Consider the following 65,713-nt stretch of genomic DNA (forward strand, 5'->3'; position numbering starts at 1 on the left):
CCTACCTACCTAGTAAGTACATTTCAATGTGGTTATGTGTTAAATAATGTTTCGATTTATGCGGATCGTCAAATGAAACTAGGTAGGTATATTTCATTTGACGATCCGCATAAATATATGCATTTAAAGACTCAATTCAGCTGCGATTTGGGTTAGCATGAGCATTTTGCCGCAATGCTTGTCATCGTTTGGTCTCGGCAAAGTAAACACAGGTTCAGTAGGCGTGTTTGCGGTAGCTGTAATTTAGACATCAAGGCCGTGCACTCGACGTCAACATCTCAGCTCCGGTCCAAACAGAGGCAGGTGCTCGCTGGCTTCCATGTTCTCGTCTGCAAAAACACGACAACAACATCGGTATCACCCGGGCAGTCCGCCTCGCTTCGTAAAAATGGAACCGAGAAGCGACCGAGAGATTGCAGTGGCCTCACAGATTCTACGTAATAAGCCAGAACGATGAACGAGAACTAACCCAACGGAAGCCAAATCTGAGTGGGGTGATTTTTTTTTTAATGGATGCTTGGAAACATAGCAGCACTGCGGTGCAAGAAATTGCCCCTAATCCGTCTCAAAGCACAACAGACGCCCGCGCTGGCGCTGCGCACGCCACCCCGTTGACAGGTAGCACCGGGCGCACCTGCACCCCACGTGCACGGCACCGGGTGCAAGTTGTGTGCACACGGAGCACCGTGAGTGCACGGAGGGCGCGTCCGCCGATAGGGTGCCTCGGCAGGCCGCTCGCCACTGTTTTCCTGACATGTCTGGTAGGTATAGTCTCAGCGACCAAGGACGGCAGCCATGTAGGAGCCGTAGCTCACGGCATCGGGTGAACGACCTATGGGTATGAAGTTGGAGCTGACCGACGCTCTGATATGTTTCGATAGTTCCCTCTTCGGAGTTCCTCGTTTCAGAACACAGGAAGATCCCGGGGAATTGGCCTACTGAAGCCTATTTGATCAATGATCAATGATCACGTAGTATCTGATGAAGTATCTGATGCGGAAGACAATGATCACTGATCATTATCTTCCGCATCAGATACTTCAGAGCTGGGGTGATTTATATTGCACACATTAACCTGCATTCACATAACATTACGGGAGTCGATTCGGCGCGGCACAACACGGTTGCAGGTGTATCGGACCCCACCTCCACCGGGGAGGGAGGGGAGGGAAGGGGAGGGGACGAAAAGCATTAGGTAACTACCGAGGATATACCGACGGCGCTGGCTAGTTCGACGTCAAGGGGCACTGGCGGAACGATTCACTAATTACTACTGAGCAGCGCACATACAGCCACTGAGCAGAACTGAGAGCAGCAAGTACAGAAAACACATTATGCGGTAATGCAGTGAGCACACTCCTCATGGCTGCACCTTAAAAGCAATCGGACTGTACATGAACTGCAACGTTTGTAGATTTTCAAAGATCTGAAGATGGAGCACGAACTTGGGACAGCTTCTGATGCTCCAGTGACAGCTGTTCCTCCTTTCAAGGCGGAGCTCACTCACAGAGACGACAATGTAGCAATCTTGCAGTGCAGATGGTGCATGAAATCATGCTGAATCAATCTCAACAATCTTATTTTTGCATCATATTTTGGTAGCAGCTATATGACTGAAGGCCAGCCACAAATGTGCAAACGGCTGAAGCATGCCCTCGGAGACTCGAAACGTCCATGCACTCCGATTCCAGCAGCTCCAGTGCTGTTACCATCATGGAAGTCACCATCTGGCATCTGTACATGACTACCTTTGACATGGGAAGCCAAAAGGCAGTGACGCTTGTGAATATCACAACGTCTTATATGATGATGCGATGACATTACATTACAATGAAACCTTTTCAGGCAGACGGCGGTTCCCAGTAGCGACATCATGATTCATCGCTTTAAAAGCGTCACAGCAAGTTCCCGCTTCTGGCAGCACTTTAGAGCTTCAGAGCTGCAGGAGAGGCTGCTAAAATGGTCGGGCTATTTATGCGGTGCACAAAGCACATTGCACACCCGGACCCTAGCAAACTCGGGTGGTAATGACGTCCATGCATTGGTAATTTCCTATAGGCAGGCTGCAGACCATCTGGGCAGCCTCGCGCTCAACGCTCGCCCTCCATGTGAATTGCACGTGAGCTCATGTTATTGGCTAAGGAGCACGGGCCTTTGGGCTGGACTTTAAATCAGCTGCTTGTCGGTCAGCTCGGAGTTGGCTTCCATTTAAGGCTTCGGTAAACGGTCACCGGAACATGGTTTCTATCGCAAACGGTTTACAGAGAAAAATGTTTGAACTGGTGAACATGCATAGGTAACTGAAAAGGTAAAGGAATTGAGACATAGGACTTAGCTTCTACACGAACGTGTTGAAAATGCCTGATGCCAAGCGGTTTTTAAAGATTATTGGCAAAATTCTAGATCCAACCACCACTATCAACTACCTAAATTATGTAGGTATATTATTTTAGATCTAACCTTCAGCGGGCTGCATCCTTGTCAGATTTTGGTTGTTTATGCCAAACTGATAATAAAAATACGAGAGAGCCGGTGGCCCGGTCTTCCAAAGCTGCTGAAGACAATGTTTATACGGCAGTCGTCACCCAGCCAAAGATACGGCTTCATTAGCGGAAAAGTTAACCTCGAACCAATACAATCAACTCCAGTCGGCGCGGTAATGAAATGATCGGCGGGGCGAGAGGACCGAGCAGCCATTGTTTGGGATTGAGCCGTGCCGTGGGGCCAGTCGGCAGCTGACGATGGGACGAGTCGGAGAGGCTGGACCGAGCCCCGACGACAGGCCAGCTGCGCTGTGAACGGCTGCCAGCCCCAGCCCGGGAGACTGCGCCGTGCACCGTGCACAACAGACTACCCCAGCCGGGGAGACTGCAGAGTGCAGTGTGCACAGGCAGCTAACCATAGGCGCGGGAGCCGGGGGGGGGGGGGCAGTGGGGGCAGCTTGCCCCCCCCCCCCCAACTCTGGGGCCGTGGGGGCGATGCCCCCACAGCTTTGAGACGGAATACCACACTTTTTTTGCAAATGTTTTCTTTTTTGTTGAAAAAGCCAAGGGACGAAAAATAAGTGGCCTAAAACCGGTGAGAAAACTAGATTTGGGGGTACCCTAGGTTGATCTCTATTATGGTGTGCCCCCCCCCCCCCCCCCCAGTCTGAACGTAGTTCCCGCGCCCATGCAGCTAACCCCACCGGGGACTGCACAATCACACAGCGGCCATCCTCAGTCCACACACGACTGATTAACCCGCGCCCTGGTGGGGTCTGTTTATAACGCGACCTGGTGGGGGGGGGCTATTTTTTGCCCCCCCCCCCCCTCGTATCTCCGAAACTACTGGACGGATCCGCAAATTTCAAACGGCGTTCGAAAGGCCTGTCAAATTTGTCGAAGGAAACCAAATTTTATTGACCTCGGGGTCACCGATGACGTCACAGGTCAGGTCAAAGATGAAATGTTTCACCGTTCACGGGTCTTCTAGGGAATGCGCTATAACACCGAGGAAAACGCATTTTGTCGGGAATCAGCGATAGGGCGTCAGTTGCCTAGTAGATATGTTGCTATTAGAGATCACTGGTCATACCAGGTCAGGTCACAAGTCAGGTCACCAAAGGTCACCAAGGGTCACCACATGAACCCAACTTTACTAAGGTTGTGCGATGCATGTTTTATGGCCAGTTTTTCATTTCCAACTCAATGGTGTTGGTTATAAGACCATCAGGTACGGTTTAGGTCACTTTCTGGTGGAGGTCAGGTCAAGGTCAGGTCAAAAAAGGTCAAATTTCAAAGTTGATATTTTTGCATAAAATGGGTATTGATTCGATGCAGCTCGTCACGGGGAGTCTAATGGTGGTCTTTGTTTTGCGCTACGAGGTCTAGAATTGCTGAAAATTGAGTTTGAAAATTTGACGTCATCAATTTTGAAGTTTTTTCGCTATAACTTGGCCAAAAAAGAGGTATCGATCTCAAATTTGGTATGTAGATAGAAGGCGGTAGGGACTATCACATATATTCCGGTTTTTTCGAAATTCAAAAAACTTTTTGGATTTTTTGGCTATTATATTCAAAAAATATATTTTTTGATTTTTGGGGGTCAAAATCCAAAAATTTCAAAAATCCGAGATAGCAGTTTTGTAGCCCTGTCTATTCTACAGCTTTTATGTCTGTATCATTTTTCTGTATTTGCAAAGCTATAGGCCTGACAAGTGACAGCTCTTCCCGCGAAACCCTTTTTTAGGTCGAAAACGGCAGAACATGACGTCACTCTGACGTCATTTCCGGCCAACCTATCATAGCCTTTGGAAAAATGTTTGGTCACAATGTGTAAAATTGATGTCCGGGAGGGTACTGAAAGTTTGGTGACGATCGGCGCAGTGGTTCTGGAGATATATCGAAAAGTCTGGAGGGGGGGCAAAAAATAGCCCCCCCCCCCACCAGGTCGCGGGTTAAAATGCACCGTGCATACTGGACAGTGCATGCGGATCTGCTCTCAAGCACTCTGCAAATGCCCAGTGAGGACAGCGGAGTGACCAAGACAAGCAGAAGAGGCGGAACGGACTCGGTAGAATTCATTAGAGCTCCATCCCGCGACCATGGATTTGTTTCAACGTCGCTCGTTCATCAATTTAGCGAAGCAGAATTTGAATTTAGAAATGTACCTACCTACCTACCCATCGTAAAATAAATATTGGAATAAAAATGCGATTTAACCAGCATGATGTGATTTAAATCCGTACTTACCGGTAGAAGGCAGTCCTCACTCCACGTTCGGTCTTTATAAACGAATCACCAAAGGCACTATCGAAATTCGCTCACGCACGCCACGTTGCACGTTCTCACATGCTGGTCGCCTCCACGTACGGCACAAAATCCAGCCGAGCACCCTCAGCGCCTCTCCTCCGGTCACTGTGACACTCCGCCCTCTGACACGACACTGGTGACCCCAGTCACGTGACACCGATGACACGGCGACACTCAAACCGTCCACCACACCAACACACGACCCTTCTCACGGCAGCGGCGCCGGCTGACTGCCGGTTTCTGCCGGCCGCCGTCTGGCGCAGATGGCAGCACAGTCGCGCGTCTTCCTCCATTGGAGAGCGTGGGAGTCGGCGGCGGCGACGGTGGCGGAGGGGAGGTGGGGGGGGGGGGGGGGACGCGTCGACGGAGCTGACTGACCGTCACTGACGGGACGCAGAGTCGTCGAAAGCTGACGGTGATCGGTGGATCGGGTGGCAACGAGGCGGTATCGACTATGGAGCCTGCTCACGGTAGGGGTGATGACCGCTACCCTGACCCCGAGATATTACGGGACCGCCCCCAGCCGCGATACGACACATAGTACCTACCTACATACAGCCGACAGGCGTCATCAGCTGCCTTGTTCACTGGCCATTCAACAGTGGCCTCCATTGATGCTATTGAGCTGAGCGTTGCTCGCCCCTAGTAAATGATAGGGAATACATAGCTTGTAGCCTGAACTATCGTGAACACAGCTCGTATCCAGCATGTGTTGCCTAAAACTCGTAAGACCTGCAACAAACTCCTGTGCACAGCACATGATCCGTCCTGCGGTCAGTTCTCTCTGTAATACAGGGCTCCCTTCAGTCTGTCCACGGCGCCGGGTCACTGCCCGGTCCGCGGCAGCAGTCCGCGGCAGATGGTCGGTAGCCGCCGACCGGCTCCGTCCGTCCAGCCAGAGACAGCTCAGCGGCCGGCAGATCCGTCATTGGCCGCCGGACACATCCGTCATCGGCCGCCGGACACTGCAGCACGTCTCATTGCCATCTGCGGCGCGACGGCGACATTTATTGCGGCGGATTTCGGCTGGTCGGGGGAAACCGAACAGCCACGGCAGTTGGGAGACTCCTGTGCGGTACTTACATGGCACGAAATGCGTTACCTTGCTGTCAAGACAGGTGCATGTCGCTATCTTGATGATTTTCGAAGGTTATGATTAAAACTTAAAAGATTCGATTATTTTTAGCACCTACATTGTGTTACATGTGAGCTTGTTTTTTCGTCATTGAAAACAACGCACCCCGAATGAAAAAAAAAACTTGCATTTAAATAAACGTGTACAAACTACAATAAGCCAATCAAACTTTTACCTGTGTTTCCCGAGCAGCTGCTAAAGCAACGGCAGTATCATTTTTACCTATATACCTACAAAAAGTGAACGTTAGGGCAGTGACCAATGGCCATAAGTAAAAGATAGGATGCATGCAAAACATGTTAAGTTTGATAAGAACGGACGCCTGAAAAGTGAAAAGTGGTCTCACTCATGTATCCATTCAACGTGTTTGCCTTGCAGAGTTGAGAGCAGTCAACTGAATTTCACTCATCCGTAGGTATGTACACCTGTTCCACTGCACTGGTTTATCTTTTAACTGCTGTTGACAGCTGACTTCATAAATAGCATTTTTCTCAGTGCAGCCAGCTTTTTGCTTCGATTTGCATGTGTGACACTTTCAATCAAACATGTCTCAAATGCAAATCAGCGGACTAACAAGAGAATCGTGTGCCTACAGTTCTGAGGATATGATCAGAAGTGCCATTCCAACAGAGACGCAGCCGCAGGTCCTCATAGCGAATTCTGAATCCCGGAAAATGGAATGCCGTAAGCCTATAGCAAAACAATGAGTACACGACGCTCGCTCCTCCTAACGGAATCAGGGTTAGGTATATGATGACAGTCAATATTGAGACAAGCAATACTTTTCCTGCAATTAATTCGGTCACGTATGCAAGGTTTGAACTTAATCGTACGAAGTACGTGCCATTTTCATATTCTTATTTATGCTCACACAACAATCGGTAATAAGAGCAAAGATAAGAGTGAACAGTGAACACTTTAACAGTCTGAGCATGGTGAGAGTGAGCAGTGAACAGCCCTCTCATCCGCTGCACAACTGGTTCCCAGACCACCGGCTGCAATGACCGGCCCTAACGAGCCTCTCACACTGCCCAGAGGAGGTGTGCAGTGCTGCCCTCGCAGCTACCGAATTAGTCGCAAAACGCTATAAAGACGTGCTCCGCCGGCCGGGTGTGTTTCATTGCTGCGTGACGTCAGAGAGGGCCCCCACGGGAGGCGGTTCCCACGGTTGTCAGTGGCCAGTCCTGAGGGTCTGCAGAGCGCCCCCCCCCCCCCCGGCCGTCTCAGCGGGCAATGGAACTGGTTGGCGCAGGGAGTATACGATCACGCACGCATGTCTGAGGATTTACAGGTGTATGACCGATGGACGCGGGGTTCTTCTCGGTCGTATCTAGTCACACACAGTCAAAGTTCGCGTTATAGTACGGCCAGTGGCTATATGTAAAGAATAGGTAAGTACCTATACTGTCTGTCCTTTGGATATCCGAAATTATTCACCACCTAGCACTCTTGGGGACGGTGGGTACTGGTAAATGAATTAACCCGCGCCCCGCTGGGCTATTCAGCCATACACGCCCTGCTGGGGGGGGGGCAGATTCTGCCCCCCCCCCCTGTCTAACTTCCGAACCGATGGTCGTAGAAAGACGGGGAAAATGGCAATCGAAAGCTCTCAACAAGGCGGATCTTAAGAGCCCAAATTTTTTTGCTTAAGTAGGTCAGAGGTCAGGTCAAGATCAGGTCAAGGGTACAAAATGCAAGTTTCTACAGTATCAGCCTTGCACCGTAGTTGCCGAATAATGGACTGAGACTGATTGCCCAAAACGTCTTCTTAGACTACCAAGACAATATTCGTTGCATACAATGTCATTCAAAGGTCAAGGTCAAGGTCAGGTCAGGTCAGGTCAGGTCACCAAAAACAAAATATAGAAAAGGGCATGTGCGACACATGTTTTATGGGTCATTTTACTCATAGAATTCCATAGGCACACTCAATGAGCGATATGGACCACCTCTGGATGAATTTCAGGTCGAGGTCAGGTCGATCAAGGTCAGGTCAAGTGAGGTCAGATTTTGAAGTTGGTTGTTAAGGCCTAAAAAGGTGTCTATCTGATGCAGTGTTTCACGGCGAATCGAATGGTGCTATTTTTGTTTCCGTACAAGGTCTAGAACTTCCAAAAGAATCATTTTTCAAAATTTTGTGTGTCGTGACGTCATAAAATTTTGAATAACTCCCACATTTTTACACCGATTCTTCTAAAAAATTGTATGTAGGTGCACATAGACCACTTCTTTGACATATATTCCGGTTTTTTCGATACACTCAAAATTTAGAATTTTATAATTATTTTCCCAAAAAAGTCAGTTTTTTTAGAAAAAAAATTGGGCCAAAATCCGAAATTTTCAAAAACCGAGATAGCCATTTGATAGACAAAGTAGAATCACGTGTAACCTTTTTGGTACGTCTTGATTCCTTTAAAAATGAAGATGTAAGCGGCGTTTGAAATTTTGCCGTTTTTTAGGCGAAAATGGCGAACATGACGTCACTAAAACGTCAATTTCTCAAAAATTTCCCGACGGATTTCGCTCAAATTTTCAGGGAACGTTTCAAATTGATGTATGATAAGGTACTGAAAGTTTAACGTCGCTGGCTTAACGCGTTTAGAAGTTATTGACGAAAAACGGGAGGGGGCAAATTCTGCCCCACCCCCCAACGGGGCGCGGGTTAAGTGATCCTGCAGGGCGACCGTAATGCCCCGGCATCCTCCTTAGCACCGTATCAAATTAACACCATTAGGTTTCCTGAACCCGCGCCCCGCTGGGCTATTCAGCAAATAGCCATACGCGCCCTTCTGGGGGGGGGGGGGCAGATTCTGCCCCCCCCCCCTGTCTAACTTCCGAACCGATGGTCGTAGAAAGACGGGGAAAACGGCAATCGAAAGTTTTCAACAAGGCGGATCTTAAGAGCCCAATTTTTTTGCTTAAGTAGGTCAGAGGTCAGGTCGAGGTCAGGTCAAGGGTACAAAATGCAAGTTTCTACATTATCGGCCTTGCACCGTAGTTGCCGAAGAATGGACTGAGACTGATCGCCCAAAACGTGTTCTTAGGCTACCAAGACAATATTCGTTGCATGAAATATCGTTCAAAGGTCCAGGTCAAGGTCAGGTCAGGTCAGGTCAAGTCACCAAAAACAAAATATAGAAAAGGGCATGTGCGACACATGTTCACGGGTGGAGAATGTTTGAAAAAGTTACCCCGGCCGGCGACGAAAAGTCAGAAAGACGATGATGCTCAAATATTTGTCAACGGTTATCAACAAACCCCTATTCTGTGGCATAGAATAATGGATGTCTGCCGTTTGTACGTTTTTAGGGAAAACTGCTGCACGCTGGTGCGGAAGATTTCGTAATTGTAACAACAATTTTGCAACACGCCTTAAAATTTCGGACGCATGTCACCTAGTGCTAGGTCAGGTCATCAGGTCAAATTTGCTGGATGATCGTGCTAAAAATGCCATCATGCCCTTTGCAAAGCTTATTCCTTGGAAGTTGCAACCTTCCCACACAAAACAAAATGTCAAATTTGACCGTTTTGACCCTCTTATTGATTTGAGCTCGCGCCTGAAATATTATTCGCGACCGAGCCTTTAACGAGTAATCGAATGTTTTGTTTCCAGTGTTTAAGCTCCGTTATGTTCATGAACTGTGAGGAAAGTTGTCGGAGAACGCTAAAATCAGAGAAATTTGGCTTTTGATGATCTATGGTGATTTTATTATTGAGCTTGCCTAAAACATGACCAGATTTCTCTGATCACGTTTGTCGCTCTTTCAAACGTCGTTCCGCTTCTCGCCTCGTAGCCCAGTAGCCGAGTTAGAAGGAGCGTGAAAAGCCCACCTCTCGACACAACGTGTTACGATAAGGCCACCACCAGCTGGCGCGGGTTAAGTTGGGGGAGCCTTGAGCCCCAGCAGCTCGTCCTTCTATCTCACTGATATTACCCTCGTCCTGTCTTGTGATGTTATTACAGTGCCATCTTACGATAACGGCCCTTACGATATGATTTACTTCTGTTTGATGAAACATGTCGGGCTCCGCGATGAAAAGACTTAAAAACATGGAAGCTCCAAAATGAAAATAAAGTAAATTTTCAAGAACTTTTCAAGGTAGATAAGAATAATGAGAGACGCTTTTATAGATGGCAGTTTTTTTCGTATGGAGACAGCTTTTAGGATTTACAAAAGTGGAAAAAGTTACCCCGGCCGCGCCGCGATCGGCTGAAAGTTACCCCGGCCACGGCCGGGGTGGCCGGGGCAGGTTCTCCACCCATGCACATGTTTATGTGTCGTCTTATTCATAGAATTCAATAGGCACACTCATTACCTACGTGATATGGACCACCTCTGGATGAATTTCAGGTCGAGGTCAGGGCAAGGTCAGGTCAAGTGAGGTCAAATTTTGAAGTTGGTTGTTAAGGCCTAAAAAGGTCTGATGTAGTTTTTCACGGCGAATCGAATGGTGCTATTTTGTTTCCGTACGAGGTCTAGTACTTTCAAAAAAAAATCATTTTTCAAAAAATTTGTGTGTCGTGACGTCATAAAATTTTGAATAACTCCCACATTTTTGAACCGATTCTTCTGAAAATTGGTATGAAGGTACCTACACATAGACCACTTCTCTGACATATATTCCGGCGTTTTCGATACACTCAAAATTTAGGATTTTATAATTATTTTCAAAAAAATAGTTTTTTGAAGAAAAAAAATTGGGCCAAAATCCAAAATTTTCAAAAAACCGAGATAGCCATTTGATAGACAAAGTAGAATCACGTAAAAACTTTTTTGTTACATCTTGATTCCTTTAAAAATGAAGATGTTAGGGACGTTTGAAATTTTGCCGTTTTATAGGCGAAAATAGCGAACATGACGTCACTAAAACGTCATTTTCTCAAAAAGTTTCCAAAGGATTTCGCTCAAATTTTCAGGAAACGTGTCAAATTGATGTATGATAAGGTGCTGAAAGTTTGACGTCGCTGGAGTAACGCATTTAGAAATTATTGGCGAAAAACAGGAGGGGGGCAGATTCTGCCCCCCCCCCCCAGCGGGGCGCGGGGGGCAGAATCTGCTGCAACCATTCCCGGAGTGCACGACCCACTGGATAACGATGCTGCAAAATAGAAACGCCTGAAAGCATCTAGTAAACTAGGTGTATTTTATCACATTGCAATACACGATAAATTATCACATCACAAGCCAAATCAAATACCGTAACTTTAATTAACGTTACTGTAATACGCGTTACCTACACATGATACCGGACAATAGTCGCTTAGGTTCCTACTAATTTCTCCTCCTACTTCTAGGTAAACGACAAAAAATCATACACCAACTAATCGAAAATAGCTAACCGTACCTCTACGATAGCAGGCGTAACATAAGCTAAATGCAGTTTCTGTTACATCGGGTCAGCAAGAAAAGTAAAAGATACGCGAACATTTAGTGTGGTAAACTATAAATGCATTGATTTAGGTGGGTCAATGGAAGGTGGTAGGTAAGGTAGGTAAGGCAGGTAAGGCTGGCGGGCAAGGCTACATCCATGCCTACTTGTGTGATCATGATATGCAATACACTTTCTAACGACGGCTACTTTACTCCCATGCTGTGACGTACTCGTAATTATCACTCACACTTATTGCTAGCATTCGGTTAACTACCAAATACGTAATATAATTCGGCCCATGACACCGGCGTCTTATTTCAAACACTGCAAGGTTATTCCTCATTTTAGATATGCGGATAAATTCAATGCTCATCTCATTCGTCTTTGAATAAATGCACACAGTTTCATGCACTTTGTTTTTGCTTTGACGGATAGTGTACCTAACTATATCCATGTTTGGACCGTGTACTGAATGGATAAAGGGGACACAGAGTTGATTTGACCAGCAACTGAAATGTCGCTGTTGCTGAGCCAGTCCCGTGTGAGAAATAGCTACCGGAGTAGTGGAACAGGCCAATAGCCTCCCAGACGGATAAACGGTCACCCAGGCTGACCGCACTGGCTGTGTTGCAGTAATCGTCATCCCGATACAGCTGCCCAAGGAATGGAATGGATAAGTTCTGAAGATAAAAGGACAAGAAAGTCGGCACAGTGAGCAGAAGGCACATCATCGCCTTAGCTAAATGTAATTTAAAACATTTAAACTCCTACCATGGCTTTGTGACGATTATAAATCCAGGATGCTGGGTGCTCGTGCATCGAAACAAATTACGCAATCGAGATGCTTGTGCAAAAGCTCAATGTTCAGGTGCTCACAACTGGTAGCTCAGAAGACGCTTCTGAAGCATAGCTTACATTTAGCTCATTAACACATGCCTACCTACCGTCAAGTTCATCGGACGCGCCACTAACACTCGCAACCCACCAATCATCAGCGTGGTGTTATGGCCAAACAACGCATCCGTTCCGTGCTTCTATCCTCAGGATACTGAAATCCTTCTCCTCCACGCCGCAACCCCCTCCGGGCTGGACAGGCAACTTTATCTCATGCGGGCTGCTCCCTTGGAGCGGCACCGCTGCTCCCGAGGGAGCGCACCCCGTAGCCGGGTGCAGTGAGTGCCTTGGGGCTGGGTGGCCTGTCCTCTGGACGGGCTCAGCCCCGGCGACTCACTAGGGTGCCTGCCCAGACCAATGTCTCTCCCTATATCCTAGCAACCTCCCGGCTCTGAAATGGTCTCATTGGACCGAAAGAGCCTAACCCAACAAAACAAACAAAGCCAAACAACGTTTTCTGTGACCTCGTCACTAACCAGGTACGCAGGGCATCACAAGTACAGTCACGAATCCTCTTATAGTCAGGTGTTAACCTTCAGAGCCACATTCATAACCCAAAGACCTGTCGACACGTCTCATCCAGCGATCTCCCACGCACCACGACCAATTTCAGCTTCACTTCGTCCTCTAGAGACGAAACCGATGCTGGTGCTGACATCTATTGCAGAAGCAGCAGGGCGGCAGTAATAGTTCCGAAAGCAGCCGCAGTAGCTCGAGTGGCGCTGTTTCCGTCCCCGATGTTCACCTGAAGTGGGGTGAAACGTGCATGAGTTCGCTTTTGGGAGAAGTATGCTAGATATACGCAGAAGCTGTTGAACCTAAAAAAAATGTTTTAGGCTGAGTTACTTATTTCGTCATGACAAACCCTAAGAAACTTAAATTGCATATTAGTGGTGTGCGCGAATTAGGATCGATACCTACCTACAAGCTCCAATCATGTGTGGCCTAAATGAGCTCCACCGCGCTGAAAATTCGAATTGATTAAAAAAAAAATCAAGACCTAATTACAGTCACCCTTTTGTAAATTCAAGCAGCCAATGGAGGAACCAAGACCAAGTGTCAAGTGACACCGACTACCAGGGCTGCGGAGTCGGAGTCGGAGTCGGTCGGAGTCGACAGTTGTGACCGGAGTCGGAGTCGGAGTCGGAGTCGATTTTAGAAACCCGAGCCGGAGTCGGAGTCGGAGTCACCGAAAATCTGTCGACTCCGCAGCCCTGCTAAGTCTGCGGAGTCGGAGTCGGGAGTTGGAGTCGGTCGGAGTCGACAATTCTGCCCGGAGTCGGAGTCGGAGTCGGAGCTGGTTTTTGAAAGCCGGAGTCGGAGTCGGAGTCGGAGTCGCCGAAAATCCATCGACTCCGCAGCCCTGCCGACTACCCATTTAGCTAATTTCGTCTGCAGCTTGACATCACGGACGTCTTACCGTGAACGTGAACGTGTCTTACCAGTTACCGTGAACGTTAACGTGTCTTACCGTGAACGTGTGTTTGTACGTGGAGCCGTGCTGGTCACTGCTCTCACACATGTAGATCCCCGAGTCCTCCTCAGCGGTAGGCTGAATCTGAGGACGACAATACATGGTGGGTCACCGGTCAGTGTTCAGTGTTCACCGCGGGCCGCCGGCTGTGCACCGATAGACGCGAACTCATCTACAGCGTGCAGAATGCTGCGTGTAGCGTGCAGAATGCTGTAAGTAGCACGCGAATCAATGCCATCAGTTGACAGAATGCGGAACAACCGGGGAGCATCAATGTAAAAGATGATGTGTTGTTACAAGGAACCGCGATTGGTAAGACAGAAACCCGGAGGCCCTAGCGCTCGCACGGCACACCTACCGGCAGAGGTCGCCCGGGTCGGCCGTGCAGCGCCAGCGCCGGCGCCGTGCCTTACCGTGAGGATGTAGGCGCCGTTGTCCGATTTGAGCTGAAACCGGCTGTCACTGAGGATCAAGAACGAGTCGTGAGCCACCTCCATCTTACCATTCTCGTCTGTCGGCACACGGAGGGGAGGGGTGGGGTCAGTGACCTGACCGGGGTTACAGGGATACCAGTCAGCTGGTGGGGAGGGGGGGGGGCGGTCGCCAAGCGGTCATTGGGTGGTCAGTCAGCGGGGAGAGGGTTGGGGGTGGGGTCAGTGACCCGGGTCACGATTACATCGCTTCATTCTTTTCTCGAACGTGTTTCTGCCAAAACGTTTATTTTGATACATTTTGCCTTTTTTGAGACCATACCAATACCATGATGGATGTAAAATATAACGACATGCTGGCAAAAAGGCTAAGTTAACGAGGGAGGTGTGGCCTGATTTCTTAAAAAGCTGAGCTCGGTAACTTTGGACTTTCGATTATCTCGGGACTGCCTAAAGTTTTAAGGTTTTCCTATATAATGACCATATCTTAACGATTTTTGTAACATATCGGATGCCGCTTACCGGCTCTAAGACAGTGGCTCTAATTAAAAAAATTCTAGTTAAATCACACAGGCCACAGCAAATATTGATGAGCTCGAAGCACGAGCGCCCGTCGTTTCTGGTAAAACGTGTCCCAGTATGACTGAAGTAAACGACCACGCGAATTACCAGCCGATCAATGTTGGTTATTATCTTAGACGACCGTGTTTATGTGCCTGTGAGGACCGTTTCATTTCACGACCCTGTAACACTGCCGTGTGTGTTATGCTCTCTGCAGCCATACCAGGTATTCAATCTCTGTCATCTTAACAGGCCTATCGCCGGGTCAGGCGGCCGGTCAGCCGAGCAGTGCTGGGGACGGGTGGCGCAAACTGGGATCTGGCAGTGGGATCAGATGTCGGGTCAGCACTCCTTTTACCTTAGTACTTTTTCTTACTAGATGTTTAGTCAACTACTGAGAAACGGCCTGTAAAAGACCTCAAATTACCTAACAGCTCACGTTATTCAATGTCTCGCCGATATACGAGCATACGGTCTTGCTCTTGCCGTTCCGTATCGGGCATGCCTGGCTACCATATACATATGTTTCACAATGATGTACCGGTACCAGGCAGAAGTCAGACGCCGCGCTGTGACGTCACGGCGTCTCATGACGTCACAGGGGGAAAACGGAGCGGGTCGTCCTCGGCTGGCACCGCTGATAACCAGTCCGGTCCGGTTTTAAAGGTAGAAGGGAGGCTAGGTGCCGTCGACCGCCCCTGCACTTCGCTGTTCTGGTCACGGGATACCCGGGAAGTGAGAGAAATGTCCGAACTTCACAGATTCACCGACACTTTATTTGTGAAACGATGGGTCTTGGGAAGGTCATCTGCTTACGCTAGGTATTCACCCGGCACGTTATTGGCACATCGAGAGGGTACGTAAATTCGCAGTGCACGGAACCAAACGACTGGATCAACAAACCTCATGTTGAACCTATATATGAAAAGATGAGTGCCAGCGCTATGAATAATAAAAAGTACCAACCACGCCGTTAAATTGCCACATCCCTCTCAAAGTAAAGGTCTTCCATCACTATTTTGTGATGTTTTATTCGCTTTCTTATCGACGGGCTGTGTCTGAGTGGCTCCTGGCGGTACCGTTATTGGTCTGGGACGCATCACCGGTCGTCCTGTGATGCCTCGCCCTCAGCCGCCCCGACCAAGGAGCCCAGACCGCGGCAGAGACGGGCGCCGCACCTCTTACAGACCTCCTGACCCACTCCCGAGCTACAGTGACCCGTGGGAGCCCGCACAGCAGCGGGCGCCCGCAGACGCCGGTCACACTTCTCCAGCCTCCACAGGACAACCAGTCAGGTCCCGGACAGTCGCGCGGGCTCTCAGATATCTTATGATACCTATATAGGCAGTAGGCACTTACACAGGCATCCTACAAAAAATGCCAACGATTGATGTTGAGCGTTATGGCCTCAACCAGCCATCGTTATATTTCATTGTGTAAATAATTAATGGCGATACATATTTTGAGAACTTATCATTGTTCCAAGCCTTGTGATTAATCGAATCAAAGAGCAAATGTCACTGAAGTTATCTCGAAACTAGAAGAGTTCAACAGTTCAACAGCTCGTAAAGCAAGAGGCATTAATCTTTAAAGGGAGTTAGCACACAAACTTACGAACGCTTTAATCTGGGTAAAATTCCAGCGCCATATTGCATGTATGTCCTAAGACCCCTGACTAATGCCCAATGCGCTATTTCATCATAGCCCCATAACCGGATCGAGCGTCCATTCCTGGCACCGCGCTAGCTCCGCTGTTGACCTGTCGAGCACGGGCGACGCGGCTTCGAGAAGAGAGAGCGAGAGCGACGGCGACCCAAGTCGCTGCTCTCTGGCGGAGGTGACCTCTACCAGGCGGCGGCACGGGTGACCTCTACCACACCGCGCGCGGACATGGGACATGACAGGCTAAGCCGGCCAAGCCGCTGCACCGTCACAGAGGAGTCCTATACCAACTGCACCGACCGGCTCGGTGGATCGGCCAGCGGGGTCGTGCCACCGCACTGCGTGTTCAACGTGCACCGTGCACAGCTCAGTGTGCACACCGCACAGTGCAATGTGTGCACGTTGGGAGTGGAGTTGCGGGCGGACGCCGGCTGGTGGTCTGTGCGGCTTGCGAATGCGTCGTGCAACCTTGAATCGTGCGGCGACAGCCACCCCTCCCCCTCAGTACCCCCTCCCCACCGTTCCACAGTGACGTGCCGCCCTGACCGACCGGTGTCCCCACGCGGCGGAACTGGCGGTGACGGGGTCTGTCAGCAGAAACCTGTTCGGCCCTCCCCCGCACAGGCGCGAACAGGGGCCACCGGTCTGCTCAAGGGGACCGCGCCTGCCGAGAGGAGTCCGCTCGGCCCTACCCCCCCCCTCCACAGGGATGGGCAGGGGGCCACCTGTCTGCTCAAGGGGACCGCGCCTGCCGGGAGGAATCTGTTCGGCCCTCCCCTGCACAGGAGCTCGCACAGGGGACCACCTGTCTCAGCACGGGGATCGCGCCTGACGGCGACATTTAGGAGCTGCAGGAGCGAGTCATCAGCACCACCTGTGCACCGTTACCGGGCCCTGAACTTTGAGCACAGGACGGGGCTGGGAAGGCGAGACTGGATGTGTGGGTGGACTGTCGGCTGGTTCCGCCGCTCACACAGCCGCTGTTTGTATATGTACCGGAGGCTATGCACCGGCACGATCCGGCCAATATCGACCGCCATTCAGATGCCGGAACAGGCGCGGCCGAGCGGATATACATAGAAGTGGGGGAGGAGCTTTGGCGTGCTTTGGTCTCAGCATGTCAAGGCTCCGATACAAGAGAAGCCGGAGAAGCAGGATAGGACTCGCAATACTTCTAGGTGTAGCTTCCTTCTAGGCATCTTATTTTTTTCAGCCATTGGTCATTGGGATAAACAAAACATCACGTACCCACATAACTACGCTATGCAATGAAGAGAATGACGTTTAGTGTTCATGTAACCCTCGCCAAACCGTCTCATCGCAGAGGGGATGGTTATTCAGCGTTCCTCCTATTGAATAATCAGAGGGCTTGTGAGCTAAGAAACGTCTGTTCAATGTCTCATTTCATGCCCACATTTAGGCGCTACATCTGACCACACTTTTCATTCAGGACTGATCGGTTACAGACTAACTGACTGCTGCATGGTTATAACGACACAGGCCAGTGTCGGTGACAGTGCCGTTGCCGCACCCCCAAGCGGGTGACCTGCAGCGGGTGTCTCCTCACCTTGTTTGTACCAGAGCACCCGGCCCCCGGGGTGCACCGAACACTGGATGGACACCATGCCGCCCGGTGCACTGTTCACTGTCGACTCCGTCTGCGCATGGTCGTTGAAGCCCGGCTTCTGACCTGCGGGCACACAGGTCACAAAGGTCACAAAGATCATAAGGATCAGAGAGTTCTCAAAGGTCACAAAAGTCAGAAAGGTCACAAAAGTCACAAATCTCACAAAGGTCACAAAGATCACAGAGGTCACAAGGATCCCAAAGGTCACACGGAGCCGCCGGCTTACAGACTCAAGTGGGATAACCTGGCATCAGCATCCCAGACGGCATCGACGAACGATCAAAGGAAAACGGACAAACATGAGTCCAGTGCATGCCGTCCATCACCAGAAACAATAAACCAACTCATGTCCAGTTGGCGTACATAAAGTCGCCGCAAACGACGGCACGCTCGGCAGAGACGGCGAATTTTCAACGATCGCTGCCGAGTGCAATGCATGATGCAATCCGTGCGGTACGAACGTTACCTCACTGGGTGAACAGAATTGGTACCCTGGGAAAATGGCATCGATTCGTCTCAGTCTCTCTCACTCAGCCATTTCTCTCAGCATGCCGTAACTCCCATCTACCGCCAGGGGCGTCGCCGACGGGGGGGTCGGGGGTCGCGACCCCCCACTCGTCAGAACCGGGGGGTTCGACCCCCCCCCCACTTTTGGCGATGCTGAATAGGCTTTTTTTTTAGCTATCATGTCAGGGAAGTTGGCGTCAGCAACATCAACAAATACAACGTCAGATTCAGAATCGCTTCAAGAGCTCCCTATAGTCCCTATTGCTTATAGGTCAATAAGCTGTGGGCTAGAACATCAGCATGACAATATGATTTTAGTCCCTTTTTATCCCTCAAATGAGCGAGCGCGTCAAAACCGACCCAAGCGTTCGTCTGATTGTCAAAATAATGGTTGCAGTCGATTCGTCGGATGACGTATTAGTAACTACGAGACGAGGTACCTGGCTAGCCTCAGCCCTGCTACCCTCGGACCTGCCTGCAGAGGGGAAATGGGGTCAGATGGTGGATCCCTCTGGGGCTTTCCTAATAAGACGCGCAAAAAGGAGTATATTGCAACGAAACTTCCATTGACCTCGTGTTAAAATTTTACACCTATTCTAAAAAAAAATTGGCCCTGATTCGAATATGGATGACCTTGGTTAACTTTTTTGAGTTTTATTTGCTTCCACTTACAAGTGTGGTTTTTGGGGCTGATTTCGAGTTTAGCGCCCGTTTGAACCGTTTGAAGTAGTTTTGATAAATGATGGTTATGTAACATGTTACGAAGCTATCGTTGGTAGTTGTCAGTCACCCACTCTAGATGGCCGGCAGGAAGCCTGCTGATCGACCTGACCTGACCCGACCCGATCTACCCAAAATGCATGGAGTCATCATCTTTGTTCAAGACTAACATCGAACTCGTACTCGGGACCCCGATAACAGCTATGGCTCACTAAAGGCCTGTACACATTCAGCTGTTGTGCTGTTGTCAGCTGAAATAGGCTCCGCCCACCGCTTCTGGCTGACGGAACTTTATACATTTGGCTGATGAGAAATGTCAGCACTGGCTGACTGTTTACAAATATGGCGTTGTAAACAAATATTTCGTCTCATCTTCATGTTCTTTATTAATACAATACTTAAGCAGTTAGATATATTATCAAAATATTTACTGACAATGTGCGAAAGTAATAAGTATTTTTCTTGTATCGACAATTAATTATGAAACCAAATATATGTGAATAGCGCCAACATGGTGTCCAAATTTCATTTATCTGCAGTGCTCAATAAAAATCTGGCACGTGATTTGCTTTCATGCGCCACTACCAGTGTCCAAATGCGTCATTTATGGCTTTTGCTGACGGCTCGGCATCTCTGCACTTGCTTTCTCGTAGCAGCACAGCCCGTCAGCCCATGCTGCCGGCAGCAGAGAGGTGACGTCATGTTGCATGTGCAACATAACGTCATCAATTTTTCAGCCAATAGTGTGAGCGATTTTCGGCTGACAACAGCACAGCAGCTGAATGTGTACAGGCCTTAAGTCCTAGCAGGCGGACAGATTTTTCCTGCTTTTGGGCGTTGACCTAAGATGACCCGGCCAAGACCTTGAAATTAGGCATCATCGGCTTTCTCTCATCACGGGCAGCATGTTCGCTCTTCCGCGAAACTCTACCTCGATCAGGGGCCGAAAGCACGCCTTATGCGTTACGTTGGTAAACGTTTTACCTTAGCGACCCGCAAAATACGAATAAGAGCTACAGCAACACAGAAAGCGTATTCGATAGCTTTCTAAAGCTCTTTCGCCAACTTCGCCTCAGATATGACTTCGGGTCTATGGCTTGTGTGTGTACCATAGAGTCCAAACAGCTAAACGGACGGATTTTGCCGAAACATTTGTTCTGTAACAGCCTATGATTCAGTGAATGTGTATGATATTCATGTTATCACCATCGTTTTTGTTTCGTCGAAACACGTCGCATGGCTTACAATTTGAACTTAAAAACTTGAATAGAAAACTTGACATCAGGTTAAGGTCATGACCTGACCGGAAAAGAACCTGCTGCATATGGATCGATCTGTGTTACTGAGCTGAACACACTCCAGGTGCTGTCATCGCTCTACAACGTCTCCATCAAAAGTTGTTGTCGAAAATGTGTACCTTTGATGACCTAATGACTGACCATTTCAGTCACCACTGGTCATTAGCTGCACCGTATCTCTAAAATGAACAAGGTGCCATGGCTACAAAAGTATCTAGCGTTTTTAGCATATTCTCTCAAAGCAGAGGGCATCGTGCTTTTTCCCATATGTTATCATGATTGGTGAGGTCACACACCTATTTGACCTGACTTAGCTTCTCAGATGTAAAATCCCAGATTCATGAACTGTTGGCACTTATATGTAATCCCATTCATTACACCAAATTTCAGACTTATAGGAGTCAGGAGATAATCTATAGGAATGACAAGATTGCAGTTTTAAGAGGCATTAAAACTGAACTTGACATGACTTTGTGACCTGACCTCAGGTGACCTCTGCTTGATTTTTATGCACGATGCAAAACTGATGTACAATAAGATATACCGCTGCTTTCGCGGCGCTGCACGCCGAGGTTTTTCTCCGGGCACACGAAAAAACCGGGAGCTTGGCTAAAAATACCCCTACTCATCAAGACGAAGACCGGAAACCCGACCCCCCCCCACTCAAAAATCCGTGGCGACGCCCCTGTCTACCGCTGCAGTTAAAATACTGACCCGCTTTCCAAAAATCTGTTTTTCACTTGGGTGCATCAGCTGCCGCAGCTAAAATACGGATTTGCTTTCCAATAGAACCGTTTTTCACTTTGAATCACCGTGTAATTTATTATCAGTCCGGCGGCCAGTGCACTGGCCGCCGACGCCACCCCTTTCCCAACACTGCACTATAGAAGAGGTGATTTGTTATTTTTCCGACAATATTGCCACAATGTATAGGAACAGAAAAGTTAAGCTTTTTATCTCTCATATCTATATTCTACGGCCGTCGGATGGTGCACCTCCCACTCCAGGCCAGGCGTCTGGCGCGACACCCGGCCACCGACAGAGACTAGACTATGTTTACCAATCAGTAACGGCTGGGCCTGCCGTCAAATGACAAACGGGTTATTAGGGACCACTGCCAGTCATTGAACAGACAACTAAAAGTGCCACTGTAACTCCATTGATTGACGTTACGCTCACGTGACGCTTTCCACTCCATGCTCACGGCTTCATCTGTACGTGTGCTGAAAAAAAAATAAAGCACACAGTACATACATAGACGACAGAACAAATTCGCCTTCTAACGTGCCTCGCTATCCATAGGTATTTCACTGATAACAGAAGGTGAAGGCACTCAACTTTCTCAAACAAATAAATACAAAACGGCGACAAACGATTTTATTCGATCGATTATCGTTAGTTGGTGTGCACCTCCTGAAGGCTTTTATAATTCCCAGCATGAATACAATTATCTTTTAACGAATTGATTTAGGTACATCCATCGCTACGCTAAGGACTGGTTGGCAATGGTCCGACTTGCAATTGGCAGAGGTCCTTGTACGAAAAAAAAAAAAAAACGCAGTGGGCCAACTGAAAGAACTGAAGTAAGAACGTCAGTAGTCTGTTCCGCCACGGATCAGTGTACTGCGGTACAGTCTACAATCAGGCGACATCTCCCATGACAGCCATTCACTGCGAGGTAGACTGCGCCGCACGCAGGGATGCCCGGCGGCACAGCCTACCGCCCTGCAGCTTTATCGGGCCGACTCCGGCCATCTATAAAACGCGATCAAATCGAACTGAAGAAACCGGTATTATCATAAGCGAGATAAACCTCTTAGTCTATCACTGTCATATCACATGCTAATAACAATCGGCGTCTCCTTATTGCACAGTAACGAATCCACATACCCATGACATATTTATTATTTATATGGACTGAAAAGCTACGAATGATTGGGATCTTATGGATCTTATCTTATGGTATCAACTAAATACATGATTGAACGATATGTTTGTGTTTCATTTCATTGGGCCGGACATGTGACCTAATGCCCATGGAGATATAGAGATACCTATGTTAAGTGTTATAGCGAGTATGCGGAAAGCACTGGTTTTATCGATTAGATTATGGTTGCATAGATAAGTCTTCTCTCCCGGCCTTCTATTTGATTTCTAAAAAAAAAATGCTTGAAGGTTGGTATGTACTTACCTCAAACATACATATATCAGACAGCACACGCGACCGAATATGCATTACATGTGTTCATGTGCAAACATTATCGGCGCATGTAGTTCGCACGTGCATATACCGTTACCTGGTTCTCGATAGGGCCTCTGCAGTCTGCAGCACTCTTTATCAGAAGCACGACCCAAGGGACCGGCCCGCCCCGCCCGCACGGTCTATCCGGCCTCCTCTCACACCGGCAGCTCGGAGCTCCTCTGATCGCTGCTGAGTCAATGCGTCAGCGCAGCGTGGCAACGCAACAGTCCCTTTAAACTGGCCGTCTTGAATCGAGTCGCTTCACAAAAGTTCATGAATAGTTGATCAGCGTGCCGGAGACGGACGGACCCTCTGCGTGTTTTTGGTGGCGACATATAGTTCGCCGCCAGGTCCACTCGGGCACGTAAATGTTCGAGGAAGAATGTCAGAGACGGAAGAGACAAGGGTGGAAGATGTTCTGTGACCAATCTTGGATGCAGAGGTCGAGTGTAAGTTACAGGGTCAGTATCTTTAATGGCAATGTCTGATGAATGCGCGCCAGTTTCCGGGAAAGATGGCAGCTCGGGATGTTTGACAGGGCCGCAGGTTACCCACTCAGCTCAGCGAGCAGGGAGCCCGCTGTCCTCCGACGCCAACCCGACCTCACTGGACCTGCGCCGGGCGGCGGCACGTGACCCGCCGCATGGCGTCCTGTGCGGGTCACGTGACCGCGCGCCGGCCGCGTCGCTCCAAGGTTACCGTTACGCTGCAGCGTGAGTTCTACATATTCCGAGGGCCGCGGCGGCGCCGGCCGACCGCTCCCGATTGTACCGGAGCGACCGCCGCGGACTCGCCAGCTGCAGCATAGAAAGTCCCAAGGTCGCAGCTCAACCCGTTCAGCGGGACGAGCTGCGGCGCAGCGCGACACATTTGTGGCGCATTTGCAGCGCCAGGTCTTATTGTGGCATGATCTCGGAGCGGCATGTCATCTGGCGTCCATGCAACGGCTTTGGCGAGAACGACAATGGAAAGCTTCCGCCCTGCAAATGATGATTTCACCGTGGAAATCCCAGCTTCTTCAGCAATGTGACCACTGCACTAACCAGTTATATGCCGACTGTAATTACAAATCACGGTCTGCACGTGAAGGTGTGCAGTGGTGGATCGAGGGGAGGGGTGACTAGGGGCATGCCCCCAAGCTGCATAATATTTTGGATTAAAAATTACAGTAAGCTGCATAGGTATAACCAGCTAACGTAACAAACTCAACTCTGTTATTCCGCGCTCAGAGATTGCTCCCAAGCCAGAGAGGCGCCAAAGCATGGAACTTGGAAGCTCCCATTTCCAGGAAGGAAAGTTCCGAGAACAGGCGTCGCTGGCCCCTCGAGGGAGATGATAGCAGCCGTCTTTAGAAGGTGTCCAGCGAGTCCGTATCAGCCGACAGGGAACTGAGCCATAAACATGGGGCATCACTATCGGCTGTCGGCAATCGGTATTCTCAGTTAACAAATGTAAGTACATCCAGGGGCGTAACTTTTTGGTTTTCGTTGGGGGGGGGGCAACGCTGTCAGGGGCGCCTTTTTAAGGGCATGGGGGCGCTTCCCCGTGACTGTCTAGAAATAAGTCTTATTTCAGTTTACGGCAGCATCTTTTTTTTTTACCATAGCACGTTGTTTTTTGTGCCGTCGTGTTTTGGCACGTTATGTTGCAGTTTTGTTTCTGAAATAGCGCGCCAAAAGCGCGGAATTATTTTGAAACCAAATACACTTTGAAAGCAATTTGGGGACCAGAGACCGGGGGCGGGTAGTGGAATTGGGGACCAGGGTAGTGACGCCTTATTAAACAACGCATATGGTAGTTCTTCTAAAGAAACGAGACGAACTGATGAATTGACAAAAAGAAAAGAAAAAACAACTGATAAAAAGGCGAGATTAAAGAAACAAATCTGTAGAACTTTACCCCACGCAGAAGCAAGGGACGTTTTTACGCCTCCCCTTTTAAGTTAAGAACACACTTCATACTGCATCTTTTCCGCACGTGCTCTAGAAGCAAACCAGTGGCAAAAATTTGCCCTCATCGAAAAAAAAAATTGCCCCCCCCCGCCCGCGCCGGGCCGGGGGGGGGGGAGGGAGTGAACACCTCCCCTGCGGTTTTTCGCAGATATCTCAAAACTCCGCGCCGCCGTTTTTGGCACACCTGTTCATGCATCTTTTTTTTACACATGTGCAAATTTCAGACCCAGAGCTCTCAAGGTCAGGTCACCAGGTCACGTCAAAAGACCTCACCTCAGAAAAAAGTTGCAATCCTCGTCATAGCTACACCGACGGAACGATCGCCTTGAAACTTTCAGCGATTGATAAGAGTAACAGTATGTATAAAATTTTAATCTCGGAATTTTGATATCAGTGACCTATGGTCAGGTCAATTTTGCGACCTCTCCATTACCTATAAGTCAATGGGAGAAAATTGAAATGAGCCTTTTTTGGACGAATGGTATTTAGAACCCTCTCAAACATCGTTTTATTGGTAAACATGATACACTGAATTGGAAAAAATGCACCTGTGACCCCTCTGTGTGCCCTTGAGGTCATCTCAGGTCATGAACGGTCACCACCAGTTTTTTGGCTGTAACTTTTGATAAAGGCGTGCTAGAGCGATGAAAACACGTCAGATGTATTCAGCTCGACGATACGGATCGACTGATATGAAACATGACCCTTTTCGGTCAGGTTATGACCTTGACCTGAGGTCAAATTTTAAAAATGACCTTTCAAGGTCAACAAATAGTTCATTCGACGCGTCTCGACGAGAGGAACATGATGCTGCCAAAAGTAATGTCGTGACACTCTTGAGTCAAAAGTTATTGCCGAAAAACAGTTTTCGTGAAAACTGCTATTTTACAGTTTTTGCCCTCTGGAGGCTAAACCGTTGACCTGAGGTCAAATCTGAGAACAGTGATCAGAAAGGTCTGTAAAAGGGCTATCGAATGCGCTTTTCCGCGGCGCTGTAGCTCTACTGATCCCGAGTTAGCCGTTGCAATTTCCAAAATTGTTGAAATGGCCTTCATTTGACCTTTGATGACCTCTGGCGAGCTGACCTTTGATCTGACCCAAAAAATGACCGGAGTGTTTCAGTCATTATTTTTGACGCTCTTTCGAATGCTGCTTACTGCGTGTCGCTACGTGGCCCAGAAGCCGAGTTAGACCAGACACCCCCCTCCCCGCCCGGCGCGGAAGTCGCGGAGCACCAGCCCGGCGCGGGTTAATCCCAGGCTGAGAGCGTTCAAGCTTAGGTCACCCATATACCTCTGTATACCGAGACATGCAGAAGTCTGTGGCTCACCAGGTGATATCAAGTTATCACGAAATGATACAAATTACTCCTGCTTTGAACTAGAGGTGGCAAAACGTGAAAATTTTGGGAACCAGACTCGAACCAGACCCGGCTGGACATTTCTGGAACCAGTCGGACCCGGTCTAAGTTGGAATCGGAACCAGTTGAACCCGTTCCCCAAAAGTCAATTAATACAAACCGTTTGTAGAAATCATTAATTGCATCGTGTAAAACAGCCCTTTTCCCACTGATAATACTTATGAGCTACAGTGTGCAAAGGGGAACATACATGAGCAAATGTTTTCTTTCCATTCACTTCATATTTTGCAATCATATGTAGTGTATCATATGATGGATGATGTGAATAATAAACCAAATTATTACAAATGCATTCAAATATATTCAAAAAGACACACAAAGCTTTCGGTTCATGGAACCTTGATCACTGTGCAAATGAGTATAACAATCGCTGTAACCGTCTAAAAATTCTTTGAAATTAATCAGCCGCGTGTTTTCTTCTTCTGCTGGTCTACCACCGATTTTGCTGCCATTGACGACCAGAAGAAGAAAACACGCGGCTGATTAATTTCAAAGAATTTTTAGACGGTTACAGCGATTGTTATACTCATTTGCACAGTGATCAAGGTTCCATGAACCGAAAGCTTTGTGTGTCTTTTTGAATATATTTGAATGCATTTGTAATAATTTGGTTTCTTATTTACATCATCATCCAACCTGTCATGGATACTAAACAAGTATCATATGATATAAGGTACCTATATATCATATGACCAATAAGGTATTGGCCAGAGGGGCGCTTCATCCACCTGAAGGGGCACATTGATAAACGGATGGGGCGCCGCTCTGCGTGCGGGGGCATTAGTTATTAGCAAAACAGATGACATAAGACGTGCGTGTTGTCAGAGGGGCACCACTTTTGCTCGAGGGGCGCTTTTTAACCAATGGGGCACGCTATTTAGCTAAGTTTTTACTTGCCGCAAGCGGCGCACCATCCCTGAGGAACGTTACACAAACGACTGACGACTCTCTCGACATGGGCATCAGAGGCGCCCCTATAGACCTCACAGGCGTCTCTAATTCCCATTGAGGCGCCCCTTTGGGCTTCAACTGAAGCTCCTCTTTCTATGGGCCTCGGAGGCGCCCCCATTTGGCATGCAGTCTCCCCTCTTTCGTATTGGGGCGCCATTATGGCCTTAATGGGCGCCCCTTTTTCATGTGGGCGCCCCCTATACTATAGACCTCAGAGGCACCCCGAAGGGCCTCAGAAGAGGCCAATAAGGTGCCCCTCTTTCGCATGCAGGCGCCCGTGTTTTACATTGAGGCGGCCTTGAGGACTTCATGGGCGCCCCTCTTTCGCATGCAGGCGCCCCCAAGGCCTGAGAGGTTCCCCTCTCACGCATCCCATTTCCATAGGCGATGGCGCCCCTTGAAAGATGGCGCACGCGCTCCTATGACGCCGCTGGCCCGTGAGGCGCCTTTCGGGCCTGGGGGCGCCCACCAAGGTTGGGGGGGGGGGGGCAAACGGAATGTTGGGGTGGCAAAATTTCAAGTGGGGGGGGGGGGGCACCTGCCTCCCCAAAAGTATACAAAGTTACGCCCCTGAGTACATCCACGACCACGATCCATCCTCGATCCATGTACGTCCACGACCAAGAAAGAAGACACCAAAAGATATTATATCACTGTCTATAGACATACCTACTTACTACCTACCTAAAATCCTTGTTGTTGTTGATGTTCTCTACATGAGCGTTGTGAGGACACACGAGCAATTCTGTTTTTCAGCCTATTCAATATGAGCACAATCAGGGGCGCCGCCACGGATTTTTGACTGGGGGGGGGGGGACGGACTGACCGACTGAAAACCCAAAAGTAGACATTCTTACCGTGGCTTTTTCGGTCGGATGCATTCAACGTTTAAAGCAAATATGCCACTTTTAACATGGGGTTTTGAACTGAAGTAACAATTTTGTAGCTTGAGCTGAGACGAGAACAAATCAGGAGCTTTTATGGCCCAACGATCACCCTAGCCAAATATATCGATATCGATTTTAGGTTTGAAGACTGAAGTCATTCCCATAGATTACACTTTGTCATTCTCTTACCGAGGAATCCATTCCCTTACGGAAAAATGCTAGCCAATCACTAATCAGCATTCAGCTGGTTTGAACTACGTACTATGCTTGGTCAACGCGTAATCAGCTTCCGCTGCAATATAGGTAAGTAGCCTCTACGACAGATGGAAAATAGTGATGTAAAAATAAATGTAAAATCCTTTTGCAAGTATTCATTATTTCCTGACCATTTTAAGTTTAAAAACTCATAAAACTGTGGCAAAACAACTGGTTTGAGGAAAGTAGTTTAGGTACATAGATGTCGATTTCTACCGAGTTGAGGGTGCCCGGGCGCAGCAAATCCGCCGCCGCCCTAGCCGTGACGTTGACCCGCGCGGTATGTTGGGGCTCCAAAGCCAAGCCGGCCGAGCCGGCGGGGAATTTGGAGAGCTCGGGCACCCCCGACTTGCGGAAATGGACACCCATGTTTAGGTATTTCCTTAAAGTTATGGCTACAGACCGCATTCCCACCGAGTACCTACCTATATACACATGTGATGTCCGATTCAGTTTGACACGGCAAAGCCTCGTGTTCTATCACGGTATAATTGCTGATGTATGCCACTAATATGATCGATAATGCACATTGCATAGGTAATGCACATTGCATACCCGCGTGGGGGAGGATGCGTTATATAGTCACAAATCTCTCTTTTTCGTTTGTGCACGAATCGGCGCGAAGCGCCGCGAAAATTGGCAAAAAAAAAACATTAGGCAAAACTGCTCCAAAATACGAATTTTGCAGCCCGTGTAACAAGCTTGATACCAGAAAACCTTAGGTCAGGAAAACCAAGTCAAGTAGTCAAATTGCCTCAAAGTTTTGTGGTCCTGTCAACCGTATAGCTTATTTCTTAGAAGCTGGAAATTTAGTGTAGCGTGACTGCAGAAGTGTGGGGTCGCAGCCGGAATCAGTCGGAGTTGACTGTTTTGGCCAGTTTTGGCCAGAGTCGGAGTTGAAGTCTTCGAAAATGTTCGGATTTTGACTTCGAGGTCGGATTGGTGTAAAGTCATGCTCTTGGCTGGTTAGACGAAATATATTAGGCCCGTTTTCGGCCAGTCGTGTTGTAGTTACGACACACGTTGATCACGATATCAAAAATCGACAGTTCCGCGATGACAGGTCGGATAAGAGCTGGAGATTTTGTTGGCCGAGCTGGCAGGGGTCAGACCAATGCATGTCGGCCCACACCCCATATACTGAGTATCTAAACCTCCTGGACCCTCTCAGATTCGGCACCGGCCGTTCCATCTCCTCCGTCCTCAGGACAGTCAAATCCTTCTCCACGCCTCAAACCCCCTGCTCCGGGCTGGACGGACAACTCTAACCCATGCGGGAATGGCTCCACTGGAGCTATAGTCCTTTGCCGGGTGCAGTGAGTGCCAGTGGGCTGGGCTGCCTGTTCAATTGGTCGGGTTCATCCCAAGTGGCTCACTGGGGTGGCTGCCCCGACCAACGTCTCCCATTAATTATTTCATTCTTGCGGCTCTGAAATGGTCTCATTGGACCGAAGGGCCTAATCAAATTTCGAGTAGGATAACAACCAGTAAAACGCCTTTTGGGGCGACCAACGGAGCGAGCGGGAAGGTGGGGTGGGCCTTGCACGTGCGAAATTGCGAGGGGATACCTCCAACTAACTTGTGCACTGCACCCTTCTAACCGGTCCCTAACGATGTGCCAAATTTGAGCGCAATCGGCCTAGCCGTTCTCGAGATCTGGAAGCGGCACCCTGCACGTGCGCACGTGCAAAATGGGTCCCAACTGACTTTTGCACGGCACCCTACTAACCGGTCCCTAACCATGTATCAGATTTCAGCACAATCGGTTCAGCCGTTCTCGAGATCTGGAATCGACCCCTGCATGTGCGCACGTGCAGCAGCACCCCAACTGTGGCACATGGATATGCATTGCCTAGTGGGTATACCTACCTACATGCCAACGTTCAGCGCAATCGGCCCAGTAGTTGCCGAGATATTGAAATTGTTACAAAATTGACACCTCTTCGTTTTTCACGTGGCACGTGCATATGGGGTCACTCACATGCATCAGGAATAGTCCGATGCTCGTTAGAAGGAATGAATCTAGTGCTACCCTACAAAAATTACCGTATGTAAATCGGTCAAGTGGTTGCTGAGATATAAGCCTAGCAAAAGCGTGACCACGGCATACTCAGAAATTTCCGTTAACCTACGAAAGACTACGCTCGCTTCGCTCGCTCCGTAATGATTTTTGGGGGGACGTCCCCCTTCCATTCTGAGAGGGGGGGGGACGCGTCCCCCCGTCCCCCCCGGTGGCGGCGCCCATGAGCACAATAAATAATATCTGTGCTTGGAATAACTCGTTCAAAGGGTGCGCAGTTTCATAACAATTTTCCATTGGATCATGATAGAGAGGTCGCAAATTTGACCTGAACTTAGGTCATTGACCTACATAAAAATATTAACCCTCACCGGCACAGGCCAATTTGCGTCCTTCGACGGCACAAGGGGAGGGGGGGGGGGGAACCCCGCCCCTCGCGTTTGTCTCCTGATCGAGATAGAGCTTCACAAAAAAACGAGCGTGCTGCCCGTCACGAGAGGAAGACGACGCCCGACGATACCCAATTTTAAGGTCCCAGGTCATCGGTTGACCTTCCAGGTCAGGTTAATGACCCAAAAGTTTGGAAAATCGGGACCGGTTACTTGTTAGGAAGTCGTTAAGTGTGACTGCTAATTGGGGGTTTTCGGGGTGCTTATCATGAATATTGTGTTATTTTTTATCACAGATGATGTCTTTAAAGGTAGTGTGCCAGCTTTCTTGGACCGTATGGAGTTAATGGCCCAGATAAGGAGAACCAGATTTTTAGAACTTATCCATACCTTCAAAACTCATGGAAACGTCTTAAATTCTTCAAATTTTGAACACCCCAGTGCGAAATTCGCCCCGACGGGTTGTCGGTCGTACCCCAACCACATTTCACACCACTATGAACAATAAATGCACACACTGAAATCGCTATTACCGATATGCTCATCCAATCAAGTTTCGATAAACCCGTTCATCATCAGCTCCTGCGGTTTCGAACACGCCTGTTAGGTGGTGCGGTAGACCACGCCCAAAGCCAGGGCCCCGGTAACGTGAGGTAGCCGAGTCAGGGCAGCGTGCGCTGACCCAAGCCGGAGCCGCGCGTCCTCCCGGTGTCATGTGATAGCCCGGGGCTGCCCGCGGGGATGCGGTAGACCGCGCCCAAAGCTGCGGCCCCGGCTTGGGTCAGCGCACGCTGCCCCGACTCGGCTACCTCACGTTACCGGGGCCCTGGCTTTGGGCGCGGCTTCTGCTCATACTTTGTGGTGCGGTGGTGGTGCGTCGGGCTGCGCGCTCTGACTTCGGCCAAGAAAAATGCGTCAGCTGATCATTGTCATTTCTGCCACTTGCGTGTGGTGAAATGGGGTCATAACTGATAAGACGGCTTTTTCATATCAATTATTTTACATAAAATCATATTTCAAACCATAAATAATGTTCGACAGCCAAATAAAAGAAACAATACCAATACGGGCTTACAGTTTAAGGCTCGACATTGTGTTGTCTACGATTAGACAGCTGATAACTCATTCCCGTACGTCGTATGGTCGTAACACTATAATGACCTTTGCTTAGGTATTGTCACAAGTGCGCCGCATTCGCGATTGTTGCCCGACGCCTGTTTGCAGGTGAGCCCACTACAGTTGTTATACATATCTAAAAACCGATAAACTTTTAGGCGAAAAAGGCACTATTCCAGGCCCATTTTTGATTTTTTTGCGATATTAGGTAAAAACAGAAGCTTCTTATCCTAGGAAAAATAAAATGGGAAATCTTTCAAAGGTGGCACACTACCTTTAAGCATTTAGACCAGGTCGGGCCAGGTCAGGTCAGGTCAGCCGGTAGGGGTCGTGACGGGTATTCGTAGTACGTGTCAACCGCCTCTGACAGTTCGTAACATGTTACGATGGCACCAACACTACTTCGTAAATTATCAAATGGTTGCTAAATTCGAATTCAGCTCCAAAAACTATAGCCTATAGAAACTGACATGTAAAACACGAAAAAGTGAACCGAGGTCACCAACGGTCAATGACCTGACGTAACCTTCAGGTGACCTTGACATCCACAATTATGCATGGGAGCAACATCAAGTCACACGTTTGAACGTTTGAAACCACGAAAAGCTTGCAAACGCGCGGCTAATGCGAGTCGACATACGCCGAATCGCGATTCCGGCCAAACATGGTCTCGGAAAGTATGTAGGTCACAGGGCAAAGGTCATTTGGGTCAGGGTCATAAAATTTGTAGGGTTTGTGTAAAATTGATCAATGCGAGGGTACTGAAGTCTCGTCGCGATCGGCCGCTTTTTACGCGAGTTATTCGCGAAAAAAAAACCTTAGGAGGGTTGCATCAACCCCCTGTGCCGGCGAGGTTTAAGGTTTCGAATCTCTTACCACTCATGTCCATCGCTGACAGACGAATGAGTCGCTCAGTCGGGCAGCTAGGGCTGGGGCGAGCATTTAACATTGCTCGTCGCCGTCTTACATTACTTAAATCTGCTGACGTGGCCCGGCGACCTGGCCTTTAAATGACCGTCATATTTGTCATAAAATGCACTAAAAAGATGCGTGGTAAGGTGTGTTGAAAAGGGCGGCGGGAAAACCGGCATGGGTAGAATCGCAGGGGGCGGGGGAGGGGGGGGGGCGCAAAATGCACCCTCCCGCCAAGGCACGAGTTTTTATGCAAAGAACGTTGAGCTCCTTTTATTCCAAGATCAACAGTTGTACTCGTATAGTTAAGATCCAAGGTACCTATCTGATTCTCATTACTATGGGCGACCTTCCTTTTACGTTAGTTCATTGTTTCCTGTAACCTTCCCTGTCCAGTGTCGACCAAGTTCCTGCGTGGTGGATTGCAGTCCTTTTAAACGACACAGTTTCCTTCTAGGTACATCAGATGGTTCACAGCAACGTAGGGTTTTCCACAGTGTATGGGTTTTCCTGAATTGTCGCCGCACCGCAGCGCCAAGAAAGTGTGCATTAAATGGTCTGTTTCACTTTCCATTTAGATGCTTTTGCAATTTGCATTGTGTGACCGTCTGAAACAGGAAGCTATTGAATCGGTGATTCAGCCGATATAATAAGAAGCATATTACTGATACATTTAAGTTTCAATTGATTCTTCGATAGGATGCTTATACGAGTATATAAGTGCATCGCTATCACATTTATGAGAATTACTGGCTTTGTGAATAGACGGCATCGGTCCTTCAGTCAAACCAAGAGGCTGGCCTGTCCCGAGAGCTATGATTGGTTGATCTATAAGAACGGCCCCTCCTTGAGACCCCGTTCCGAGCCCCATTTACGCGAGAGGTTTGGCCACGGTCTGTCTAGCATGACCCAGCTCATTATCCCGTCCACCGTCCTATTTCCATACATCCGATCTGTGAGTCAAACACAACACAGCCATTTGCTTTTGTCACACAGCGCACCTTTGAGCTGTTGCTGGTTTACCGGCGTCCCCCAGCCCTGCGTTATAACGCCTTTGCGACGCCAATCTGGTCCAGCAGCCCGGAACGCTGACCTTGGCATTGCAAACGACGCCCAATTACGGTAGGTACACGCCGCGGCGTGGCGCGGCCCAGGTGTGCTCGGTCCTACGCACCAGCCGGCGAGGTCAACCCACAAGGTCGGAGGAGCCCATGAGTCCCGAGTTTTGACACTCACCGGAGACGATTCCGCAGAGCGCCAGCACCACGGCGAACCGGAGCTCCATCGTGCCTCTGCTCGACTGGGCGCCGCGACCGCTCGGCCACTCGGCGCCGCCTCCGCCCACCTCAGCGTGTGTGGTGACGCCGCGCCGCCAGGCCCGCGGAGCTCGGACGCGACCGCACCTGGCGGCGGGGCGGCGAACTAAGCCGCCGTCCCGCGACTCCCGCAGCTGCAGGTGTTGCTGGTGCACGCTGCAGATGTTGAGAAGCATATGCTCGGGCCGCGGCCTGGTGGTATACGGGCCCCGGGAACTCGGGAGGCGAGGTGTGGCTCGGCATCGGTCGGTGAGAGCGGAACGGCTCTGCTGCAGAGATCCCTGCCGACTCATGGCCTGATTCGAGGTCCAAACAGGTTGCAGATTTTGTAGCGGTGAAGACCCTTCGCTTTCCCACTGTCCCAGGGCCAGGACAGGACAGGAAGCAGCACGTGAAAAGCTGCATTGACGAAGCGAGCATGAAGTTGACGTTTGCAAATATATATCATCAATATCATCAATTCAAAAAAGATGTTCGATGATTGCTTTACCTGCCTGCAGGTGCTATCTATATTTGCTGGCACATCGTTTACATCACAGCATTGTGCTAATAGCGCTCAAATAGCGCTGGGGACTCAGAATACCTACTTCAAACGTTAAAAGTTTTTATACCATTTGGCAGCAGCATAGGTTGCCAAATATTGCGCAGCATATACAAAGCTTGCCTGTGATTTTTTTTTTATACGCGCGAAAGGGGGGCTCTCTCTATCGTCTGGAGGTTTCGAAAGATGCTCTCCAGAGATGGCGCTAGTAAATTTGGCTGACATGACGTCATGCTAAAAAGTGATGGGTTTTGTGAGAGCAAATGTAATAATAGTTGAAAATTTTGTACTTTTGCTTAATTAAGAAAAAATAAATATACAATTGTTCAAAACAGCGTTTTCCTCATTCATCCTTCATTGTTTTTAGAGGAATATAGACAGTTTAAATATTTTTTCTTGACCGCAATTCGCACACGCACTAAATTAAAAGCTGGAGTTTTGTGCGTTCGTAAATCGTGATTTGAGAAAATAAGTTGACAATAATCTTTTGCACTTTTGCTTTACAATCATTTTTCAATGCAGATAAATGCATAAATTATTCGAAAATAGGCATATCTTTGAAATATTATGATTTTCCACAAGCAAATTTTCCCAAAAACTTGAACTACTTACAACTGACGAACGCATCCAATAATCTGGATGTCTTAGGATGAGTTCGTCATTTTTTCCCAAGGAAATACGATACAGTTCAAGCTATTTTACCGATTTATTAGGGTACTTTTGCCAATGAATTAATAAATAAATGACAACAATTAATCTCATTATCAACCATACTCGGAAGAATTTTCTTCGCATAAGCGCGAACACATCCGCGCTTTCATGAAAAGTCACGCCTGTAGATGTCAGGACTGCTGCTTTATGTTTCGCAAGGTGGCGCAGCGCGCAGGGTACCGACTACCGAGGCTGAGGTCTCCAGACTCTCCACCACGATTTAACTTGGAAATGGCCGATGGGGAAGGTCTAACCCAAAAACGGACGCCCTTTTACACAGCTGCATAAAGAGAATGAATTATTGGCATAGCTGACCACACGTCCCCTCCCCCTCTCCGCCCCAGCTCAATAGGAAATATCGCCTATTTTCCTTAGTCAGTTATATTCTGACTAATTTCTCACTCTTCCCAGTAAACCTTAACATGCATGATGCAGATGTCCACTGCGTAAGTCGTGTGCTTCCGTAAATGTGCCAACTATATAGTGTTGCCTACACTCTACAGTACAGCCTACTGCTTCCCCATTGTCGTTATAATTGGTGATTCTCAGGTCAAAAGTTACACAGTGGTCTCAGAGAACAATCGTTTCAACAAATTAACGATTCAAACCGTTGCATTCTACTTATATTCCGGTCAGTTCTGCTACTAAACGATTCCGGCAAAACACTCTTTAGGTTATGTATTAGCGAACCACCACACAAAATTCGCCCAATCAATGGTCAGTTATTACTGCTGGGCTGAACCGTCATACGCTATATAGCCTATTGCAGTCAATATTTTCAGAACGATACTGACTGACGAAACACAACGTATTCGCGGATTCGCACATTGACATACGTTGGCACCCAGGTGGCCTGTCAGCAGCCGCACAAATCCGCACAGCGCAGCCGGGATTTGACATTGAGATGGTACACCGTAAAGCATGCCTTTCCACACAGGCACAAGCACAGGGACACAAATTCTCAAAATCCAAACTTATTCCAATACTGGTCAATTACGAATAGGCATAAAGTTTTGAGGTTTTCTCATGTTCATTCTTCTTTCAACACACGCGGCAGACTGCAGCAGCTGCAGAACATCTCACAGAGCTGCGCTGGATGCAGTCATGAGCTGGGACACGGTTTGTGACCAATGACCGATCGGGGGTGCCAGCCTCATCCCGGCACGCGATGCACTGGCCGCCGCGCAGTCGATGTCGGGGCACCGCCGGCATTCGCCGACAGGGTTCCATCCGATTCGGTGTATTGGTGGCAGCCCGAACAGTGACCCACGCGAAGCTGGCGGACGTCGATGGCCGATGAGCGATGCCCTTCCGCGACCGGCGGTGGCAGTCGGTCCCACATCAAGAACAGATACCAGTCATGCGGTCAGTCGGCGACGGCGCTGTCGCGAGCCGATCTGATGGTCGCGCGGTGGGCGTTGCCGACGTCCACCGGGACCGTCGACTGGGGGAGCGCGGCCGCCTCTTGGCCGCCGCCTCTGGTCGGCGCGCTCGTTGCGCTGTGGGACGGCATCCACTGCAAGTCGTTCACTGTGAAGCGGTCGTTTGACCGGACCTGGCAGGCGGGGAAAGGGGGCCTCAGATGAAGTAAAACCATCCCTCAGGCCAGCTTGAACTGGCTCTCCACCTCACCATGTTAGATAAGCAGACACCCTCGTGATCATCGCAGCGATGATTGCCAATTGGTGTGTCATTATGGGAGAGGATGCCAGCCTCCTTTGCAAGATAGTCTGCCTTTAAATTAGTGCAGCCCGACCCATTGCCTGTGGCGCAGACTGGGCTTGATAATGCAGTGCAGGACACACCAAACGTAAGCTGCCATCTGTACCCCCTGTGCAGTAGGGCTGACTCAAGAGCCCAGAGTTGCCCTCCCCCCACCATTCTGTGCACGTGATAACTGGATGGGACATGCCATGGTCAGCATCTGTTCAAAAGCTGCCCTAAGCATGTAAAGCTCCACTGGCATGCTCAAGCATGGTCACAGTCAGTTCTCACTTCTCAGTTGAACCTCCAATGGAAACCCATCACAAAGTAGAGATCAGGGCGCCTCTCACACTGCAGCACACTCAACGACTGAGGCACCATCTCATCACTTGCAGGTGGTTCTTGCCAGGAGCAATGCCAGCCACGCACATCAGGTGATAACAGCAGTGTACAACTGCAATCTACAAGCATCCATGTTCTTTCTGGTTTTCTCCTGTTGAGATCCACTGCCATGCATGAACTTGATGGGCTTTTGTTGCGCTCCTCCCATGTGCAGACAGGTTTCTGCTGAAACAAAGCAGAGCAAATGTGATTAATAATGGCCCTGTTTCACCATCCAGACACTGTGTGCACTGGTAGCTACGGCATACCATAGCATCACTCAAATGACGTTGCATGTGATCTCTTAGTTTATGATCAATCGCATATGGAACAGAGTGAGAGGTTCTGAAAAACCGTACCAAGAACAGAGGTTTGAGTTCAAATACTGCTAGCATGCTGCTGGTGCTGGTACCGCAGCGTGCTAGCGTTCTGGGATGCTGTCATAGCTTAGCATCACAGTGAAGTTTGTTGACACTGCCATGGAAACCCAATGCTCTGACACACGCAGCGCACTGCAGTGCACTGCAGTGCTGAGGGGTGTTCACGGGCACCGCACACTGCTGCGTGCGCTGTGTGCGGTGCGTCCAGCAGGCGTGGGGGTAGGGGATGGGTAGGCGGCTCTGACGTCACGGCTGCGTGCGGTGGACGGTCCGCTGTGGCCAGTCCCGACCGGCCACAGCGATCGCTGTGTGCGGTGACGGAAGGCTGACGTAGGGACGAAGTGGGCGGAGCTTCGAGGCTGTGTGCGGTCCGACCGCACACAGGGCCCGTGAACAGCCCTCAGAGCACTGCAGTGCGTGCTCTGCTGTGAAACACCACCCATGAACGTTGGTTGCATGACCGGGTGTTCACGGGCACCGCACACTGCTGCGTGCGCTGTGTGCGGTACGTCCAGCAGGCGTGGGGGTAGGGGATGGGTAGGCGGCTCTGACGTCACGGCTGCGTGCGGTGGACGGTCCGCTGTGGCCAGTCCGGAGCGCTGTTCGGCAGCCGGCTATTTTGTGTGCAGGGTATGACGTATTTCGCGAGCCGACGTCACACGCGGTGACGTCGGCTCGCGCGCGAGCCGAGCGCCAACGACAAACTAACGGGAACCCTCGGACACCCTCGGGGCATAAACCGCGGAGTAGCATATTGAGCGAATCTTATAAGGAAAATTCATATATTTTCGTTTCTCAAATGATAATCAGGGTGTCTCTTACCTTTTTACATATCATTTAGTCTTACCTAACACTTCAGTCGCCAAATATCTGCAATTTATTCAAGCGAAGGTATTTTCAGTAAATATCAATGGTATAGACCGAAATCTTTTGAATAAAAACTCCAACCAACAGAAATAAAAATAACTTAATTTATTCCAACCATTTCCTCCAAATAAACAACATAAAAACTCACTTTTACACACATCATTCATAATAAAGCATACTAACACGCCGCTTTTGACAATTGCGGCGTCGAGTGGCGCGCTGCTAGCGCTCTTTTTCGATCGCAGAGACCCTGCACGCGCGCGAGCACACTACGTCACGTCCGGGGGGCACAGGTATATGAAAAATCGCAGTGACGTAACACTTTTCTCGCTTCTCATTGGTCAATAGCCCGTTGCCGGGGTAACGTGCACGTATGTGAGCGCGGGCAAGAGTACTAGCCGGCCGCCGATCAGGGCTCCGACCGGCCACAGCGGTCGCTGTGTGCGGTGACGCAAGGCTGACGTAGGGACGCAGTGGGCGGAGCTTGGAGGCTGTGTGCGGTCCGACCGCACACAGGGTCCGTGAACAGCCCTCAGCAGGATGGAGCAGTGTGGCAGACAGTGATTTTAATTTTAATTGCACTTCCTAGAGATTAAAATGTTGTTGGTGAAATTGCTATTCATTATTCCTATTACCATTGTCTAAATTTCACATTTCAAGACAGCATCAGCATTGACATGTTATATAAAATAAGGTTTAGACTTCAGGTGGTCCCGGGTTCAGCTATTAAGTAAAACAAGGGCAAAAAATTGTCAAAAAAATATTTTAAAAAAATACCTGCTTTCATCAACACTTCATCTAATCTAACCTCATCCTCAAAGCAAACACCGTTTGAATAACAATGTAATATTTTGCAACCGCTGCACCATTACTGTCACGTACGCTATCCCTAGATTGGTTGCTGGTAAGTAGTGGTTGTCGTCATCAACTCGTCATGCAGCAGCTGATTGGGATGGGCGGGGCCTATTTTTATCCAGGCGATAGAGAGAGCCGAAAGGGGGAGAGATTATTTGTGTTAAAGACCAAGGGCATTATTAAAAACCTAAAATCGTAAGGATCTCCTTAAATCCCAACAGGTAACTTTGTTGATATCAGGCTCCTTGGTATATTGATATATTTAGGTAGTTTAAATACGACTACCGTTAAAAGTCTCAAGGGAATATATCAAATCTAAAGCAAAATGAAATATATCACTCCTGATTTTTTTCAACAGTTTAACGAGTTTCATTATTAAAATGATTAGAGAAAATAATGGACGGGCATTTACCAGGCATAGGTCAGAAAAATTATATTTTTACTTAGTGAGTATTTTCCATCTTTGACACTTGACAGAGGACTAGGGCGGTGTTTTATGGCAAAGCTGAAAGCGCTGCAGTGCACTGTGCGTGTCGGCGTGTTGGGTTTCCATGGCAATATGAACGTTCAACAAACTTCACTCTGACTCTTAGCTATGACGTCATCGTAAAGCGCTAGCGTGCAGCGTCGCCAGTGCCAGCAGTACGCTGGCAGTATTCACACTCAAACCTGACCTCTGCTCTCTTTTTCCTTGGTTCTTTAGGAACTATGTATCAAACACATTTCATCATAAGCTAATGGATCGCACGCAATGCCATTACTCATTTGAGTGATGTTATGGTACCTAGGTCAAGGTATGACGTAGCTCCCAGCATGCTGCGGCGTGCGCAGCGTTGGGACGGTGAAACAAGGCCCAGAGTTCAGATTGTGCAGTGATCACAATTGTGCTTGCAGTGGAAGCTCATTACTCATTGATGATTCACCAATCATATACCTATTGCCGAGTTCAGACCAACGGCACTCTGATTGGCTGAGGACCAGCCTGTGCCATGGTCTCAATACCTATGGTCCTATGGTAGGTACCTATGGTAGGTACCTATGGTCTCTCAATATATTATGACCAATACCTCTCTTGGCAGCCAGTGAACCGCGGCCAGTGACTGTTGAGCCAGAACGCCCGTTTAAGACCACCTACCATGGCGTCTTCGTCTGCGGGTGCGGTGCGCACACCACTGGAGAGCGTGTTCAGCTACATTCCGCCCACCCATGAGAAGGGCGTCAAGCAGGCGCTGTTCAACGTGGCCGCACTGGCCGGCGTCATCACGGTGAGCGCCATCGGGCTGGCCACGTACGCCGTGTTCCAGCCGTTCGTGAAGCCGCTGCTGTGGGCGCTGCTGCTCGGCACCGTCACACACCCGGTGAAGCGCCGGCTGACGGCGGCCGCGCGCCGCTGGCTGGCCGACCTGGAGCGCAGTGGCTCGCCGCTGTTCCTGCACGCGCTGCTGGCGCCGCTGTGGGCGTTCGACGCGGCCACGGACGCCATCGGCGACGCGGCGGTGCGGCACATCCGCGCGCTGGCCGCCTTCGTGGTGGCCATCGCCGTGGTGAACGTGGTGTGGTTCTACACGCCGAGCGTACTGCTGGCGCTGCTGTGGATCGTCAGCCACGGCGTGGTCGGAAACCTGCTCTGGCTGCTCACCAGCATCTTCTACAACAAACTGCTGGTCAGTCGACTGGGACCATTTACCGGGGGTAGTGGATCCGGGAGGAGGGAGATCAGCATCGGTGACAAGTCTTATTTTGCCTTTAGCTCATTCAGTATGAAACAGAGCCACTAATTTATCGTCAGTCATTACCACCCAGTTATGTGTGCCGATCCTCCGCGACCTGCTGACGCTTCTCGTCGCGCTGCCGTAGGCCTTGTAACATTATAGTGGACGCTGCTCGACGGATCGTGTGTACTCCTGACCTGGCCCGCTGACTGCCGTCCGCCGACAGTGCGGTGCACTGCTCGCGTTTGCTGACCTGACCTGGCCGCCGACAGTGCTGGGCACTACTCGCGTTTGCTGACCTGACCTGGCCGCCGACAGTGTTGGGCACTGCTGAGTGCTGATGTTTGCTGACCTGACCTGGCCGCCGACAGTGCTGGGCACTGCTGGTGTTTGCTGACCTGACCTGGCCGCCGCCAGTGCTGGGTACTGCTGGTGTTTGCTGACCTCCTGACCTGGCCGCCGACAGTGCTGGACGCTGCTGGCCGGGTACGTGCTGGCCGTGGCGTTCTTCTGGTCACCGGCCACCCGCCGGTTCGCGGTGCCCTGCTGGCTGCTGCTGCTCGGCTTCCTCTCGGGACTGGCCGGCTCATTGGCCGGACCCATCTTTGTCGGCCTGGTGGCGCTGATGGCGGTCGGCTTCGTCACCGAGGTACTGGCGCGCCGCAGGGAGCAGCAGGACGAAGGCGAGTGCACCCGACACGCTGCCACGCGACCGCAGTGATGGGGTGGTGGAGTGGGAGATAAAGGGTACCTGCACGGAGAGGTGTCCCTGGGCGAGCGTTCGCTCAGCATAATGAGAAGAGGGTAGCTTTCATGTAGGTGTGTGCTAGTGAATAAGGTTTTTCTAACGAAAGCGAACGCCGAACTCCTTCCATGATAAGCGAGCATTTAGATGTGGGTGATTTTTTTTGTGTCGAAATTTGCTGGAGGACAGAATGTGCAATGCATAATGCATATGAATTATTAGTCTGGCGTTCCCCTTTCTGCACGTTGAGAATATGGCCAGCTCCGTGAGGGCTGAAAACTGAGTCACGAGTGGTGCATGAATCTCCACTATTTCCCCATAAACCGATAGCGAATAGCAACCGTAGTTGTCTGTGTGTGTGTGTGCCACCCTGACGGCCTCTGGTTACCCTCCCCAGGCATTAACGTTTCAATGTCCAAGACCATCATGGCCATTATGTGCGACGAGTGCATCTCTCGCGACCAGGTACAGTATCGAGATCAAGCAATGTGACCAAGTGGTCTTGTGCTCTGAGAGGCGTTTAACGTAAAAGACGAATTTTCTATGTAACTTAACAGTATCGGACGATACAAACTATTCTAGCCAGCTTCATGTTTGTATTTTCCCCGCTTCGGCAATCCATAATTTTTGCCCTATCATTTTCTGAGCGTAACATTTCGCGCGCGGTCATACGAGATGGGTTTTTCTGTAGTACAGTTATTTCCTTGAATCATGACGCATGCCAGCTATTTTCAAGCTCTACGATAATGGTATTTTACGGTCGTTGTTTTTATCGCGTAACCACTGCTCCACCTCACCCCCTGCCTGTGTCCTCCCCAGTCATCTGTCGAGGCTGTGGCCGCGGAGCCGGAGGCTGCTCCTGCGGCGCCGGCCGGCCTCCTGAGTCCGGGCGAGGACGAGTCGCCCGGCAGCATGCCCTCCTCCATTGCCCAGTCGCCGGCCGACGCGGAGGCCACGCCCTCCGGAGTGGAGACCACGCCCACTGCGGCCTCCAGCAGCCGGGCGGCCGCCTACCTGGCGCAGAAGGTACGTACGGCTGAGGACTGGCGACACGGCTGCGGCTGCACTACCGCACTGTGACTGTGGGGTGGCGGTGGGGTGATGTGTCAGATATTCTGTCGATATTGTACCGACAGTGAATGCTTACATCTGGCTAAATGGCCTGAACTGTTGAAATCATGGCTATCATATTCTTGCGCTCCAGTGTTCTAAAATTGGATTTTGGTTGGGTGTGCCGATGAAGAAGAAAAAAATCCTAGGATGAGAAAAAAGGAAGTAAATAACCAAAGTATATTTGCCAAATGGTGTAATGCCAATTTGTATGCCAACTGCTAAACCAGGATTTCATGTCAGAATCTTGACAGGGTGTGAAACAAAAGGATGTGGGTGCATCAACTGTCAAATGACATGTAAATTGGCTGTTGGGAATACATGAAACTTTTTTCAGAGATGAAGTTAAGTCGGTCATTCATATTTTAGGGATGAAAGTATTTTCTCCATTAGGTGTTATTTGCCACCAAAAGTCTGAAAAATGGAACACTGCTGCGCTCTGACCAGTCTGACCTCTCGGTCTCTGTTCTGTTAGATATGCTCTGACCAAACCGACCTCGGTCCTCGTTCTGTGTAATAGGGCATGACCTCCACCCCGCTGAGCCGGGCCCGCCCGCGCACCCTGCAGCAGGCGGCGGAGTCGGAGGGGCCGGCAGAGGACTCTGTGCCGGGCCCGGCGCGCGGCTCCTCTGTGCAGACCGTCAGCGGGCCGGCCGAGTCGCCCACCATCCGGCCCCAGCAGCGGCCACAGGTAACTAACTAACGGCGGCCGAGTCGCCCACCATCCGGCCCCAGCAGCGGCCGCAGGTAACTATACTGACTGACGTGAGATGACGTTTTTCGTACTCCAGCGTAGAAGGGTAGCCATACGGAAGAGCATTGGAGCGCTAATCCAAAGGTCCGGGGTTCGAATCCCCGTATAGCCCAAATCTTTAACGAGCTTGCAAAAGATGACTGATGTCATCACTGTCAACCGTGGCGGCCGTATGGCTACCCTTCTACGCTGGAGTACGAAAAACATCATCTCACGCTCTCAGTCCCAGCGGATAAAAACAACACCTAAGAATATACTGACTGACCCAGCAGCGGCCGCAGGTAACTATACTGACTGACCTAGCAGCGGCCGCAGGTAACTATACTGACTGACCTAGCAGCGGCCGCAGGTAACTAACGGACCTCATATCGTATAAACGGGAGAGTCGCCCACCATCCGGCCCCAGCAGCGGCCGCAGGTAAATAACTATACTAACTGACTGACCTAGCAGCGACCGCAGGTAACTATACTGACTGACCCAGTAGCGACCGCAGGTAACTATACTGACTGACCTAGCAGCGACCGCAGGTAACTATACTGACTGACCTAGCAGCGACCGCAGGTAACTATACTGACTGACCTAGCAGCGGCCGCAGGTAACTAACGGACCTCATATCGTATAAACGGGAGAGTCGCCCACCATCCGGCCCCAGCAGCGGCCGCAGGTAAATAACTATACTAACTGACTGACCTAGCAGCGACCGCAGGTAACTATACTGACTGACCCAGTAGCGACCGCAGGTAACTATACTGACTGACCTAGCAGCGGCCGCAGGTAACTATACTGACTGACCTAGCAGCGGCCGCAGGTAACTAACGGACCTCATATCGTATAAACGGGAGAGTCGCCCACCATCCGGCCCCAGCAGCGGCCGCAGGTAAATAACTATACTAACTGACTGACCTAGCAGCGACCGCAGGTAACTATACTGACTGACCCAGTAGCGACCGCAGGTAACTATACTGACTGACCTAGCAGCGACCGCAGGTAACTATACTGACTGACCTAGCAGCGGCCGCAGGTAACTAACGGACCTCATATCGTATAAACGGGAGAGTCGCCCACCATCCGGCCCCAGCAGCGGCCACAGGTAACTAACTTTACCAACTGACTGACCCAGCAGCGACCGCAGGTAACTATACTGACTGACCTAGCAGCGGCCGCAGGTAACTAACGAACCCCATGTCGTACAAACTGGAGAGTCGCCCACCATCCGGCCCCAGCAGCGGCCACAGGTAACTAACTTTACCAACTGACTGACCCAGCAGCGACCGCAGGTAACTATACTGACTGACCTAGCAGCGGCCGCAGGTAACTAACGGAGCCGGCCAGCGACGGCAAGTAACTGCTCTAACGTCACCGGCCGTTGTGTGCGACCTAGATGCAACACTGATATTCGGACAGACGGCTGTAACAGTTAGCCGTCAATTTATAGTAACAATTTGATTTTTTTTCTTCAAATTGTGTTCGATTTTATGTTCGAATATCTGTAAATCATACTCGCGTTTGCTGGTTGGCTATGGGCGGTCGCTTCTGTTATGTTTTCTTATGTTCCTCTAAATGGATTGTTTGCTTCATAATTGTGCACGTAACTAGACGTCAGATGATCCACATCCATTTGCTTTGTCAAAGCGTACATATATTTACCGACACAATATTTACGCGCCTGAGCCAACCCTCCTCGGTTTGTCCCGGCAGTCGGGCGAGCGGCCGTCGGCACCGGATCCGTCCTCTGGCCACTCTCCGACCACAACCTACATCACGGCGGTGGCCTACTGCTGCCTGGTGGTGGTCGTCTGGCAACGCATCTGGCTTCTCTCCATGCTGCCCATCGTTATCGTCTACTACTTCTTCAAACGCATCGGTGAGCCGAGCGACACTGGATGTGGTGTCAGGGCAGCGCTGTAAGGGTGTCACTTATGTCGTGCGGGCTCATGATGATTTGTGTTTGGGGTCGCAATGACGGCCAATTTTGTGTCAGTTTTGCGAAAATAAAAGAACATAAAAGCCGAGTAAGATTATACCGTAGAAAATATTGCTGGACAATGCTGCGGGAAATGGGTCACAGGGGCTATCCCCTCGCTGTTAAGGACTTCAATTTGCTCCGTCTTTCCAGAATCTATCTAATGTTTTGACCTCGCCTTATGTGCCCGCGCGCAGTGATCAACTTCTGGCAGTCTGGCGGCCAGGACTCTCTGATCACCGCCCTGCAGCCGGCGCTGGCCTGGCTCCAGGAGCGCCGCGAGGGCATCATGCCGCTGCCCGTCAGAGGTGTCTGGAAGGTGAGCGGCACGCGGACGGGCGCGGACAGTCCTGAGTCCACTGCTGCTGACGGGAGGGGCGGGATCCGTTAGATACGTTACTGGCCTGGATTTGCAGACTGATGACAGACCGCAAGACTTCTTACATATGACGTTTGACATCGCATCGTTTTGACGCCTTTGACATGACGTTTCTACCTCTGTCAACAGTATCCTGGAAAATTTGTTAAGCCCAGACGCCGTCTCAGTCAATCAGTAACTGCAATGACCTGACTCGGTGATGAACGATCCCGACTCTGTCCCTGCCTCCCATTCTCGTGATTTAGTGTCTGCTGTTAAACTCCAGCGGAGTGCTGACCTGCACCCTTCTGTCCGCCGTTGGCAGCTGATTCTGCGCGGCAACGGCCACGTGATCGCCGGCGTGCAGGGCTCCGTGGACGCCGTCGTCACTGTGCTGGTCATGCTCGGCGCGCTCTTCTTCGTCTCCTTCGCCGCCGTGTTCGCCGCCGTGCAGGTGAGGGTGTGTACGTGGTATGGACTGCTCGCCTGTCTTTGTCTCCTTCGCTGCCGTTCAGGTGAGCGTGTGTCTGTCTTCTTTGATGACCTTTCTTTGATGCTCTCCCAATTGTGCGCAAATGATAACTACTAAGGCATTGCATAACAAAGGACGGAGAAAATTTGTGTGCTAATTACTTCATCTGTTTCTCATGCATATTTTTTTAGCAAAACGCTATGGTATTTATGTATTTATTTTTATGTATGATTACTTTCATTACCCGATTTGTAATGTTTTACTAAAGCAGCGCTCCTTGTTTTGTGTTCCGCTGCGCGGCGACTGACGGCCGACCCTCCCCGCCCAGATATACGGCGAGACGGTGCACATGATCGAGATGGCCGGCAGCGTGTTCAACCAGACGGTGCTGGCCAACCCCGACCTGCAGGCCATGATGCCGGCCAACATGAGCACCATGGTCGAACAGATGATCGACAACGGGTACCTCTACGGCAAGGACTACATCTCCAAACTGGTGCGTGCGTGGGAGATGAAATCACCTCTCTCACTTCTCGATATTCCCTGCAGCTCCTTCAATTATGTGATGTGACCCGCTCCCATCCCACAGGTGTGTAACCCCTGACTCGCACCCCTCTCCTTCCCTCAGGTGTATGACCTGAGTGAGTGACACCCCACCCCTCCCACAGGTGCGTGACCTGACGAAGGGCGCCGGCGCGCAGAGCCAGGAGCAGCTGGAGCGCGAGACGGTCGAGCTGTGGACGCGGCTGTACCAGGCCTGGGTGAGCTCCGTGGTGGCGGCGCCGGCCGTCGGGCCCGTGGTCGACGGCACCGGTCTGGCCTACGCCTGGCAGACCTGGCTGGAGAAGGTGCAGAGCTACCCCGACCTGCTCACCGTCGACGCGGTGAAGGTGAGACGGACCGACCTGCGGACGGTGGTGCCGCGAGTACAACTGATGTGAAGGTCGAGGGGAGGGGATGGGACGGGTGTGGGAGCACTCGGCCTGATGTGTGTGTTTCGTCTAGTGTCTGAATGAATGAAGCCCAAACTAGGTATGAATAAATGAAATGTACCTGAATGTCTGAATGAATGAATGAATGAATCCCTAAGGTATGAATAAATGAAATGTACCTGAATGTCTGAATGAATGAGTGAATGAATGAATGAATTAATGAATTAATGAATTAATGAATTAATGAATGAATGAATGAATGAATGAATGAATGAATGAATGAATGAAAGTGCTGAAATGAATGAATGCTGAAAGTCCATCCCTCCCTCACTTCGCCGATTTACCTGTGCCGTTGCACCACCCGCCCCTTTTAACCGAATCTGTACGCGCTTACTACGCCTGCTCATGACTGACCTCGGCGTCTCTCCGCAGGCGGCCGTTCAGGACAACCTGGACACGGTGCTGTCGGTGCTGGACTCGTCGTGGGTCATCCTGCGCTCCAACGTCACCATGCTGGTGTCGGTGGTCACCCAGCTGATCTCGGTGCTGCTCGGAGGCGGGTTCGCCGTGCTCAACTCACTCCTCAATCTGGTGAGTTCAGTGGGGCGAACTCAGGACTCAGGAGGATAGTCGTAACTCACTGATCGGTGACGGTTTCGCAGTGCTCAATCCTGGAGGGCTCAGCTGTAGGACCGAAGCTTGCCATGAGTGATGACGCCTCATGCTTTAATTGCCAGAGCAGTTTCCGTCAGTGACGACTGACCCCACCCTACTCTGGCTGCTGTCTGTGCCCGGTTGGCGTGTGTCGCGCCCTGACGCTGCCTCTCCCCGTTTCCAGATCGTGTTCATGACGGCTCTGTTTTACCTGCTGAGCTCCAGCGGCCAGCTGTACAAACCCGTGGAGCTGATAACCAAACTGGGTCCGGTCAGCCGGGGTAGCAGCAGGTGGGTGATAACCGACAGCCTCGGCAGGACACGGCGGTAGTAGCAGGTGGGTGATAACCGACAGCCTCGGCAGGTCTCGGCGGCAGCAGCAGGTGGGTGATAACCGACAGCCTCGGCAGGACACGGCGGTCGGAGAAGGATCTGTGGGACAGACTTCTTAACACCAATCCTTCATATACTGTGGTCGATTAAGATCTGTTTTTAGTAAATTCACTGAATACCTGAGATAAGGCAATTTGGCTCTGAATTTTACAATTGCTGCGAGATATCTACCACTCCAAGATGAGGTGCTTTCTCTCTCGATATCCAATTCTTAACACTCGTTCTCATATTAAATTACTCCCCACGTCCTGTGCGCCAGGTTCGTGATGGCTGTGGATGAGGCGGTCAGCAGCGTCTTCGTGGCCTCCTTCAAGATGGCCGTCTTCTACCTGCTCTGGACGTGGCTGGTGCACTCTGTGTTTGCCGTCAAATTCGTCTACCTACCGTCAGGTGAAGAGGAGGGCCAGTAGGAGGATTGGTACTGTAGTTAGTCACGCAGTATTAATGTATCGGTAATGCATGCTCCCACACGTTGCCTTATATTGGACGGGGATGTAGCATCGTTACGCTTCAATTTAGTGCTCCTAGTGAGTCTCGTTACTCCTGCGAATGATAAACATCGTATTCCCAGCCGTTTCCGTTGTCTCTCGGACATGGCCAGTTGCCTACAATCGGCCTGATGACAGATCGCGTGGCCCTGCCCGTGTCCTCCGCAGTGCTGGTAGTGAGGTGTCTTAGTTCAGCCTATTCCATCGTTCTGACCCTCCCTCCCCCTTCCTGGCAGTGGTGGCTGCCGTGCTGGGCGCGGTGCCGTTCCTGGGCAGCTACTGGGCCGCCCTGCCGGCCGTCCTCGAGCTCTGGCTGGTCCACTCACAGCCGCTAACAGCGCTGCTCTTCTTCGCCGCCCAGCTGGCGCCCATTCTGTTCGTCGATACCGCCATCTACAGCGAGGTCAAGGGGTGAGTCTTTCTTTTCTTTTTAGTGAACTGCACAATGCTTTTGTTGATGGTCCATGTGCCACATTATTTTGACCGGGCTGACCTTTGACCTTTGCTATGTCAGTGGTCAACTGGTCATCCGTAACTGGCTGGTCTGGCGCCGGGGCTATATTCTGACCTTTGACCGTTACTCTGACAGCGGTCACCCATACCTGACTTGTCTGGTCTAGCTTGGGAGCTGTATTCTGACCTTTGACTGTTACTCTGCCAGAGGTCACCCGTACCTGACTTGTCTGGCGCCGGGGCTGTATTCTGACCTTTGACCGTTACTCTGCCAGCGGTCACCCGTACCTGACGGGTCTGGCGATCGCCGGCGGTATCTTCTGGCTGGGTATCGAGGGCGCCATCTTCGGCCCGGTGCTGCTCTGCTGCCTACTGGTGGCCGTTAACATGTACTCGAGCCTGGTCAACACGCCCGACCAGGAGAGCAAGCTGTTCGCCGGACGGCTCAAAAGGTCAGTCCCCGGCAGGGGGTCCCGGCCTGTCTGCATATCTGTGTGATTCGGGGGGGGGGGGGAGAGGCACCCCTCGTCAGGACCTTTTTCAGCTCAGCCGGTGATCCCTGCGCCCGAACCGAGGGTGGAATGTGAGGGCTTTAATATTTGTCCGTGCCATAAGCAGTGGTGGGATGTTCCGCCACCACTCCCTTTCGTGACCCGTCATTGTCACCAGCAGTCGCCACCGGTCATACACCAGCAGGGAGGGGGGGGGGGGGTCTGCAAAGGATCTTAGCTGCTCAGCCTGCAGGCATATTGTAATTATTGACTTGCATGCAACTGTGAAACAGTTTCGTATGTTATTGTGGCAAGCATTACTAAGCTGACATGCGTTAATGATTCTTGTCATCGTAAGACATGTTTTGTTTTGCTCATAAAACCATAAGTTATCTTTTCCTGATGACAGATCGCAGAAGTAATATCAGTTTTTGCTCTTGCCTTTTGTCACAGCCCGTTCTGCATGTCTGGGGCCCTGTACTTGACTTTATAATATTTGTAACTATTCAGCTGGCTGCAGGCTGCATCCGGTCGTTTTTTACATTGCTCTTAGCCCTCGAGCATTTGGCAGAGCGCCGTCCGAAATTTCGCGGAGCTGGGTACGAATTACAGCCTCGCGGCAGGATACGCCTGCTCCCATCCGTTAGTAGAATCGGTCTTGACTGTCACTTTGATGTTCCTCTGACGCGGGCTCGCGTTTGTCTCCAAAGTGATTTTCCGTTCGGATACGAGCAGCATTGGTGAGCGACTCTAACGCTGAGCTTCGGTAGCATGGCATGAGGCACTGACCGGCACCTTTGGTAACCTTTATTTAAGGATGGGCACCATTTGCTGATTGTGGCTGCGCAGTGTGCCTGCTCGATCAGCTGACCAGTAAGTCGAACCGGCCTGCCCGTGCTGCTGTTTTGTACGCTCTGTATTCACGCCGATTTTCTGTTCATTCCGTTGCTGCTTATTTTGGTTGTAGGTAATGCAAAGCCTTGCTGTAATTAGCGATGCTTCAGCGCATGGTCTCTGTCGATTTCAACAATCGCGAGATAGTGTACTCTATTCAAAGCAAATTAAAAAAAAAACTCACAAGTATTTGGGTCCTGCACACCGTGCGATTGCTTTTCATTTTTTGTGTATGTGTCTATTCTCACTGCCACACTGATGCTGATGCCCGTTTCGCAGGACGAGTAACTGAATGTGACTACCTCCGGAGCGTCGAGTCCGAGCTGGAGGGTCCATCAGAGTCACTCTGAAGGTGGGGTGGCACCTCGGCGTCTGTCCCCGGTCCCGGGTCACCGACCGTACCTAACATCTGCCAGGGTGGCTGGTCTGTGCAGCGTAGTCGCTCCAGCCCCTGCTAGCTGTGCTGCGAGACGCGAATCATCGACTTTGTGCTTCTCGAGTTACCCGTCTCCGCCTTCGAGGGCTTAACCTTCTCCCAAGATGTGGCTGTGCTCTACGCTTCGCGACTCTGCGCTTTGTTTCTGTATAAGTGTCTGTGGCTCCAAATAGACTGCGATATTGGACAGTGGCAGGACACTGCGATATGCACGCTGCACTTCACAGACTTTTGTGATAGACACTGGGGTTGGTATTTTAAACTGCACAGAGTGGATGAATTGTAAGCGTGCCTTTCCTTGTCTTCATGGTGGTAAGCGTATTTTAGTTGTCGCACTTGCTTAACGAAAACGAATCGTAGTGTTCACGTGATATGTATGAAAGTTGCATGTCACATTGCATAATGTTTCCCGTTGGGGAGGAAACAGACATTTGGGTAGATTCTGAAATACGTTCTTTAGTTATGCAGACTAGGTAGCTGATAAGTTTGTCCATGTTTCCATTGTCTCAATCATCAACTGCCGCTAGAAGCGGTGTAGTAGAGATGTCAGATGTTGCCAGATGTTTCAAATCGTTTTCTTTGGTTGGTACTTTGCAGCACTTGATTTAGTACAATTATCATTATTCAGTATCTTTCAACACAAAATATGACCGAGGGTTCGCGTGCAATGTAACTAGTTAGTCGCCGCGCATGCTTCAAAGTCTACTAAGTGACTCGACGTTTGCGTCAAACAGTTGTTGTTTTGCTTCGCTTGCACACCTTGCAATGGTAGCAGATGCATGGAAACTATGTAGTTAGTTTTCATGCGAACTAGCAAGGACGATGTATGCTTCGTTATAATCGTTGGTTTTTGCATAGCCCAGCTAGCGCTGTTACGTTGAGTTATTTAACATGTGCACTGTGAACTATGTATGTTGTAAGCGAATCTTCCTGCTAATGTTAGCGCGTATGACTTGGTTAGGTTAACTTGTGTCCGTGCGAATGTGCCCTCGCCCGGCCGTCTCTACCGGCCCCCGTACCGCTGTTTGTTTACCACTCGGCCCGTGTGCCGTCCCCGCCGGTGCGGACGCTGCAGGCCGCCCCGTGCCGCGCCGACACCGACTATATTTGGTCACAGACGGCGACTGAGCCACACCACCGGCTCAGCACACCCACAGCCGGCCAACCCTTCCTTCCTTCCCTGGTATACGCCCGTGGGCTGCGGAGGCCGTTTAGGGCGTTTTCGAGGTAACCTGAGTGTGCACTTCAGTCATGTGATCGCGGGTGAAAATTAAATCGTCGCTGGTAGTTTTAAGTGCACTGTGTGGGTAAATGAGGAGTATGCCGCCTTGTCTTGTTAAATAGTGAGGGTGTTGATCTGTTTATGATGAAGTAATGGAGTTGTGTTGAAATCAAATGAACGCTGCTAGGTGAATCTATCCCAGTGACAATTTTCTGCTAACTTCACCCACTGTCTAGGCTGGCCATGACCTGACTGCCATTTCGCCAACCTGGCATGACTCAGCGCCTCCCCCTCGCGATATTGTAATACCGGGCGTCTGGCGTTCTCTGCGACTTTGAGGCCACACCGGTCACACCGGCTGTGGGGTGGCCGGTGTACCCGGACCTGTTCGCTCCATACGGCGTGGGCGCCCTCAACCCGTGCTGTCGGCGCCAGGGCCGGGCCGCCTTAGTCACACCTACTGCGCACTACACGGGTGGCATTAGCCAGACTATGGATTGTTATCGCGTCTGTGACTACTGAATACAATGGACAAAGCACTGAAGCCGACTTTGTGTGGGCGAGAGCAAGCTGCCAGGGCAAGGATTCTAAATGTGGACAGGCCGGCCTTTTGCATTTCTACAAGAAAGGCGGGCAGTTAGTACAGTGAAGATAAGAATACTGATTCTAACTGAACACAAAGAGTCAGGCGTAGCCCATTATTCGCCGTATCTACTTTGAGTGTCTGCTTCTCTGGCTCCCCACCTCATTATTTTTTCCTTATCTCTTCCCCCTACAGTCACGTTTCACGCTCTGCCCCGCGTGCATCGTGCTTGTCTGGTCACTCGGGGAAGCCGTGATCACAACCCCGGCGGCGGCGGGGGTTATGATAATTAAAGGTGTATGTTACTTTGGTTCGGAGTCTTCGCCTTGTGACCAGCTAGCCCAAGCGCCCTTTGTACTTTTTCATCCCGCGTCGCTTGCTGTCCATTCGTTCGGACGCTCAGCTCCAACACACAGCACATAAATGCAGATTCAATGTATTTGAGTTCGTTCCGGAAGGCTATCTAGACTAACAAAAGACGGACGGCGGCTGGTTACGAGCCGCTGTCCGGTTCACGAGTCACGACAAAGCTCGCTGCTCGTCAGCACGCCTAGTACTCATCTCCCTCGTCACCCTCGGCCTCGGCCGAGTCGATGCCGACCTCCTCGTAGTCCTTCTCCAGCGCGGCCAGATCCTCACGCGCCTCGGAGAACTCGCCCTCCTCCATGCCCTCGCCGACGTACCAGTGCACGAAGGCGCGCTTGGCGTACATCAGGTCGAACTTGTGGTCCAGGCGCGCCCAGGCCTCGGCGATGGCGGTGGTGTTGGACAGCATGCAGACAGCGCGGGAGACCTTGGCCAGGTCGCCGCCGGGCACCACGGTCGGCGGCTGGTAGTTGATTCCGACCTTGAAGCCGGTCGGACACCAGTCGACGAACTGGATGCTACGCTTGGTCTTGATGGCCGCGATGGCGGCGTTGACGTCCTTCGGGACGACGTCTCCGCGGTACAGCATGCAGCAGGCCATGTACTTGCCGTGGCGCGGGTCGCACTTGACCATCTGGTTGGCCGGCTCGAAGCAGGCGTTGGTGATCTCGGAGACCGAGAGCTGCTCGTGGTAGGCCTTCTCCGCCGAGATGACCGGAGCGTAGGTGACCAGCGGGAAGTGGATACGCGGGTACGGCACCAGGTTGGTCTGGAACTCTGTCAGGTCCACGTTCAGGGCGCCGTCGAAACGCAGCGAGGCCGTGATGGAGGAGACGATCTGGCCGATCAGCCGGTTCAGGTTGGCGTAGGACGGACGCTCGATGTCGAGGTTGCGGCGGCAGATGTCGTAGATGGCCTCGTTGTCGACCATGAAGGCGCAGTCCGAGTGCTCCAGGGTGGTGTGGGTGGTCAGGATGGAGTTGTACGGCTCCACCACGGCCGTGGCCACCTGCGGAGCCGGGTAGATGGCGAACTCCAGCTTCGACTTCTTGCCGTAGTCGACGCTGAGACGCTCCATCAGCAGCGAGGTGAAGCCGGAGCCGGTGCCGCCGCCGAACGAGTGGAAGATGAGGAAGCCCTGCAGGCCGGTGCACTGGTCGGCCAGCTTCCTGATGCGGTCCAGCACCAGGTCGACCACCTCCTTGCCGATGGTGTAGTGGCCGCGGGCGTAGTTGTTAGCGGCATCCTCCTTGCCGGAGATGAGCTGCTCCGGGTGGAAGAGCTGGCGGTAGGCGCCCGTGCGCACCTCGTCCACCACAGACGGCTCCAGGTCGACGAACACGGCGCGCGGCACGTGCTTACCGGCGCCCGTCTCCGAGAAAAAGGTGGAGAAGGAGTCGTCGCTGGCGCCCATGGACTTGTCCGAGGGGATGGTGCCATCGGGCTGGATGCCGTGCTCGAGGCAGTAGAGCTCCCAGCAGGCGTTGCCCATCTGGACACCGGCCTGACCCACATGGATGGAGATGCACTCACGCTGAAATGGGAGCAAAGACGGTCAGTCAAATATACGGTCTCTTGGTGCTGGAATGCATGGCAATAATGGATCATTTTCTGCTGAGTGGTTTCCATTGTGACTTTTTTGTTTGTTTGTTGTTTGTTTGAAAATCAAGAAGCTCGAAGCTTTTCTCTCTTGCTAATGCAAATTGCAAGTCAATAAAAAATTACCTTTACACAAGAAATCCCGCAGGCCTTAATTACCCAAATCAGCGTTAGTTATTACATATTGAACAACCATCCATTCACAGAAAAGCTGACTGTGACGCGGCTTGGCCTTTGTTAGTTTACCCTCCCCCCCCCCCCCCGCAGCTGATCTTCCCTCTGTAACGATCCCGTTCAGTTGCCGAGCGGCAGCAGCGCCCCTGGCGGTCACCAGGGGAGACGGAGTGCCCAGCAGCCGCCGCTCTCCCCTCCCTTCCATCCCTCCCCTCTGTGAGCTCCGGGTCGGAGGTTTGCCCCGGCTCGGGCAGGTGGCGCGCTCTACATCCGCTGCGGCGGCCCAGAGCACGAGGGCCCGCCAGCGGCCATCTTGGACCGCAGGGTACTGGTACAGCGGGGCCGGTGTGGGGCTACTCATGCTAACAGTTATAATCATACCAGTATATATTGGCCCAAATATATTTCAATTTAGTCATACAGCCTCGCTATTAGAAATACCCACGTACAAAACGGGGTCAATGACCATGGTTTAGGATCGACGTGCTGAATGAAGGGAGCCTGACCGCCCGGTTTTAGACTTGATACAAAAGAGGACTATCAAGGCAGAAAAAGAACAAAACATTTTATCCCGCTTCCAGTAGGTACTTAGATATTCACTGAGCGCGCAGCCTCAAATGTTCCGACCACCGGATTGAAGGAAGGCATTCAAACTCAGTCTGAATCCACCGGTCTGATTGAGTTCAATCGAACCGTTGGCTTGATTGAACTCAATCAAGCCAACGGTTTCAGTAATATCAGAAATCACTTCCTAGCCTTTTGCAGTCGGTCAATTTATCAAAAAGCAATTGAAAATCGGACTTACCATGATGAATATCTGAGATCCGTTGGCTGTCAAAGAAAGGTAGACCCAGGCCGTGTAACGAAGCCTTCCGATCTACGCTCCCGCGAGACAGCAGTTCGAAAATGACCCGTTGGCCGCGGCCCGCTGCTACTTGTAGCCTCGCATGTCCCTCGGTCCCTGATTGGTCCAGCCGCCGACGGGGCCGCGTCACGCGCGCGCGCGCGCGGGCGGCGGCGCCCCTCCCCTCCCCTCCCCCTCCGACTGACGCGCGGGGCAGCCGGCAGGGGAGGTCAGCCGGGGGTTCGGCCATATGCTGGATGAACCATTAGAATAAGAGGCTTGGGACTCAACATTTCACATACAATTCATAGATTATGTGAAGGATCATTAGCATCGGCATGAAACGGTTAGGAATGGCCGGAATGTCCCAGGCATACCAAACAGAAAACGGGGGTTCGGGCAACGGGCGGGTCATCACCGCTTCCTACCAGCTCCAACACCGTATAAGGCCAGAGGCTTCCAGTTATAACCGGATTGAGCCCCTCTCGCGTGCCCTTCAGTCTCAGATTGGAAAGGAATAGTCAAAGGAATAGTGAAGACTCAGTGGCGTATCCAGGGGGGAGGCCAAGAGGCCATGGCCTCCCCCTTTGGCATCAAGCATGCAAGTGGGCCCTTTGGGTCACTTGAGTGCAGTGACGTACCCAAGGGGGGCCATGGGGGCCCTGAGGGGCGCCCTGGTTACCTGAGGGTCCCCTTGGTCACCTGAGGGGTCCCTGGTTATCTGAGGGGCCCTGGTTATCTGAGGGCCCACGGTTATCTGAGGGGCCCCTGGTTACCTGAGGGGCCCCTGGTTATCTGAGGAGCCCCTGGTTATCTGAGGGCCCCTGGTTATCTGAGGGGGCCTTGGTTGCCTGACTGGTCCCTGGTTATCTGAAGGACTCCTGGTTACCTGAGGGGCCCCTGGCTACGGGGCCCGGGGGCCCTGGTTATCTGAGGGGCCCATGGCTATCTGAGGGGCTGCTGCTTACCTGAGGGGCCCCTGGTTTCCTGGGGGCCGCTGCTTACCTGAGGGGCCCCTGATTATCTGAAAGGCCTCTAGTTACCAGTGGGGCCTCTTGGTATATGAGGGCCCCTGGTTATCTGAGGGGTCCCTGGTTACCTGAGGGGCCCCTAGTTATATAAGGGGCCCCTAGCTACCTGAGGGGCCCCTGATCCCCTGGGTGACCCCTGACCAGTGATCTGAAGAAACCCTGGTCACCTGAAGGGCCCATTTAACTGGGGAGTACCTGGTAATATGAAGGGCCGCTGCAGTCACATAAAGGCCCTTAGTTACCCGTGGAGCCCCTGGTATAACCGTCCTCTGGTTATCAGAGGGTCCCCTGGTCACCTGGTGGGCCCCTGGTCAATTGAAAGACCCTTGGTCAATTGAAAGGCCCTGGTCACCTGAGAGGCCCCTGATTAGGTACCTGAACGGCCCGTGATCACTCGGATTCAATGGTATGGCCAGGGGCGAGGGGGCACGTGTCCAGTATAGGGTTTAGGGTGCCCTCGGGCCCAAGAGGCCCGGCGGTGCCAATTGGCGGCAGAGGGCCCGCGCTGGCAACGCTTTAACTGAAAAGGAGACCACAGGGCTTGTGAGAACACCCCATGGGCTCTTGTGTAGCCACACTTATCTCCAGAAGGGCCTCACGCCAGGTTCTGAGGGACCTTGCCGGCCCTGAGGGCTCTTGCCGGCCAATAAGGGATCAGATGTAAGGGCCCATGCCCGTTTGCTATGGCCCCACGGCCCACACCGGTGTTTCTGAGTGCCCTCACAACGGCGCCTGCGAGGACCTCCACTGCCACCTCTAAGGGCCCCACACCAGTGCCTACTACTTCGGCTACTTCGGCCTTCGGCGGCTCTGAGAGCCCCCACACCGGCGCTTCGGAGGGCCCTATGCAGCGCATCTGACGGTCACTTGCCAGTGACTCTGAGGGCCTCTCACCGACCTCTGAGGGTCCCTTGCCGGCCTATGAAGGGCCACCAGTAACTTTCAGGGCCCCACACATGCCCAAGTGATGGCCCCCACCAGTGTCTCTAAGCCCTAAGGCCCCCACAACGGCGCCTGTGAGGACCCCACACCAGCGCATCTGACGGCCTTTCACCGACACCTCTGGGGGGACTAGCACAGGTGACTGTGAGGCGCTCGCTCGCTTCACTTCCTCATAAAATACCGTGCATTTTATGCATACTTCTTGAGCAAAAATTATATTTTTACCTGCCAATTTTGCACATTTTCTCAGGGCTTAGACAGACAGACAGACAGACGGACAGAGGGGCCCGTCTGCAAGGGGGACCGGACCCAATGTGCCCAATCTTCTCATCGAAAGGTTCTGGATACGCCCCTGCCTTGGTTGACAGCGGCATCCGGGTGGCCCGTGGGCCCTTTGAGAGTAGGTGGCCCCCTCCTGGGCGAAATCCGGGGTACGTGCCTGCTTGAGTGTCCCAAGAGAAACGACCTTCAGGGCCTCATTTAAAGTACTGGCCCAAGCATAAATAAAGTCAAACTGCGTCAAACTATCTTAAAATGCCATTTGATGGCCCTCATAAGCCCTCAGAGGCTAAGGCCGAGCCCCCAGAGGCTAGCGTGGGCCCTCAGAGGTCGCTTTGGCGGCCCTAAAGAAGCTTAGACTCGAGCGTGGGATCCTTTGACGCTGGTGTAGAGCCCTAAGGAGCCAGCGCTCAGCCCTCTAAGGCCAGCGTGGGGCCCTCTAAGGCCATTGTGGGGTCTCTAAGGCCAGTGTGGGGCCTTCTAAGGCTAGTGTGGGGCCCTGTAAGGCCAGTGTGGGACCCTCTATGTTCAGCATGGGGCCGTCTATGTCCAGCGTGGGATCTTTTAAGCCCAGCGACATGGGGCCTTCTTAGGTCAGACTGAGGCCCATTGGCCACCGAGACTAGCTTGGGGCCCTCTGAAGACAATGGTAAGCCCTTTTAGGCCAGTGTAAGGCACTCTGTGACCAGCGTGAACCATCTGAGGCCAGCGTGGGACCATCTGTCATCTGACTTCAGACTTCAGAGTCTGGTACTGGGCCCTCAGAAGCCAGCGCGGGCCTTCATAGGCTGGCGTCGGGCCATTAGAGGCCACCTCGAGGGCCTTGGCAGCCACTTTTCAGGACTTATGCATGTTTTGGCCCCCTGAGGTAGGAGTGACCCTTAAAGGCCGGCGTGGGACCCTCAGGGGGCATCATGGGCTTCTAGAGACCGGCGTGGGTTCGAGAGCGGTATAAGGTCGTCAGACTGACTCAAAGACTCCCAAGAGCCAGCGGGGGGCCCTATGAGGTCAGCCATAGCATGGGTCTCCTGAGGCCATTATGGGTCCCGGAGGCCAGCGAGGTTCACTCTGTTGCCGCCTGCCGGTGTGGGGCTTTCAGAGGCCAGAATGAGCCTTCAGAGGTCGGAGTGAGGCCAATGTGGACTAGGGCCATCAGAGTCTAGATCAGAGCTCAACCAGAGTCGGGCCCTTCAAAGTTAAGGGTATCAGCCCTCAAACAGCGCAAGCCACTAAGAGATTGACATCTGCCCTTCGAAAAATGTTACAATCGTAAAAATGACAAAACATTTGGTTTTGATAATCTTTAGTGGCCCTGGCGACGACCAAAGCAAAAAAAAAAAAAAAAACTGTATGCCTACTGCTGAAATAAATCTACGTGCAGAGCTATCGATATCAATGGCTTTTCACGTTTTTCTTTTCTTTTTTAGATTGCCGAGTGTGCCTTAAAAGGCTCCCTCATATGGGTGAAAAAGGCAAGGAACCGCATATGGGCGTGGGTTAAGTACGCCACTACTGGGGCCCCTAAGGTAAGGGTGGGGCCCCTTGAGCAGGTTTGGCCTCCCCCTTTTCAAGATCCTGGATACGCCACTGAGTGAAGTGGTAGTTTGGTTATTGGTACCCTTTCGACATTCAGTGTTAGGTAGGTACTAGAAATACGGCTTTGGTGGAAAGCATGCAGTGAGCGCCTGAATACGGACAATGAAAAGCGAAGACCGATGATTTAATTGTTTTATTCAAAGAAACTTGTTGGAAAGAATGCCTGCACCCTCACCCGACGCCAGTGGCGCAGCCAGAACTCTGGCGACGGGGGTGAGAGACGTTCGCGATGGGCCCCCCAGCAAAGTGGGCCCCCTCAACCAAATGGGGAAAAGGACAAATATCTCTTGATCTGAAGAGGCACGCAAAAACAACAGCATATTTACAGAAACACAACCTGAACCATTCTGCCCATATTTGATGGACAGCGTGCAATTGATGGCCAGCGGCCACTCAAAGGGTCGGGCTAGGTCAAAAGGCTTTTAAAAAAGCTCAACATCAGTTTTTCGACTATTACTTTCGATATAGGAGACGAGGTAGAGTTATGACATTGTCTTGAAGGTGTTAATCATCCATACGGATCGGTTGATGACCATCATGAACTTCTCAAGTAAAGGCATGACCTTGATCTGCGGTCACATTTTGAAGTTGAAATTTTTATGTGAAATTATAGGTAGCTCATTCGATGCATGTTAACAAGGGAATGATGACAAAGTCTCATAGTTTTTTTTTCTCACCAAAGTCCTTGCAAAAATTCTTAGCAAAACTGTTTTGGTATACCTAATGCGACTATTTAGATGGATTTGCCGGTTTTACCCTCTGCTCTGTTGCCAAACCATTGACATGAGGCATTGAGGTCAAATCTTAAAAGGGAAAGCGTTTTGAAAGGCCTATCGAATGAGTTGCTCCGCAAAGCTCTAGCTCTTTGGTTCACGAGTTATACGATTATTTGTGAAAAATATAAAAACAAAAAAATTTTCGTCGTAATCTTGTCTTTGTGTTTAGGTATCATAATTTTATCATAATTTCATCTTCAATGATCTCAGCGATGACCTAATCGAAAAATGACCTCTACGATTCTAAAGCATCCTATAGCTATCCGTTGCCTTTCTCGTCTTTCTAGCCGTCTTAAATTATGATCGGGTTTGACCGATACGCCACCCCCCCCCCCCGCCATGGCTGATTGCACGAGCTAGAGAGCTATCGAACCCACTTTCAGCGCGCTATAGCTTTTTATTCAAACACCCCTCAGGGGCGTAAAACTGGAGAGCCTGGGGCCCTGCTCTGCGGGGCGCGGTCGAGCTAGGCTAGAGCCAGTTTGGGATATTTACAAGCCCACGTAAAGCCCTCAAGAATCTGCATAGAGCACAGGCCTTCCAAGACTTCGGGGTTTAGATATCGACAATCGACATGGTCTTTTGAGGCCTGCGTCGGTGGGCCCCTCAAAAGCCGGTGCAGGGGCCTCAGGTGTCAGTTTGGAGCCATCATGGACCGGTGTGGAGTCCTGACCTAGGCGTAGGCGTCAAACCCCTAGACACCAAAACATGAAAATATTATTTCTTAAGTGATCAAAAGTTAATGGCCGCTAGATAATTGAATATCATCTCTTATTTTTCCGGTGAGTCGTTGACTAAAGATCTTTCTGGATGTGGCCTACTTTCTCTGCCATCCATTGATCATGTCTCTAATTGTGAATGAGCTATTATGCTACATGCTCGCAAAGATTGATAGTGTGCCCAGGGACATTCTGACCAGATTGGTGAATGAAAATTTTTCTGACAGTGAAGTTGATGTAGCCAAGAATCTGTTGCGTGAACATGTCGAAGATTCTGTTAAGGCTGGACCGAAGCGCGGTCAACACAAGAAGAAACACGACTTGGAAGATATCATCAAGATGCTCATTCTTTGCGATCGTAGCATGCTACCAAGCTTTGTAGCTCTTGACATCTCTAAGCTTCCACCCATCTCCGTCGATTGCATTGATGTGAGCTCAATCATGCGCAAGCAGCAGCTGCAGGAAATTGAAATATGTCACCTGAAGGACATGATGCAAGACATTCTGTCTGTTACTGCTGAGACATCGAAACGTCTAGAAACAGGTCTGTTGGTTCATCGTGGAAGCTTCTCCGGGTCCGCTTCCTGCCAGACGGATGAGCCGAATTCTGATTCCACTTCTGGACCTGACTCTTCTAAAACATCTCCTCTGCTGAGTTCTTCTGCCAACGAAGTCGCGAGTTCTGAGCCCAGCTATTCGGCGGTTGTCCGTGGAGCCACGCCCACTTCTGATCAGGACTGGTCCATCGCCAACAGAAAGAAAAGAGGGAAGGCTCCTGCTCCTAAGAGGCCAGCTGCAGCCCCTGCGAATGAGAGTACCTCATCTACCTCTACTTCTGCGGATCATCAGAAGGTGAGACCGACGACCACCAAGACCGTGATTGGGTCTGGGAAAGTTGGTCCCATCAAAGCTGTTGCTGCAGTGAAACGTCTGTCAATGTTCATGTCTCGACTTCCGCCTGGCACTGGGGAGGAGGCTGTCAGGTCGTATGTGAAAGAGCAAACAGGTGCTGAGGACGTCACTGCGACCAAACTTCAGACTAAGTATGACTCCTATGAATCGTATCGTCTGGATATCGTGAACCCATCTAGTCCTGATATACTTGACCCCCAGCTCTGGGCTCAGGGCTTGGTGGTAAGACGCTTCTTTGTAAAGCAACAGTCAGCACAACGGTCTCACTCTGATACCGCTCAAGGGGACTCATCAGGTTTAGCGCAACGGCCAGAGGGTGGGGCAGCTGGATCGACACCTAGAGTGGATGAGCGCAAGTGATGTGCCTTTGGTCTCTCGTTAACATTTCTTTTCTGATGATTCGTGTAAGCTCATATAACTGTAAATCGTCTAAGCGTAATGTTGGCGGTATTTCCCAGCTGTGTCAAAATAGTGATATTGTATTCCTTCAGGAACACTGGTTATTCCCTTTTGAACTTCCTTCACTGAATCACATTCACAAAGATTTCATGTCATATGGAACGTCATCTATTGACCCATCTAAGAATATCCTAGTAGGACGGCCTTTTGGCGGTGTAGCAGTGCTTTGGAAAAATACCTTGGCTCCCTTTGTTAAACCAATTTCATTTGGCGATGATCGAATTGTGGGTTTGGAAGGATGCTTCGGGGACACGAGAATCCTCTTTCTTGGTGTTTATCTGCCATATGACAACAAGCGTAATTTCGACGATTATGTATTTTATTTGGCAAAACTGAAGTCCATCGTAGATGATTATGAATCTCCCAATGTTTGTATTTTGGGGGACTTTAATGCTGATGTTATCAAAGGGACGGAATTTGGTATTGAGCTTCAGTCCTTTTGCAGCAGCGCCAACTTTAAATTGGCCGATATTTCTGAGCTGGATTCTAGCTCTATCACGCATGTTAATGACGGCAGTGGCTCCGAGTCTTGGTTGGACCACATTGTGTGTACGGGTTCAGTTTACCCTTTAGTATGTGACATAAGTATTGATTTTTCTATTGCTAGCTCAGATCATTTTCCACTGTGCTTGGGGATTAAACTGCCTAACTTAAATGTCCCTCTTGGATCATCGAGATCTACTGATAATGAAATCAGGTGGGTAGTTGACTGGTCCATGTTGGATGAGCTTCGTATAAATGAGTATGCTGAAGCGGCTAGCAATTTGCTTTCTAATGTAGACGTACCTTTTGATGCTCTGAATTGTGACTCCTCTTCTTGTACAGTGCATACTGAGGCCATAACTGCTTACTATGATGAGATTATTCATAGTCTCAAGCATGCATCTCAATTACATATTGCCTCCAAGAAACGTGATCATTTCCACAGAGCTGTCCCAGGTTGGACTGAGCATGTGAATGAGAAGCATGTGCTCTATGGAGATGTGTATTCTCTCTGGGCAATGGTTGGGAAGCCTCGCGATGGTTATATATACTCACAGTTGCGACTAGCCAGATCCCAGTTCAAATATGCTCTTCGTTTCTGCTTAAAAAATGAAAAAGCACTTACAGCCAAGGTGTTGGCAGACAAATTTGCTAATAACCCATGTAACTTGAAGCAGTTTTGGAAGGAAGTTCAAAAACTCAACAGCAGCCCACCAGTTGCGCAGACTGTGGCAGGTGTAAATGGTGATGTAGACATTGCTGCGATGTGGAAGAATCACTTTTCTGATGTTCTGAACAGTGTTCGTGCTGATGATGCCAAGGAGGATGTTTTGGAACGGCTGCGTGCTGACAATCCAGCAATAGATCCTTTTACGGTGCAAGAAGTGCTGGGAGCTATTAATGAGTTAGGTGTTGGTCGCTCACCTGGCTGTGATGAACTGTATGCTGAGCACTTTAGAACTGCTGGAATCTCATGTGCCACTCACCTCTCGCTCTGTTTTTCCATGATGATGAGGCACAATTGCTTGCCTCAATCTTTGACCAATGTCGTTCTGTGCCCTATTGTTAAAGATAAAACAGGTGACGTAACTGACAAAGACAACTATAGACCGATTGCCTTAGCTACAGTGTGTTCTAAAATCCTAGAAAAAAATGATTCTGAAGCGGTGCAGGCTTGGTTTGGTTACGAGTGACCATCAGTTCGGTTTTAAGGATGGACACTCCACTGATATGGCTGTTTTTGCTTTCAAAGAAATTGTTGATCATTATCTTCGAAACAGTAGTCCTGTTTTTGTTTGTTTCCTTGATGCTCGAAAGGCTTTTGACCGGGTTAACCATTGGACCTTGTTTGATAAACTCTTGCGTCGAGGTGTTGATGCCACTATTGTACAACTATTGGCTTCGTGGTATGGTTCGCAAACATTCCGTGTGATGTGGGGCACCTGTTTGTCGGAAGGCTTTCATGTGTCCAATGGCGTCAGGCAAGGTGGTATCTTATCCCCATATCTTTTCAACGTGTACATTGATGAGCTGTCTAAAAAATTAGACAGTAGTGGTGCTGGTTGTCATTATTTGGGCAGTGTTAATCACCTTTGTTATGCAGATGACATGGTACTGCTATCGCCAACGCCTCAAGGACTGCAAAAATTGCTTGACATTTGTGCTAGATATGCCGATGCACATGATATTGTTTTCAATGTTAAAAAGACGGTATGCATGGCTATTCTGCCCAATTTGTTTAAAAATATGTCTTTACCAGATATAGTCTTGAATGGTACTGTGCTTACTTATGTGAATAGGTATAAATATCTTGGCTTTGAAGTGAGCAATGTTCCAACAAAATCTGATGATCTGGAGGTGCAGCACCAGTATCGCCTTCTGTGTTGTCGAGCCAATTCGCTGATCAGAAAGTTCTCTCTCTGTACATATCAAGTGAAGAAGTATTTGTATTCCATGTATTGCTCGAATGTTTCTGGTGTTCATCTATGGCATTCGCATCGTGCTGCTGTTCTGCGTAAATTCATAGTTTGTTTCAATAACGCTGCTAGAATGTTCTTTGGTTATGACCGCTTTAGTAGTGCCTCATCTATGTATGTGAATGAGCGCATTGATAACTTCTGGGCTATGTACCGGAAAGCTGTTTTCGGCTTCATGTCTCGTATCGGACAATCTCGCAATGGCATCATCGCATCCCTATTCCATGGGGATCTTCGCTTTTTGTCGTCAATTCGACAGACCTGGTCCACTGCACTGTTTGCATATAGCTGATTGTATATAGCATATAGCCGATCACTGATCAGTGATCTTTTACTTACATGTACCTTTTTTATTGGACCTCGAGTCTGCAAATATAGAAATCTCTCTCTCTCTCTCTCTTCTCTCTCTCTCCTCCTCTCTCTCTCTCTCTCTCTCTCTCTCTCTCTCTCTCTCTCGTCTCTCTCTCTCTCTCTCTCTCTCTCTCTCTCTCTCTCTCTCTCTCTCTCTCTCTCTCTCTCTCT

General features: G+C 50.5%; 3 protein-coding genes across 17 annotated transcripts; 1 reads left to right on the forward strand and 2 right to left on the reverse strand.

Annotated features, from left to right (window-relative positions):
• Positions 1–11,049: 11,049 nt before the first annotated feature.
• Positions 11,050–33,975, reverse strand: LOC122383276. Its single transcript, XM_043369550.1, has 5 exons — positions 33,856–33,975; positions 17,891–18,013; positions 14,083–14,180; positions 13,667–13,753; positions 11,050–12,940 (listed from the first exon to the last, which is right to left on the reverse strand). Exons 1-5 carry the CDS (start codon positions 33,902–33,904, stop codon positions 12,854–12,856), a joined length of 444 nt encoding a protein of 147 aa, XP_043225485.1. The 5' UTR covers positions 33,905–33,975; the 3' UTR covers positions 11,050–12,853.
• Positions 33,976–39,029: 5,054 nt separating this feature from the next.
• Positions 39,030–52,996, forward strand: LOC122383272 (transmembrane protein 245-like). Of its 15 annotated transcripts, none has more exons than XM_043369545.1 (18): positions 39,061–39,079; positions 40,454–41,038; positions 41,553–41,769; positions 42,229–42,296; positions 42,651–42,857; positions 43,510–43,632; positions 45,395–45,560; positions 45,857–45,978; positions 46,343–46,471; positions 46,818–46,985; positions 47,158–47,379; positions 47,854–48,012; positions 48,260–48,366; positions 48,728–48,858; positions 49,193–49,367; positions 49,685–49,861; positions 50,717–50,773; positions 51,074–52,996. In XM_043369545.1, exons 2-17 carry the CDS (start codon positions 40,511–40,513, stop codon positions 50,733–50,735), a joined length of 2,718 nt encoding a protein of 905 aa, XP_043225480.1. In that variant the 5' UTR covers positions 39,061–39,079; positions 40,454–40,510; the 3' UTR covers positions 50,736–50,773; positions 51,074–52,996. The 15 variants fall into 15 exon arrangements, with proteins under 15 accessions (XP_043225474.1, XP_043225480.1, XP_043225478.1 ...); XM_043369543.1 differs by lacking the exon at positions 39,061–39,079 and adding an exon at positions 39,491–39,595; XM_043369537.1 differs by lacking the exon at positions 39,061–39,079 and adding an exon at positions 39,495–39,595 and having other exon boundaries at positions 43,462–43,632.
• Positions 52,997–53,455: 459 nt separating this feature from the next.
• LOC122383252 (tubulin alpha-3 chain-like) lies at positions 53,456–56,198 on the reverse strand. Its single transcript, XM_043369478.1, has 2 exons — positions 55,980–56,198; positions 53,456–54,935 (listed from the first exon to the last, which is right to left on the reverse strand). The coding sequence occupies exons 1-2, from the start codon at positions 55,980–55,982 to the stop codon at positions 53,586–53,588; spliced, it is 1,353 nt and encodes a 450-aa protein (XP_043225413.1). The 5' UTR covers positions 55,983–56,198; the 3' UTR covers positions 53,456–53,585.
• Between the last annotated feature and the right edge of the window lie 9,515 nt (positions 56,199–65,713).

Source organism: Amphibalanus amphitrite, unplaced genomic scaffold (genome assembly GCF_019059575.1).
Source record: "Amphibalanus amphitrite isolate SeventyFive unplaced genomic scaffold, NRLGWU_Aamphi_draft 000159F_arrow, whole genome shotgun sequence".
Lineage (NCBI taxonomy): Eukaryota > Metazoa > Arthropoda > Thecostraca > Balanomorpha > Balanidae > Amphibalanus > Amphibalanus amphitrite.

Coding starts and splice junctions, on each gene's coding strand:
- LOC122383276 (XM_043369550.1), bottom strand. CDS start 33,904: ATGGAGCTCCGGTTCGCCGTGGTGCTGGCGCTCTGCGGAATCGTCTCC. Junction 14,181..17,890: donor GGTGCTCTGGTACAAACAAG/GTGAGGAGACAC, acceptor GTGTGCCGACAG/ACGAGAATGGTAAGATGGAG. Junction 13,754..14,082: donor ACGGCGCCTACATCCTCACG/GTAAGGCACGGC, acceptor TGTCGTCCTCAG/ATTCAGCCTACCGCTGAGGA.
- LOC122383272 (XM_043369533.1), top strand. CDS start 40,511: ATGGCGTCTTCGTCTGCGGGTGCGGTGCGCACACCACTGGAGAGCGTG. Junction 45,561..45,856: donor CTACTTCTTCAAACGCATCG/GTGAGCCGAGCG, acceptor GCCCGCGCGCAG/TGATCAACTTCTGGCAGTCT. Junction 49,862..50,610: donor TTCGCCGGACGGCTCAAAAG/GTCAGTCCCCGG, acceptor TTGTCTCCAAAG/TGATTTTCCGTTCGGATACG.